The sequence below is a fragment of the Quercus lobata genome, chromosome 2 (genome assembly GCF_001633185.2).
Source record: "Quercus lobata isolate SW786 chromosome 2, ValleyOak3.0 Primary Assembly, whole genome shotgun sequence".
Taxonomy (NCBI): domain Eukaryota; kingdom Viridiplantae; phylum Streptophyta; class Magnoliopsida; order Fagales; family Fagaceae; genus Quercus; species Quercus lobata.
Genome location: NC_044905.1, coordinates 3,603,723 through 3,675,811, shown reverse-complemented (window position 1 = coordinate 3,675,811; position 72,089 = coordinate 3,603,723). Strand labels below are relative to the sequence as shown.

The window sequence follows — 72,089 nt, the reverse complement described above, 5'->3', positions numbered from 1 at the left end:
CCCCACCATCATTTATAGCATGGACATTCCTTGACGGACCCTTTCCGGTCACCATTTCCAACACCACAATCCCATAACTATAAACATCCACTTTGGAGGTGATGGGCATATTGAAAACCCAGTCTGGAGCCATGTAACCTCGGGTTCCTCTCATCCTTGAAAAGCTTGAATTCTTAAGGACGCTTCTATTTTGTATCTTTGACAAGCCAAAATCTGCCACCTTTGGTTGATAAGTCGAGTCTAAAAGTATATTTTGAGGCTTTACATCACAATGTAAAATCCAGTCTAAACAATTTTCATGCAAATAAGCTAGACCTTTTGCAATGCCCATTGCTATTTTGAACCTTTTCTCCCAATCAAGTGCCTTGGTTGAGAAGTTATTTGCTAAAGAACCATGCTCCATGTACTCATACACCAAAAGCTTGTGTTTTCCCTCTGCGCAATACCCCCACATCTCTATTAAGTTCATGTGATTAATCCTTCCAATGATGCTTACTTCTGATAGAAATTCACCTTCTTGGTTGACTTCATTTAGATGCTTGATTGCTGCAACTCGCTTATCAGACAACACACCTTTGTATACAATGCCCCCCGCACCTCTTCCAATCTCCTCAGTAAAACACTTTGTGGCTGTAAGCGACTAAATTTCTCGTTTCGAAATAAGTCGAACAAGTGAAATAGTTTCACAAATGCGAATTTGTATTGATGATTGTGTGGTACAATTCTCTGTGATTACAAAAGAGTTATCCTCTGATTCGATCTCCTTAAAAGACTTGTTGATTGGATTTGTAGTGATGTGATTTTGATTTAAACACAAGATATCCTTCAATTTGGTTGAGGGATGGATCAAAGATCTTTGGAACAGAATTACAATGAATCTCTGGCTATGAGCTTGTTAGAAATCCTTTGTTCTTCACGTTCTTTGTGTTCTTCGTGTGTTCTTCGTCTTCGAAGATTTGTGGTGGAAGTTCTCCGGGGCTTTAGAGGCTTGAATCCGTGGAGCTTCACTAATTTGTGGTTATTTGAGGTTTCTGGAGGCTTTTGAGCTTGATTCCAGTGAACTTTGAGATCTAGGCAGATAGTTTGGATGATTCTGCTTCGAATGTTCTTTGTATTTGAAGATTTGTGGTGGAAGTTCTTCGGGGCTTTAGAGGCTTGAATCCGTAGAGCTTCACTGATTTATGATTTGTTGATGTTTTCGGACCTTTGAGCTTGATTCCCGCAAACTTTAGGATCTAGGCAGATGGCTTGGATGATTCTGCTTCGAATGTTCTCCGATTTTGGGGTTGAAGTTCTTGAAGTTCCTGGAGGCTTTAGAGCTTGATTCCAGCAGAGCTTTTTCACTTCTGAATTCTGGTCCTCTGAATCCTGGTCCTCTAAATGTCTCAGGAAGGCTTCTATTTATAGGAGTTTTGGGGTGGGTGAGCGACACGTGGCGGAGCTTGATTGGTGACACATGTCACAGCTTGATTGGTCCGCTTAAGTCATCGCTTACACGTGCGAGGTTGCTTGAGTCATCGCTTACACGTGCGAGGCTGCTTGAGTCATCGCTTACACGTGCGAGGCTGCTTGAGTCATCGCTTACATGTGCACTGATGCGTGATTGGCTCTTGCATGACACTTGGCAAATTTCTGTTGGCTTCTGAATAGTGATAGCAAAACCTAGCAGCAATACATGGTGTTCTGTAATTGGCTGTATTTTGTGGACTTGGTAATGTGACGTGTCAGCTTGTGATAAGTCGGGAATTTTCCCTCTCTACAAATGCCCCCTCGAGACTCGTTCACGCACACAGTTTCAGAGTGTGGTGTGGGAATGAGTTTCGAAAAAAATGGATTTTTGGTGCTTGACTATTTAAGTGAAGTAGTTGAAGGTAGTGGAGCTGTTGAAGGTGGTGGAGTTGTTGAAGGTGGTGGAGCTTTCAGAAGGATGAGATAATTTCCGAAGAGTAGACCCACCCATATGAAAGGCTTTGATGAGACCGGAAAAAGGTCTGCAAGTATTTGAACGTACTTGCGTGATGGAGCCTTCTTAGCAGAGATTAAGTTGAAGTACTTTCAGAAGAGCATTTTGGATCGTTGGCGGCGATCACAAGATGTTGAAGATGGGGAAGATGAGAGAATGGTAGCTGGATACAGCATGCAGGGTCATGGAACTAACCTCGTGTTCTTAAGAACTTCTGGCGAAGTTATTTCAGAAGATCACGCTTTAGATTACAACGAGGACAGGTGGGAAAGTGGTTGAATGCGCCTGCATAATTGTATCACTCAAGTTAAGTTGAAGTAATTTCAGAAGCTTATGTATTCTGGGTATGCTGGTAGTGGCAACGAAGAAGATGGAGATGAAGCAAAGCAAATGAGCAAAAGCATACACCACCATGGTGCTAGCCCTGTATGCTGGGACCCTTCTGGTGTAGATGTTTATGGGAAGTACAACTTTGAATATGGGACTGACTGTGTGTTGCATGGGGTCTGGCAGCAAGTAACCGAATGTGCCTGTGTGATGGGACCATGCCAACGGATGTTATGTTGAAGTAATTTCAGAAGAGTACCTTCTGAAATTCTTCAAGCTGATTTTAAGTTGGAGTAATTTCAGAAAATAAATTTTGAGGTACCAGCAACGATGACCTTTAGGTCCCGTAGTAGTGGGGACATGGAATAAGGCTTTGATGACCATTTACCGGCACCAAAGGCTGAATTTTGATGAGCTGGCACCTTGGAGGTTGTTTTAAGTGTTGATGGAAAACAATTTGTAGGATACCCCAACACTTTTTTACCATCTTCATTTACTGCCATTTGTTGGAAAAGCATAGAAAAAATGAAAGATGGAGCTAACTTGTGAACCTAGTTTGGAAACCAGACAAGTTGCTGTTTGTTCCGAACCACTGCCTCTGCTGGAAGACCAAGCAATTGGAAAGAGACTACAGGAGCCCTGAGGTTAGGAACAGGTGCTTCTGCTGGACTTGGATTTCCTGGCCAACCAAGTCCAAGGAAACATGGAACCGCAATGCAGACCTTGTTACGAGTAATTTTATGGACAAAGGTGGTCGTTAAGTGGAGAAATAAAGTTTGTTTGGATCTCAAAACTGCAATGATGTTGTAAATAGGGTTTCGACCGAACCATGGGAGGGTTGATCTCAAACCGATTATGAAGCAAAATCGGTTGCTAGGTGTTGAGAATGATAAGATCATAGTGAGAAATGGTTGTGAAAAGGAGGATTTGAAAATCTGAAAGAGGCAAATCTTCATTTCGTGATTCAGTGTTTTTTTTTTTGGATGAGTTTTTGATGAACCCGGCCCTCCTATTTATAGTAGAGAGATGAAGAATGGTAGGTAGGTAGTTAAGAATGGTAGTTGAGAATTTTTGGTGAGAATGGTAGGTGAGAACGGTAGGTGGAAATGGTAGGTGGGAACGGTAGGTGGGAATGGTAGGCACCGAACGGGAATGGTAAGTTTGGAGACTGGTAGGCACCGAACGGGAATAGCAGATTGAATTAATGACCTAGTGTAATTTTAAGACACACTTGTGAGAATTTATTTGTACTTTGAAAGGCAAGCCTTGATGAAATCTGGAGAATAACCCTGCGGGGATCCCAATTAAATGGATGAATCTCAAATTTTGTTCTTGAGGACCTAAGTTTTGAACACTTGGAATTGAGTCATTTTTTTGCAATTTTCAAGTCTCCAATGACGGAACGGACTCCAAAATCGGAATGTACTCGAAAAATGGAGCAAGATAGGTCCATCTCAAAATTTTTTGACATTTGGTCAACATTTGCACAAAAGTCAACTTTTTGGAAATTGGACGTTTGCACAATTTCTGAGCTCCGAATGAAGAAACGGGTCCCAAAATCGGAATGTACTTGAAAAATTGAGTGGGACAGGTCCGTTTTGAAATTTTTGATTTTCTGGTCAATATTTGCACAAAAGTCAATTTTTTTGGAAATTGGACATTTGCACAATTTCTGAACTTCGAATGAAGAAACGGGTCCCAAAATCGGAATGTACTCGAAAAATCGAGTGGGACAAGTCCGTTTTGAAATTTTTGATTTTCTGGTCAATATTTGCACAAAAGTCAATTTTTTGGAAATTGGACATTTGCACAATTTCTGAACTTCGAATGAAGAAACGGGTCCCAAAATCGGAATGTACTCGAAAAATCGAGTGGGACAAGTCCGTTTTGAAAATTTTAATTTTCTGGTCAAGGTCAAAAGTCTGCTTGGTCAAAGCATTTTCTCTCTCATTTTTTTTTTTTTTTAAGGCGGTTCGGACCGGGTCAGATTTCCGGGTCGGTCTGGGTCGGTCTGGGTCGGATCTGGGCAAACGGGTCAGCAGCGGATGACGTCATTCATGACGTCACAGTGCTGGTACGTGTGGCACGTGCGAAGGATGACGTCATCCATGATGTCATAGGTCACGTGCGGCACGTGCGATCTCTGGCGGTCCTAATCGGCGCGTGAGACTGATGGCCGCGCCGCCGAATCTTTTGGCGGCGCGTGGCGGCGCGTGCTTGGGCTTTTGGGCCTGAAATTTTTGGGCTTTGTTGATCTAAAGCCGTAAAAGACCATGGTTCAGTCAGATTTCCAAAATTATGGACAGATTTGCACAGATTCGAGGGATTAAGCCGCGGGTCGTCGTGAGTTTGTGGCGGCGTATGGAGGCGGATGCGGCCGTTTCTGGGCTTGAAATTTTTGGGTTTTGTAGATCGTGGGCCGATGAATCTAGTGGTGGCACCCATTTTGTGAAAATTTTCTCAGATTCGTGCAGATTTGAACGAGGAACTTCGCGGAACGTTTAGGAGTTTGTGGCTGCTCGTGGCGGTGCGTGGCAGCTCCGCTGCTGAAGATCTTCCTGGGTTTTGTTCATCAAAGTCCTTAGAAGATTTCTGTGGGTTGATTTTTTTGTGAAACCTTGTCAGAAATTGTAGAAATTTGGAGTGGGAGACCGCAGCCATTGTTGGATTTGTTGCCACCTTGGTCTACATTGGTGCTTGCCGTTCTGACAACGCTTGACAATCCAGGCAGGGAGTAGTTGCAGAGTAACTACTGAGTGTCTCTGCTGATCTCAAGGAGTTGGTGGCAGTTGGCTCCGTTGCTGAAGTTTATTTATTTATTTATTTTTTTTTTTTTTCTCTGAGTTTTGTATACCAAAGTCTTTAGAGGATTTATGTGGGTTGATTTTTTTTGTGAAACCTTGTCAGAAATTGTAGAAATTTGGAGTGGGAGACCGCAGCCATTGTTGGATTTGTTGCCACCTTGGTCTACATTGGCGTTTGCCGTTCTGACAACGCTTGACAATCCAGGCAGGGAGTGGTTGCAGAGTAACTACTGAGTGTCTCTGCTGATCTCAAGGAGTTGGTGGCAGTTGGCTCCGTAAAGCAAGAAGCTTCTGTGGATCTCTATATAAAGCCACTCAGGCATGCACTAACTTGTGCAGACATAACCTCTAAAAACAAGAATACATAATACTATGGAGAAACCATGCACGCCCTCTTTCTTTTTCTTTTTTTATTTATTTATTTATTTATTTATTCATTTTCTATTATTTGATAATAATAATAATAATTTTTTTTTTTTTTTTTTTTACACAGCTATCATGACGCTCTTTTTTAAAGATTCGAAGATTGGCGAAGAATCAGCTTTGTTTATTTATAGGAAGAAAGATGGCAAGGATGCGAAGGCTACGACTTTGATTGTTCGTCCACCCATAATTGGAAGATTTTCAGAAAAATGGGGTCGTAACTCTTATCCTCTCCATTTGTCGAAATGGTCACAGATCGTCCCTTCTGATGGCGGCTCTAACTTGGAAACAACTATCCTTCTTGCTTCACACCATAAAAATGTTGCTAGATCAAAGCCGTATAACACTTTAGGGCGAGAGATAATTGCAAAACGTGCGGATTGGGATTTTTCCTTTAGCGTGAATGGAGGGTTTTCCTACTTCTCCCTTTATTGGGATTGGCTAGAAGATGTGCTCAGTCGGTGTAAACACCTCCTTGATGTAACCCACCTCTACAGTGCTATCTTTGCTTCTTTGTTCACATATGATTATGATGAGAATCTTATGAAAGCATTTTGTGAGTGTTGGAGTTCGTCAACCAATACCCTCCATACCTCAGTTGGGGAAATTTCCATCACCCCATGGGATCTCTTCGTTCTCGGTGGACTTCCTTGCACCGGTGCATTTTATGATGAAGTAGTACCCAATGCGCAAGAGCTGGATGGAATCAATGACCAAGGACGACCTTATCTGCCGTACAGCTGTCGCTACCTATTCCTAGCGTATCATCATCTTCAAAACCGGTTGAAGAGACAAGGGAAAGTAAGTGTTCGCGACTGGATTACTTTTTGGTACAGAGGAAATAACAAGTACCCAGCTCCTAGAAAACCAGCGAGATGGACAACCATTCCCAAGTGTAGTCAGAATCCTTTAGGTGAGATAAAGGAGCATGGACCATGGCTTGATAAAGAACACGGGGTCTTTGCGGATCTTCAAGTTGAAGGTGATTTAAAGGAGGAGACCTACTTATCGGCGCTTCTTTCCTGTTGGCTGTGCATATTTGTCTTTCCTATCAAGGATCAGAACAGTATTCGTCCAGGCACTTTCAAGATTGCTAGTTCCATAGCTAATGGTCGTTCATTCGGCCTTGCTTCCCCAGTATTGGCTAGCATTTATCGTGGACTTAACACTATTTCTTCCTCTCCTACCCCGAGCAAGTCTGGAGCTAGTTTTGCCATCCACTACGTTTATGCCTGGGTAGGTCATTTCTTCCGAAGCAATCGCCTTACCCATGATAAACCATCTGATGCTTTGATGACTAAATATTCTGGTGTGGGCTATGCCTCTCCGTTCAATGAATTCTCTGCACGTAAGCACATACGAAACGCCACCAACTTTCTTTGGCACCGAACTGCTTTCAAGAAAAACTACGACCAGACTTTTATTGATAATGATCGTTTATCCATTCAGAATTTTGACTACTTTATGAGCCTTCGCTCGGGGTACTTGTCACTTCGATGTGAAGATCAACACATTGTAGAGCCATATAGTCCTCACAGATTCAGTCGGCGTTTTGGATTTCATCAAGACATTCCAGGTGATTTGAAGGAAGAAATTCATACAGGTTCTTTAAAAGACCTATGCCAATTCTACCAATCCTTCACTCGATGCAACACAGATTCTAAGATACTCATTTCAGCTTTTGCCACCGACTTCGTAAGTCGAGTCAGACATAGCTACAAACAATGGTGGGAAAGGGTTTGCGGAAATGATTTTACCAAAGGAACAGATCTTCTTGCTGACATTGCCTCTTTCCCTGTTAAGTTAGTAACATCTAACAAACCTCAGAGGGGAAAGAGGGAACTACAAGACCTATACATTCCACAGCCTTTGTCAAAGTTTGCACGACGTCGTCTTGAAGATGGTAATCATTCAAAGGACTCATCTCAACATAACGAAGTCACTTGCAGTCAAGGCACCAAAAGTCCATTTGTTGTACCAGTTAGAGATGCCATTAAAATTTCTGAAGAGGAGGTGTGTAATGACCTAGGCTCCAATTGGAGACATTCGAAGAGTCCAATGGAGGGTGTTGATCCAGAGAATTCTATTAATCATGCGCATCTTTTTGCAAACAGTGAGTCTTCTATTTCAAAACCATCTGCGAAGAGTTCAGATCTCAGGAGGTGTAAGTTTGCTGATGTTGGTACGTCGTCCAAATTTCCGATTGAGACAGAAAGGGCACCTCTCCCATCCCTGCAACCGACTAAACCTCCGGAAGTCTCTGTGTTTCAAGCCAAGGCGCATATTTCTTCCGTGCGTAGGAAAGGGGCTTCTATGCTAGGAGATGTTCTTCTAAATAGGCTTTCGAATCTTTCTGTAGACACCATCCTCCCACAAGCTGAAGTACATGAAATTTATAGTGGGGTTGAAAGTTTTGGAGTGGACCCTCAACACTTGCGTGAGAATGTTGACAAATATTGTGAGGGTATCGCAGACTATTTGAAGATGAAGGAATCTCTGAACAAACGACCAAGTCCTGTTATCTTATCTCAACGCCAGACTGAAGTTGAATTCCTCCTTTCTGAAGCATCGCAGAAGAAAGCATCTTTGAAGACCGAACTTGATGCTGTTAAATTGAGGATGGTTGACCTGAAAACCGAGCTCGTCCAACTAGAGCAATCGCTTTCTCAAATTGAGACTCATCAAGTTGAACAAGACAATATTGTGCAAGACTTAGAAGAACAACTTGAAGAAGTCAAATTTGCCCCCGTTCTTGAAGACCAGGATATAGAGGCTTTAGAGAAGATACGAGTCCTTCTGGAAGATAATCGTTCTAGCTTGAAAGATTTGAAATGGATGTCATAATTTCTTTCGTTTTAATTCCCTTCATATATGTCAACATGCTTTCTTCTTGTACTATTTTCCTTTCATCAATCAATAAAGAAGACTTTATTTTCTGTTCCTTCATTCATTTTTTTTTAGTGCGTGACTGAACTCAGCAAAGGATACTAAGTTGCCTACGTACCCTTGAGAGGGATCAAGTCATCACGTAGTTCAAATGATTTTTTTTTCGAGACTGAACTTAGCAAAAGATACTAAGTTGCCTACGTACCCTTGAGAGGGATCAAGTCATCACGTAGTTCAAATGATTTTTGTTTTTTTTTTTTAAAATTATAATTTTTTTTTTCTTATGTGTTTTTTTTGCAAAAAGGGGGGCGCAGTGTGTAATAGTGGGTATCACCACTGATCGAACCCGAGATGGCCTCAAGGGTGACACGGGCGTCCAACCGCTACGCCACACTCGCAATTGTTGTCATGAAGTGAGATTAATTTCTCTTTATTGGTACGCTTTGAAGGGTAATGGGAAGACATCATGTACTCTTGCAGCGCTACAGTGGGTAGTTTAAGCTCTTACCGAGGAGCAATCCTTGATTTTCAAGCATAGAAGCGTTTGAGGAACTTCCCATTGATGGGGCCGATCCTAACACCATCATTATCAATCAACTTGTAAGCTCCATTGGTGTAGACTTCTTGCACAACATAAGGTCCATCCCATTTTGAAGTGAACTTATTGCCTGTACGATGAGTTGTGATGATAGGTCTTCGAACGGCGAGGACTAAGTCACCAACTTGGAATGATCGTGGTTTGACTCTTTTATTGAATGCGCTTGAAAGACGAGCTTGATAGCATTCAAGGCGTTGTTGGGCCTCGAGTCTTTTTTCATCAAGTGCCTCTAATTCTTGCAACCTGAGCTTGGCATTTTCTTCTCCAGTCAATCCTTCTTGAATGGCAATCCGTAATGATGGGATTTGGCGTTCCAAAGGAAGGACGGCTTCAACTCCGTAGACAAGAGAATATGGCGTTGCTTGAGTAGGCGTTCGAAACGTTGTTCGATATGCCCATAACGCTTCTCCGATTCTTTCATGCCAGTCTCGCTTTGTCTTGGATACCACTTTTTTCAACAAACTGCCAAGTGTTTTGTTAAACGCTTCAGCTAGTCCATTCGCCGGGGCATTGTACATGGAGGAGTTGTATTGCTTAAATTCAAACTTCTCACATAGCTCTGTCATCAGCCTATTGTAGAATGGTTTGTCATTATCAGTTATGATATACCGAGGGACACCATACCGATAGATCAAGTGAGTTCGAATGAAATTGACCACCGTTTCTTTCTTCACTTCCCTAAGGGGTACAGCTTCCGCTCATTTCGAGAAGTAGTCAGTTGCGGCCAAGATGTACAAGTGGCCACCGGATGACTTTGGTAATGGTCCTATTGCATCAAGCCCCCATGCATCAAAAGGCCAAGAAGCTACAGTTGGGTGTAGAGGTGACTAAATTTCTCGTTTCGAAATAAGTCGAACAAGTGAAATAGTTTCACAAATGCGAATTTGTATTGATGATTGTGTGGTACAATTCTCTGTGATTACAAAAGAGTTATCCTCTGATTCGATCTCCTTAAAAGACTTGTTGATTGGATTTGTAGTGATGTGATTTTGATTTAAACACAAGATATCCTTCAATTTGGTTGAGGGATGGATCGAAGATCTTTGGAACAGAATTATAATGAATCTCTGGCTATGAGCTTGTTAGAAATCCTTTGTTCTTCACGTTCTTTGTGTTCTTCGTGTGTTCTTCGTCTTCGAAGATTTGTGGTGGAAGTTCTCCGGGGCATTAGAGGCTTGAATCCGTGGAGCTTCACTGATTTGTGGTTATTTGAGGTTTCTGGAGGCTTTTGAGCTTGATTCCAGTGAACTTTGAGATCTAGGCAGATAGTTTGGATGATTCTGCTTCGAATGTTCTTTGTATTTGAAGATTTGTGGTGGAAGTTCTTCGGGGCTTTAGAGGCTTGAATCCGTAGAGCTTCACTGATTTATGATTTGTTGATGTTTTCGGACCTTTGAGCTTGATTCCCGCAAACTTTAGGATCTAGGCAGATGGCTTGGATGATTCTGCTTCGAATGTTCTCCGATTTTGGGGTTGAAGTTCTTGAAGTTCCTGGAGGCTTTAGAGCTTGATTCCAGCAGAGCTTTTTCACTTCTGAATTCTGGTCCTCTGAATCCTGGTCCTCTAAATGTCTCAGGAAGGCTTCTATTTATAGGAGTTTTGGGGTGGGTGAGCGACACGTGGCGGAGCTTGATTGGTGACACATGTCACAGCTTGATTGGTCCGCTTAAGTCATCGCTTACACGTGCGAGGTTGCTTGAGTCATCGCTTACACGTGCGAGGCTGCTTGAGTCATCGCTTACACGTGCGAGGCTGCTTGAGTCATCGCTTACATGTGCGCTGATGCGTGATTGGCTCTTGCATGACACTTGGCAAATTTCTGTTGGCTTCTGAATAGTGATAGCAAAACCTAGCAGCAATACATGGTGTTCTGTAATTGGCTGTATTTTGTGGACTTGGTAATGTGACGTGTCAGCTTGTGATAGGTCGGGAATTTTCCCTCTCTACAGTGGCCTTCTTTAGTTCAGTATATGTAAATTTTCTAAATCCAATGGCAGCATGATCATGTCCTTGCTTGTCAACACCTAAACTTTTCTGGGTTTTGATGAAGAGACACCACACCACAAAGAAAGAGATGATTTCAAGTGCACCCACTCCACTAGTAAACCAGAGCATGAATTTCACTGTCCTATCTTGACCGCTTTGTAGTGTAATACCACTTGAGCAAATTAAACTGGATTCTTGTAGAGGATTGTCTCCGGACAAGATTTTGCTTTTTGGAAGTTTCAAATAGATATCTCCCCATAAATCTGGCGAACGATATCCATTCAGCAATCGTGTCTTCAGATAACAATTGTTATAGTTGTATTGGAACGCTTTGCAATCACATGCTGCCAAACATTGATCCCTACATTCATCAAAGGTGTAATTATAGAAGGATATAAAATCATACCCGTAAAAGTCAACATGGGATAAAAGCACAAAGTCCGATTCACATTCGTCGCAAGAGAGATCAACTTCGGGTTCACAGCCATCAGCCCAATCGCTACGATTTTTCATCTTGTAACCTGGTGGGCAAGAACATTTCCTGCCGGAACCAATAACATAATTGCACAAACTGTTGGCCCCACAAACACCAGGAATCACGCAAGGTGTCTGAATGGCTTGCCATGAAACAACCCAAGCTTGCCCCTCCTCTTCCCAACTGTACAATCGAATATTACCATCGCAATCAAGTGTCAATCTTCTAGGAAGCACTGCTCCATAGTCCGCAATTATTAAATCATCGGATGAACTAAAATTCCCTAAGGAATTAAAGACAGGTGTTCTACTATTGTAATACCCAAGCCCTGAATAATACTGATTAATACCAGAAACATCTGGACTATTATAAACGCTATAAAGAAAGCTATCGTTGTCGAAGGGAAGCTCATAGAAACCAGAGGAAATGTTGGTCTGGCTTCTTGAAGAGACAAGTTTTGCGTTTCTAGTGAGTCGTTGTTCAGGAAGAAGGGTATCTGTAGGGACGTCAAAGCTTTGCCACAAAACACGTTCCTTGTTACGTAGAACAAGATTACCGTTGTCGTTGAGAAATAATTGGACTGAGGAGCGTGAGACAGTGTTTGTGGCCCAAACGGTGACATTTGACTTAGTGGCATCAGTTAGGATGAGATTGCCAGTATTGAGGAGGGAGAGCTTTGAGCGCTTTCCATTTACTGGCTGGTCACGGTTTGCCATCCAAACTACGGTGCGTGAGTTGCTAAACCATATGGCAAAGCAATAGGCATTATCACCCACGGAATAAAAGCCAGCAGAGAAGTCGCCATTTGGCGACGTTAGAATATCTGGTTTCTCTACTGATAAGGATGTGCCTTTACTGATGATAACTGCTGAAGATGAAAGTGGGAAAGAAAATGCCAAGGAGAGTAGAAGGAACAAGACTGGCGAACCCATGATTGAAAGCTCAAAACTAGTGATGGATTTGGGCAAGGCAAGACCATAGTTATTTTATAGTATTTAAAGCTGACGTAGACAATTCATACTGAAAAATTTTGTGAAAAAATTCTTATACAGAGTGTAGACTGGAATCCTTGCGGCTTGGGGCAATGACGCAGCTGGACGCGTTTATTGCTGGTTCAAAAAAAGTGTAGACTGTAGACTGGAGCACAACGGTCAAAGTTCATAGAGAAATATAACGCGCTTTAAACATATATAGGAGCATTCATATTTACTTACTCTATTTTAGTATATAAGAAGTTTTTTTTTTTTTTTATTTTTTTTTTTTTAGTTAATCAATTTTTAAGAACATGCCTTAGGGTAACCGTGTTACTCTTAAGGTACAAAAAACTTTTTTAAAAAGAGACGACAATTCTACAGCTTAAGAAAAGATGGATAGCCCACCTTCTACACTCAAAATCAATTGGTAATATGGAATACACACTCAAATCTTTTATAACCTTTAACATTGTATCTTGACCTATTTTAGAACAATCATAGGAATCGAATTGTGGTCTCCCAATCGTAAGAAACACTATATATAGCAGAATTGTATTTTAGGGGATGTGTAAGGAAGCCAATTTTTTTTTTTTTTTGGGGGGGGGGGTGGAGGGGTGGGGGGGAGGGATGTTCAGGACCTAAATTGTGCTTTTGTCCTATTATTGGGAAACAAATGGGATTTTGGGAATGCTTCTTTCGACTCATAACGTGTTAGTTAAATTCTAGAGAAAGAGAAACTCTTAAAAGAGAATTTTGATTAAAGAATAATCGTTTTTAGACTTGAGATCAATTAAAAAGTTTAATAAAACTTGATTCACAAGTTTAAATACTCTAAAAGAGATTACACCATACCATAACAAGATCCTAATTTATTTAAGACAATATTAAAAACACCTAAAATGAAGAAACATAGTAAGCTACAAACAAAAATCCTAAAAATTACATCAAAATTTTAAAAGTTAACAAACAACAAAAATTAAACACTATAATCTATCCTACATCAACAGAGTTTAAAGTGGTCTTTGACTAATTCAATGTTGGCCAAAAGACATTCATATTTAAATACAGCAGAGATGCGCATCTAAGACAATATATAAGCATGGCTTGATGACAATGGCACCAATGACCATGTTCATAGTTTAGGGTCCGTTTGGATATCGCTTATTTTGTTGAAAACTGAAAACTGAAAACACTATAGCAAAATAATTTTTAAATGTGTGAATAGTATCATGAGACCAATTTTTAATAAAAGTTTTGTTGAAAAAAGAGATTTATGGGTCCCGTGATCAATGCATGGAACCCACTAAAAAGCACTGTCCACCGTTTATTTTGCTGGTCAAAAAAGTGGTAGGTCTCATGGACAGCCGGAGAAACGCGTATCCAAACGCATACGATCATTCATACATAAATTTCTGAATGTGGCAGTGGGGAAGAAAATAAGTTGAGAGATGTGTCCCATGTTTCATCTGCAATTGGTCGAAACTCGAAAGGAAAGATGGAGCCCATGGCAGTGACCATTACCGTGGTCAGGGGACTGAAAGTCAAAAAGTTACCACATTTTTTTCTAATTTAATCATTTCACTTGAAAGTTCTAAGCTATTGCTGCCGTGACTTTGCACTGTTATTCAATGAAAAGTACTGAATCGTGTTTTACGTTTTTTTGTTTCTTTTTGGGCTCAAAAACGTGTTTTACGTTTCTAGGTCCCAATAGGCACATATTGACAGTAATAAAAATAACTTAGATATAAAGAGGGATATGGATCGATGTTGACATTGGGCCCGTGTGGCTTGAATTGCCAAGCCCAAATTTGGTCATCTTATTGGACCGAATCCAAATTGTAAAAGGAATGCTCTTTTGCCGACTTGGTTAATGTTGTAACACACATACATCAGTCGTGCTTTGTGCGATGTGGCTTATTTTTTAATTGTCATCATTTTTCATTCATTTTAATTTGAGGTTTACATGTTTTTTTATTATTAATATTACGCATTTAGAACTACTAATACAACCAAAGTGTAATGAGTCTAGCTTCAAAAAATGAACAAATATTACATGTTTATTTTGTATAAAAAAAAACCTGCGTTTTTATTTTATTTATATAATTTTTATTTTGAGAATCTAATTTATAAGTGAATAATGTAATTTAAAAATCAACAAAAGAGTGGCTCTATTTTTTAGTCAATGTTTTAGTGGGAGTTAGAGTTGTATTTTTAATGGGTTGTCCTTTAGTTTCATCTCTACTTAAATATAGGAGAGTATGAGCATTTTTTAACTAGAAAAAATGAGGAATCAAAATAGGGAAAACTCCTTAAATAATAGTATAGATTAGTGTGTGTGTGTGTGTGTGTGTGTGTGTGTGTGTGTGTGTGTATTGTTGTGTGACACTAAAAAGTGAATTGAGAATTCCTAAAACCTAGCAGCAAGTGCATAAGAAGAAGAGTAGAGCTTTCTTGTCTTATGGGTGAGAGAGATTTAGGGTGTAATTGGGATTTGGGTTTTTTAGAGAGTGTTATTATGCATTATTGCATCTTCCTATTTTTATAGTGAAATTTCTCCGTTATCGCCGTGGAGGTAAGGAGTTTGCTGAACTATGTAAATTCTTGTGTTCTTTGTATGTGCTTGTTATTTAATCATGCTTATTTATTATTATTGATTTGAGTCCTAGAGTGTTATTTTCACAATAGTTTTGGGCTCAAAAAACATGTTTTACATTTCTAGGTCCCAATGCAGACAAATTGACAATAATGAAAACAACTTAGACATAAAGAGGGATATGGATCGATGTTAGTATGTTACTCTAAATGGTTTTCTCCCTACAATTAATTACTCTCCTCTAAATGATTTTCTCTCTTTCAAACTCAAGATCCATTTGTTGAAGAACCGGTTCATCGGATCCCATTTTCTCTCTCCTCTAATTTATTCTCTCACTATTTTTCTTTTAATGTAAAGAATTATACTAAACTTCACTTTTGGAAAGTTGAGGATTATTTTTGTGATTTTTTATATTTCATAATTTTCATTTTGGCTCTTTATGTATGTTTTCATTTTCAATTTGGTTCTGTCATCAATTTTTTATAATAATTTGACCATTAAGTGCCTTCATGTTTAACTATTTCATGAACTACTGACTCTAAAATGTTATGGAATGCAAGAATTTCATTGTTGTATGCTAAAAACCATACTATGGATAGTTAGATTACTAGTGGAAATTGATGCAATGCCAATATGAAAACAAAATTAAGCATGGAGGATCAATACAAAATTTTGAAATGTAATGGACTATAAATGAAAACAATCCTAAATTTGAAGGACCAAAAATATACTTTGAATCTAAATTCACAAATGGCAGAACATAGTAGAATAGTTACAAGAAATAGAACTTGAGTTATTATAGGACCACAATTTTTACCACTCACTTTCTCAAAAATATCCTATGTGGTACAGTATGACTAGCCATTTGTCACATTCACATGAATCTATCACTTTTTTTCCATCACTCATAATTTACCACATCAAAGTTGTGGGCCTTGTGGCAAAGTTGTAGTACAAAGGGTTGTGGTCTCAAAATTTTCTCATAGAACTTATCTATTTAAAACTAGTACTTTATGGCAAGTTTGGTTTAACTTTTTGAAATTGAGTATTTTTGAAAACGTAGTTTTTTGGCCATTGCTACTTATCTGGCACAATGCAAAAAAGTGGAAAAATTACATTATTGGACCCAAAAAGGACAATTTGTAAATTTTACAAAATCCATCGTATCATATTTTGGAACCACAAACGTGGTTTTTTACCCAAAAGATGGTAACCACACTGGAACTTAATCCAATGCCTTATTTGAATTCACATAAAGAACTACTCTAAAATCCCTTTGAAAATAAGCGAAATCCTTTAGAGAATTTAGAATACCGACTTTAAGACTAATTAAAACGCTTCATAAAACTTTTACAGAGAGAGAGAGAGACTTCATAAAACTTGATTGACAATTTAAAATATTCTAAAAGAAACGACATTTTTTATTTGGTACTTACCGGTCATGACCATTTATTAAAATCAAAGTTGATGGACTAAAATAAAAACATCCCTAAACTTTAAGAGTAAAAAATGTAATTTATTCATAAGACTCGTATATATGTTTGGTGCCAATCAATTCATTTTCTATCACATACATACAAAATATAAAAAACGTGCTTTTATTTATATATATACTATGAAGGTTACAACCTTATAGGATCCAATAATAAGAGAGATTATTTTGATATCGATTACTTAGGTTAGCTTGTGGTATGGAGTCTATGGACTTTGCTCTTATTTGTATTACCCCATATCAAAGAACTAAGTGAATTTTGTCATTTTGATGGACTAAACAGTAAACACCCATTAATCTTGGTCTCTCCCTCTACGCACTATGCTGCTACATGTCTAGTTCAAAGGGAAGATGTACTAGTTAAATTCTTAGAAAAGAAAAAAAAAAAAAAATAAAATAAAAGAAAAAGGAATGCAAATTCTTAATTGACTTTAAAATGAAATCTAAAGCCAAAATGCCATGGAGAGAGACATCAAATTGTTTCATAACTGGTTCACAACTATGCTTGCTTTAGGAAAGAAATTAGGTAGCGACTTGACATATCATATTTAGCATGCTAAATATGATATGTCACTTGACGGCACACATTGTACGTATAACATCATCATTGAATCTTTTCATGGCTTAAAAGCATCTCAACCACTTGGCTCATGGTAGGTCTTTCATCTTTGTCTTCTTTTACGCATTGTAGAGAAACCCAAACCAAAGTTTCCATCTTGCCCATGTCATATTTACCTTCCAACATTGGATCAATGATCTCTTCAAGTGAGGAAGTATTTGCAGCCTGTGCTTTGCCTCCACACCATCATGTATTGCATGGATACTACTTGATGGGCTCTTTCCGGTTATCATTTTCAATACAACAATTCCATAACTATAAACATCAACTTTCGAGGTGATGGGGAGATTGCAAACCCACTATGAAGTCATATAACCTTGGGTTCCTCTTATCCTTGAGAAGCTTGAACTCTTAAGGGCACTTCTGTTTTGTAACTTTGACAGGCCAAAATTTGCCATCTTTGGTTGATAATTTGAGTTTAGAAGTACGTTTTGAGGCTTTACATTGCAATGAAAAATCCAATCCAAGCAGTCCTCATTTAGTTGCTAGGCCTTTTGCAGTGCCCACCGCAATTTTGAACATTTTCTCCCAGTCAAGAGCAGTGGCTGAGACTGAGAGGTTATCTGCTAAAGAACCATGCTCCATGTACTCGAAGACCAAAAGTCTGTGCTTTCCTTTTGCACAATACCCCCACATCTCTATTAAGTTCATGTAGTTAATCCTTCCAACGATGCTTACTTCAGCTAGAAATTCTTCTTCTTCTTGGTTGGCTTCATTGAGACACTTGATTATAGCAACTCGATTGTCATTTAGTACCCCTTTGTAGAAAATTCCCCCTACAGCTCTTCCAATTTCCTCAGTAAAACTCTTAGTGGCCTTTTTTAGTTCAGCATGGGTAAAATTTTTGAATCTGTTGGCACAAAGTGCATAGCCTTGCTTGTCTGCACCTGATATTTTTCGGGTTTCGTTCAAGAGACACCACATCTTCTTCTTGGTTGGCTTCATTGAGACACTTGATTATAGCAACTCGATTGTCATTTAGTACCCCTTTGTAGAAAATTCCCCCTACAGCTCTTCCAATTTCCTCAGTAAAACTCTTAGTGGCCTTTTTTAGTTCAGCAAGGGTAAAATTTTTGAATCTGTTGGCACAAAGTGCATAGCCTTGCTTGTCTGCACCTGATATTTTTCGGGTTTCGTTCAAGAGACACCACACCACAAAGATACATATGACTTCGAGTCCAGCCACTCCACTGGCAAACCAAAGCATAAATTTTATTGTCCCATTTTCATAGCGTTCCACATTTGTTCTATCTACAAACTGTGAAATTCTGAATCAGTAATCTATTGTTACAAAAGTTTAAATGATTATATTAAATGTACAGATGCAACATAAAGTATGTTCCTAAAAATTACAGACCCTAAATAGCTCTTCTACTTCCACCATCCATGATGATGTGTTTTGGAAGGGATGCATAAGATAATTTCTTCTATCAAATACAAATAAATACAATAAAAGGCATAATCATTGTACCTTATTCGAGCAGTTTAAATTGAATTCTTCTATAGGTTTGGCGTAGGACAAGATATTGTTTTGTGGCACTTTCAAGAAAAGGTCTCCAGAGAAACTCGGCAATTGATACCCATTCAACAATAGTGTCTTAAGGTAACAAGTTGAAAAACCAGTATCCTTCTTAAAGGAGTATTGGAATGCTTTGCAATCGCGTAATTGCAAACATAAATCCCAACATTGATCAAAGGTGTGTAATTGGGATGAAACCCATAATCATAACCGTAAAATTCAACATGGGATAGCAACATAAAGCCAAACTCATTTTTGTCACAAGAGAGATCAAATTCGGGTTCACACCCATAAGCCCAATCAGTACGATTTTTCATTTTGTACCCTGGAAGACAAGAACATTTCCTGCCAGAACTAACAGCATAACTGCGCAAACTGTTGGCCCCACAAGCACAATGAATATTGCAACGTGTCTGAATGGCTTGCCAAGAGACAACCCAAGTTTGCCTCTCTTCTTCCCAACTGTACAATTGAATATTATCATCGTAATCAATTGTCAATCTTCTATGAAGCACTGCTCCATAGTCACTTGACATCTATGAAGCACGGGTGTGTTTCGGAACTCGGGTGCGGATGCGGGACTCGGCAATTTTTGAAAAAATAGGATGCGGGTGCGGCAGGACTCGGTGATTAAAAAATTATTAAAAATATTTTTTTTTTTTATATTTTCTATATATTTTTACTATTAAAATATTCATAAAAAACACATTACTATGCCTTGATTCACAAAACAAAGAAAGAAGAAGGCAAGAAACACATTACTATGCCACTGAGGTGAGAATTTCGGCTTTTCCGACTAGATTCAAGGCCGATTTCGGCCTGTTTCAGTTGTATCGGCCATTTCGATCGCCGGCCGATACGACCCGATATGGCCAATATGATCCGATTCTGGCCGAATCAGTCCGGTTCGGCGCAAATTGAGCTGAGCCGGCATGAATCCGAGGAAAAAAAAAAAAAATTCAGACGCGACACCGACGCGCGTGGGCAACCGCTTGACATAAAATTAAAACCATCAGATGAACTAAAGTTCCCCAAGGAATTAAGGACAGCAATTCTACTATTGTTATATGAGTTCCTCCCAGCTTGCAAGCCATGGGTCAGGCCAATAGATACTGGAAATCTCAGGACCATTATAGAGAAGGCGGAGAACTTTATCATTGTCGAAGAAAAGCTCGTAGAATCCAGAATGATAGGTTTTTTTTTTTTTTTTTTTAATATTCTATTAATATTAAACAAGGGAAACAAGAGGATAGTCTACCTTACAAGCAGAGACAAGATCTGCAGGCAGATTATAATTATTGAAATAAAAAGACATGTTGGAGCGTATAGCAAGCTTTGCTGCTGTATGAGCCACAAAGTTGCATACCCGCTTAACCCAACGAAAACTAAAATGAAGACAAGAATTAGAGATACTAATAATATTACAAATGATGTTACTTATGGACCAATCAGGTGGGAGGTCTCTAGAAATTAAGGGCTCAAAACAAACTTTAGAGTCACCCTAAAAAATGACTTAGCTCCATTGCTTGCTAGCAGCAATCTGAACCGCCCATAAGAGTGCAGTAGCTTCAGCTTGGAAAGGAGAGCACTTTTCAAGCAATTTAACCCAAACCTTCATAACCTTACCATCAGAGTCTCTAGCTATGACAGCTGAGGCGGTGCCGGCCGAGAGGTTTTCTGTTAAAGAACCATGCTCCATGTACTCATACACCAGAATCCTATGCTTTCTGTCAACACGATAACCCCACATCTCTATTTAGTTCATATGGTTAATCCTTCCAATGATGCTTACTTCGGCTAAAAATTCACTTTCTCCTTGGTTGGCTTCATTGAGACGCTTGATTGCTGCAACTTGCTTATCAGACAATACTCCTTTGTGTCCAACTCCCCATGCACCTCTTCCAATCTCTTCAATAAAACCCTTTGTAGCCTTTTTTAGCTCAGTATAGGTAAATTTTTTGAATCCCGTGGCAGCAATAACATAGCCTTGCTTGTCTGCAGCTGAACTTTTTCAGGTTCTGATCAAAAGACACCACACCACAAAGATACATATAACTTCAAGTCCTCCCACTCCACAGGCAAACCAGAGCATGAATTTCACTGTCCCATTTACACGGCTTTTTACATACTTTCTAGCCGACTCTATCATACCTTCATTTGAGCAAACTAAACTGAATTTTTCTACATGATTGACGTATGAATCGTATTGCTTTTTGGCAGTCTCAAATAGATGTCTCCTATGAAATCTGAAGAATGATATCCATTCAACAATAATGTTTTAGGGTAACAATTCCAAGAGCCAGTATCCCCGCGAAAGGTGTATTGGAATGCTCTGCAATCGCATGCTTGCAAGCATACATTCGAACATTGATCAAACGTGTAATTGGGAAAGAACCCAAAATCATACTCGTAGAATTCAACGTGGGATAGCAGCAAAAAGTCAGACTCATTTTTGTTGCAAGAGATATCAAATTCTGGTTCACACCCATAACTCCAATCAGTACTATTTTTCATCTTGTATCCCGGAAGACAAGAACATTTCCTACTAGAACCAATAACATAACTACACAAACTGTTTACCCCACAAGCACCATGAATTGTGCAAGGTTTTTGAATGGCTTGCCATGAAACAATCCAAGTTTGCCTCTCCTCTTCCCAACTATACAATTGAATATTTCCATCGTAACCAAGTGTCAATCTTCTATGAAGCATTGCTCCATAGTCATTTGACATAAAATTAAAATCATCGGATGAACTAAAGTTCCCCAAGGAATTTAGGACAGCAATTCTACTACTGTTATGCGAGGTTCTTCCTGCCTCCCAACTTACAACCCATGGGTCAGGCCAGTAAATACTGGAAACATCAGGACCATTGAAAAGAAGGCGAAGAAGGTTATCGTTATCATAGAAAAGCTCATAGAAACCAGAGGAATAGTTGGTGTGGCCTTTTGAGGAGACAAGCTTTGTGTTTCTAGTGAGTGGTTGTTGAGGAAGAAGGGTATCTGTAGGGAAGTCAAAACTTTCCCACAAAATAACACCTTCCAAATTACGTAAAACAAGATTACCAGAGTTGTAGAGAGATAATTGTACTGAGGAGAGTGAGATAGTGTTTGTGGCCCAAATAGTAAACTTTCCAGCATCAGTTAAAAGTATATTGCCATTTTTTTGGAGGGAGAGCTTTGAGTGCTTTCCATTTACATGTTGGTCACGGTTTGCCATCCAAACTACGGTGCGTGAGTTGCTAAACCAAATGGCAAAGCAAAAAGCATTATCACCCACAGAGTAAAAACCAGCAGAGAAAACACCATTTGGTGATATCAAAACTTTTGGTTTCTCTATGGAAAGGGATGTGCCTTTACTCATGGCATCTAGTGTTGAAGATGAAAGTGGGAAAGAAAAGGCTAAAGAGAGTATAAGATACAAAATAGGCGAAGCCATGGACTTCATGAAAGCTATAACAAGATATGGACTCGGGCAACCAGTATATCATATATAAACAAGTGTGGAGTGTATAAGAAAACTAGTCTGGACAGGGGCGTGATAAATGTGAATATAAATGAGAACAAAAAAAAGAGAGAATAAATTTGAACATAGAAATCAGGAGCACATAAAGATATATTATTTTCTACTATAATATTTTTTTCAAAAAATTCTGCTATTGATTATGTTAACAAGTGCCCTTAAGGCAATGGTTAACAATCCATTTTAGAAAAGTTTTGATATTACTTTTATGGAAAATAGAAAAAACTATCAAAATATTAATTTTTTTTTCTTTTTTCATAAAAATTTTCTTTAAATAGATTATTAACCATTGTCCTAAGGACATCGCTTAGCATTTTCCTTTTTTTTTTTTAATGTTGGTAGCATATAAAAATTTCTCACGAGGCTAGAATTTAGAATTTCTAGATTGTCTCCCAACTACAAATAAAGTTTTCTAATTACCTCAATGTAGGGACACATGGAATGTCATTTCATCCATAGGTCATTCATTGTCTCACATAATTGTTTCATACCGATACTTCAATTCTGACTTTTATATTGAAGGAGTTTGTAGTGATCTTCCGCTTGTAAGATTGGTCCAAGAAAGTTTATTCAATTTGGGTAAAGAAGAAAAAGCAAGATATTCTCGTCAATAACAAAGAGATGCACATTATTTCACATTGAAAACAAGAAATGGGCCAGTTATCACTACAAAACGCGGGGGCCTTGGGCCGCGTTTTTTAAGGCGTGGCTATAAAAAACGCGGCCCAAGATAGACTGAAGCCGCGTTTCATAAAAACGGGGCCATAGACAGGCTCTTAGGCCGCGTTTTTGAAGCGGGGCCATAGATGGGTTCTTAGGCCGCGTTTTTTTGAGCTAAAAACGCAGCCTAAGGATCTCCGTACTTTATTTTTTGGCAAATTTTTTTTTTCTTTTCCTTAACTATGGCCGCATTTTTAAAAAGGGGCCATAGACGGGTTCTTAGGCCGCGTTTTCTAAGCGGGGCCATAGACAGGTTCTTAGGCCGCGTTTTTTGAGCTAAAAACGCGGCCTAAGGACCTCCGTATTTTATTTTTTGGCAATTTTTTTTTTTCTTTTCCTTAACTATGGCCGCATTTTAAAAATGTGGCTCTAGACGGGTTCTTAGGCCGCGTTTTTTAAGCGGGGCCATAGACAGGTTATTAGGCCGCGTTTTTTTGAGCTAAAAACGCGGCCTAAGGACCTCTATACTTTATTTTTTGGCAATTTTTTTTTTCTTTTCCTTAACTGTGGCCGCATTTTAAAAATGGGGCCATAGACTGATTCTTAGGCCGCGTTTTTTGAGCTAAAAACGCGGCCTAAGGACCTCCATTCAATAGTAATAGCACACCAAAAAAAACCCAAAGCCACAAAACATTTCAACCCAGAGCCATTTCGGTCAAAAAAAAAAAAAAAAAAACAGAGAAACCACAAGCACCGTCGCCGTTGAGCTCAGCCGTCGCCGATGAAGCTCAACGGCGATGTCGAGACTCCAACCCACACCGATCGCCACGCTCAAGCGTCGCGATCGGCGCCGATCGCCAACGCAACCCACACCGATCGCGACGCTTGAGCGTCGCGATCGGCGCTGATCGCCAGCGCTGAAGCGTCGCGATCGGTTGATTTGTTTGGGATGTCGTTGTTACTGGAACACCCATTCAGGAGGATCAATTTGATTTGTTTTCTTTGATGTCGTTGTTGCGGTTACAGCAGAGTTATTTGGAAAGCTTGGAAGAGCTTTCTCATCTACAGGTATGTTACAGATTTGGTTTATCTAAGGTTATGTTACTGAAGAATAAGTATGCGTGCTCTGTTTGATTGTTCTATGTTATTCTATGTGTAGGTTATAAGATTTTTTTATTTTTAATCTTTTCAAGACTTAAGATGGATGGCAAAATGCTTTAACTTTATCGTGAACGGTTTACTGATCTTCTTCCTACTTTGTTTCTTTGCTTGGTCAAGTGATTCATCGTGTATTTTTTTCCTACCTTTTTTTCCTTTTTCCTGCCTAGAAACTTTAACGAAGTCCATTAATTTTAAATTGTTCTGTTTCCTGTTTTTAATTGCATTGTGTTGTTTTCTGCAGACTGATTCCTATGTATGCAGTTTTTTTATTTATTTATTTTTTAAATAATTTAATTGGTTATAATGCAACTTAATACAATTTCAGGTACTAATGGAAACCATTTCTTTGCGAAGAACAAAAGACAATGGACTGATTGTGCCACTTAAAACAATAGAGAACTATTATGTGGAATTTTCTAAAGAAGAACTTCAATTGTACAACATAATGGAAGAGAAAGCTAAGCATGTTTTCCAGGATTATGTTGATTCTGAGTGTGATCTATCCAAGCTTGAAGCTGTTATAATTACACTCCTACAACTTCGCCAGTTATGTATTGATTTGGGTTTGTGCGCTTCAAATATCAAGTCAAAACTTCTTGATGAAAATATTGAAGGTACTGTGAAAGATTTAAAATTATCAATTTTTTTCCTTTTATTTTATTAAGTTACTGCAATTTCAGTTGCTTAGATTCCTTTAAACTTTATACTGTTATTTAGCAGATAGTTCTGTCTTGTGTGTGTATGTGTTTCTTTATCTGCCATCTCAAAATTTAAATTTTGTTAGACTTGAGGATTTCAGTTGGTCGCTCATTCCTAAATTAATATGTGTTGTCCCACTTCCTAGTCTAAATTTTCAGAATTGCTTTGAGTGGTGGTTTTCTGTTGTCCCCTTTTTTCAATAGAGGTATGTTTTTTGTTGACACACTAGTGAAACTTCTCTACTTACATTATAGCATGAGTCTGAGAAGAGGCATATTTCTTTCTTATCAAGGCTATCACTAAGACTTAAAAGTGAGTTGCATGCTTAGGACAAAGCCAGGCATAAAGGGTTTATTAAAGTCTTCTATGCAAAAATTATTTTGTGTTTGGCCTGTGATTTGGTTCAAAAATCAATAGCCTGGAAAAATTTTAAAAGCAAAAATAAATAAACAAAATGGTTTGCATCAAGTGAGTATGATGACTCTAACATTGCATGTATTGTATGATAACTCTCTAGGGAAAAGAAAACATGCTACTTGATTTCATACATGAGTTTTGAGAAATTTTGAATGGGATGCATACTCACAAATGACACAATGTTGCAAATTATGTGGAAGAGTGAAAATTTCCCTAGGCTATGCATTGTTTTCGGTGGGCCTTTTAACAGGCTATGTGGAAAAAATATTTAAAATATGAGTATTGTTATAAAAAGCATGAAAGTAATATTATAATGTCTCTTAAAAAGTGAGACTTTTTGGGATTTTTTTTTTGTTGGATTGCAAACAGAAGTTGCATTGCTAGTTGAAGGAGAATAAAAAATCTATTTTATTTATGCCTTCATTCCATGAAAATTAGTGCAAGAATATCTTATTGCATTGGAATTTCTGCATGGTTTGAAGTTATTGTGCACATTTGAGTATCAACAAATCTGGGGCCTACTAAAAGTTGGCCGGCTGGATGGCTTACTGACGTAAGACCAAACGAAAGAGAGCCTTTCCAGAGTTAGAACTAAGGTGACAGCTGGAGGAAAATATTGAAGATCTTGGGTTAGTAGGGAATTAGTTTTAGAAGTTTATGGTTCAATTTGGACTAGAAAATTTTGAATCTTGAAGACCCTAGCTGTAGGAGACTGCAAATTTAGTTGTAACAATTTTGTGGCAGCAGTGTTTGGGCTTGTTGGATGCTAGGTTTAAGGTTTAAAAAGAGGGAAAATGTTAGGGGAACCATAGGGATGTTAGTGTTTCTAAAAGGGTTGAGGAAAGGGGTAGGAGTTGGATTTGAAACAAGAAAGAAAAACCCAAGTTTTGGGTGCCGTTCTATTTGAGTTTGGAGGCTTGCTGAAGGGGTGGTATGAGCTGGGGTTTTGGTTGTTGTAATTGTGAGCGTTGATTAGGTCTTGTTCAACTTGAATTTGGTTTTGTTATGCTGTAAACTCAAAAGAAAGAGACAAAGAAAGCCTCTGGGAGTAGCTTTAATACATTCTCTGTATGTTTGAGTTTCTTCATTATCTAAAAACTTTTTTAGTTATTATAGAATAGAAAGATGGGAAGAAAGAAAGTAGAAGATTTAATTTTAGGCTTTGTACTTATTTTTCTTAGATATCCCATTTAGGTTTTGATTGGTTCACTGTTGTTCTTTTTGAACTTTTTCTCTCATGGACTATGTATGACATCCATGATATATATATATATATGAGACAACATCATCACCTTAAATTTACTTGTAGAGTGCTGAAGATACACTACAAAACGCGGGGGTATTTTCATTCTGTGTGTCTCTTGATGACTAATGCAGTCATTTTGTCCAATTCGAACTGTTTATTACACCAAAACAATGTCCTTTTGGAAATATATATATATAAAAGACTAAAGCTAAAACTAAAGATATAATTGGACAAACTAAATGGAAAGATTAAATTGAAAACACATTAAAATTAAATAACTGAAATGAAAGAGAAAAATGATACTTAAATGATTGAATTGAAAATAAATTAAACTTAAGAGTCTTAGACTAAGTAAATTGTAATTTAATTAAAACAACAATCTCATAAGCGAAAAGAGTTCACTATATTGTTTGTTAAGGATGGGAAGTAAATTGTTTGGTAAGGATGTAAAGTACCTTCCCATATGGCAAACTAATTCTTACTGAGCTTCTTCTTTTCTTTTTCTTTTTTATTTATTTATTAATTCTTGGAGCTAGGTATCAACAACCAACATTAATTCGTTCTTATCTTCATTCCTGAAGCAAAATAATAACTCCCAGTTGTATTGGATCACTCTAGGCATATAAAGGGGAGGCCCACAGCCACACCACACTTTCAATGTCTGCTTCTATCAACTTGTCCTCCCACTTTGGTCATGGAGCCAAAATAAAAGTTTTAAATTAAATATGATTTGTTTTAGAAGAAAATTAATGGTCAGTGAGCTATGTATGAAAGTGCATTTTTGTTCCTAAGTTATCAATTGTTTTAATTTAGTCTTTAAAATTTTAAAATTGAATGACAATTGCTAATTTGAGGTCAAAAATATGATTTTGGACCCTTAATCATTATTAGCCCTATATGAGAACAGTAATTGCTAATGTGATACACATTTACTATATATGTGTCCTTAAATCACAAAATTCTGGTAAAAAAAAAAAACACAAGATAAATAGAAATATTTAAATATTGATTTTGGAAGACTAGCATAGAGCCTAAGGATGAAACTGAAATCTAATGGCATAATTCATAGACTAATTATATTTTAATTAAATAAATGAAACTAGGGATACTTAATCTAGGATGGAGGAGATCATGATTAAACATAGACATATTGAAGTTTGCGTATTTTTTTCAAAGACCATCCATGGTGATTTATTGAATGAAAATATTTTATCTCGCTTTGTGGGATGGATTAGATACTAATCAAGAAATTTGGCATGTCAAATTTTATAGTCCTCACCACAAATTTTATCTAAAGTGCACTATGAGTACTATGTATGTACTTTCATTGCCCTCCTTTCTTGCATTTTATCTTTGCAAGAGATATTACTATGTATGTACTTTCAAAGTTTTTATAGTAAATGTGAGACTAATGCAAGATTAAAACTGTATAATGAGGGCTTGGTTTGTGGTGACTGTACTAGAAAACAGGTGTGGAGGTCCTTAAGGCATTTGGGCTAGGAAAAAGAAAAAAAGGAAAAAAAAGGGCTATAGCCGCGTTTTTAAACGCAGCTATAGCTTTCACCTATAGTTGTCAACAAAGGTCCTATGGCCACACTTTTCAAACGCGGCCCAAGACCAGGACCTATGGCCACGTTTAAAACGTGGCCATAGGTCCTCGTCTTGGGCCGCGTTTAAAACGTGGCCATAGGTCCTGGTCTTGGGCCGCGTTTAAAACGCGGCCCAAGACCACAACCTTAGGCCGCGTTTTAAACGCGGCCTAAGACCAGACCCTTAGGCCGCAGTTAAAAAGTGCGGCCATAGGACCGTCAGTCCTATAGTCACAGGTTTTAGGCCACATTAGAAAGCGCGGCCTAAAAAAACGCGGCTATAGGCTATAGCCATGTTTTTTTGACATATGGCCGCGTTTTAAAAACGTGGCCATAGAACCTTTTTTTTGTAGTGTATGATGACTAGGGTTGTTCAAGAATCCGCCACACCCTATCAATAAAAATTAAAAATCCTCTATCCCACACCGAGTTTTCAGTTTTCTTCATTAGTCAAAACAAAAAGTCAGTTTTCTTACTTTAATCAAGGTGCCCCATAAGGTCCTGAAGCGCTTTCTTAGATTCTTACATCATCAGCAACAGAATTTTTTGAGATTTTAACCCTTGGTTAAAGACAAGTGAGCAAGGGAAAAAAATGGGGCCTTCACTTTGATTCTTGTCTTAAACACAACCATGGAATAATTACTCGTGAGAAAGGATGCTTAATAGTGTTTTGAACCTGTGGCAAAATTATCAGCTTCACTTTTAACTTTTTCCTATAAGTCATTTATTGACTCACCAAATTAGGGGAATTAGATAACACAAAGTAAGATATGAGAAACCAATCATGTTCTCTGAACTTGTTACTCACAAATCACAATTCAAGATCTGAATTTATGGGGATTTCTATCCTGCCTCCACCAGACTTCTTCATTCACTTGCTTTATATTCTTTTCGGAGTCATCTATCAAGAATTTCATTCCATAATCGTAATACAGTAACTCACAAGTCCCACCCAATACATAGAGCTACGCCTAATACGAGATCAATAATAAATTTGTGATGATTGATTCCATTATGACACTGTAGATTATTGAAAGACGCTCTAGGTGCTGACAGTCTGACACCATGGTTAAGTTTCTTTGTATGTAAGTAGAAGATTCAATGGGAGGGTATCTCATTTCGGATTTGATTAGCTTCCAATTTCCTGCCACTTTTGTTAATACTTTTATGCATTTCATTAATTCCGATGGTTTTTTTATACAAATTATTTCTTTTTAATTAATGCAGGTCCTATTTTATCAAAATTATTGTCTAAGAAATACTTACAATTATCCGTTAGAGAAGCACCCCACAATAGAAAAATCATTTAAGTAGTAGCTATTATTACACAATAATAAAATTAATTTGATAATATTAATGGACCTCACCCCACACAGAGTGAGGAAGCAATAATAAAATTTTCATTTATCTCAAAAAAAAAAAAATCTAAAAAATAATTGTAAAATTTTCATTAAAAGAAAAAAAAAAAAAAAAAAGGAAGCAATAGTAAAATAATATAGAATGACGTATAAGATATGAGACCTCAGGTGCTAGTCAACCAAGTTAAACTGACTTCGTGCTAGATAGGCTCGGCCCGTTGATTCGAATTTTAACAGTGAGGAAATGGCTGGGATTAGCCGAAACTGGGCCCATAGTGGGCCCAACCCAACAAGGTAAAATTCTCCATTTGACCTAGTGTTTAAGGCTACGTTTGTTTCGCCTGAAAACGGTTTTAGGAAATTATTTTACACTCTTGTGGGTGTTTGGTACCTACGGAAAATACAATCAAACAGAAAATACAGTACACATTGACCAGAAAATAAGACTCCTTGGCTGTAAAATCGTTTACACTCTTATTTTACCTTCAATGAATTTTCGGAAAACACACCTAAAGAGAGAGAGTGAGAGAGAGCTCAAGCACACTCCACCTGAAGTGATTCCCAAGCACATACTCGCCGGTTAGATCGCCGTCCTCGTCCCCTCCACGCGGACTCACACACCTGAAGACAGAGAGAGAGCTAGAAGGGAAAGTGAAGAAGACAACCCAACCTTCACCAGTCTGATCACGCCATAGGTTCATGCCTCAGCCTTACTGAACCGTCATCATCTTCACCACAGATCTACGCCGCCGGTCAAGGAAGCTTTCTCTTCTCTCTTCCTCTCTCTTTCCCTCTTACCAACCAAAGCCGAGAAGCTATCAAACCCACCCACGATCTCTGATCTACAAACCAATCTCGTCATCATCGCCTCCTTTAGACCCACCCACTGATCTCACCGCTATCAGACCCATGTCATCAATCTACCCTTTTTCTCTCTACCCATGTTGAGCAAACCACCACAAGACGAGCGACCCACCATGACCCAGTCGCCTCCACCGTGCGATCTTGCCTCCGCCGCCTCTAGATCGAACCCAGTCGCCTCTCCCTCTTCCTTCTTCTCTCAATTTGATCGGATTTGATGAATTTTTTGGTTTGGTTTTGTTTCTTTTGTGTTTATCTATTGAGAAATGATATTATATATTTGTTTGGAAGCTGAGAAAATGTGGGCATCAAGTAGAATATGTGTTTTCTATAGTATTTTCAAGAACACAACCAAACACTAAAAAATATTTTTCAAAGTATTTTTTAATATGCCACCAAACATTTGAAAATATTTTCTTTTCCAAAAAATATTTTCACCTGAAAATATTTTACACTTGGAAAACATTTTACATAGAACCAAACACAGCCTAAGTTTGGAGTTTGAACAAACTAACTTCCAAGGTACATTCGTCATGGGATTATCCACATTGAAGACACATTCCACACTACGTGTGTGTTTGATTCCAAATTAAAAATCTAGCTTATTTTACTATTCAACTTATTTTTGCTAATATTCATAGGCCTCATTGCACTTTTTAGTACTGTTCATAGGCCTCACTGTACTATTTTAGCTACCTTTATCTACAGCACTTTCAGCAAAAAAATTTCAGTTTCAACAAAATAAGTAGATCACAAACAGACCCTATACATCTCTCCACTAGTCTTAGATTATTTCTATGGTAGGCTTTCAGACTATGGTTTAGGTGTGGTTCACTCTAAAGTCTGAATGGTCTTATTCTTACGGTGAACATTGTGCAGTTTTTAATTTATGTCACCTGCGAATATTGTAGGACCCACTATCTTGTGAGAGAGATTTGATATATCACTATGATAGTAAATACTTTCTCAAACATCATACTTGATTATTCACTGTTTTTGAAAGGGAGAGTAGCCTACATTACATTATACTCATATGTAGCTAATCATGGAACAAGATGAAAATCAACTATAGTACTTTAGATATTAGAGCTTTATGTTTTCTAATTAAATTCAAATATTTAGTTGTCTAGATCAATGTAGCATAAACATTGTTATTTTTTAAGGACAAATAAATTCAGTATAGTGATATGTTTGATTTCTCAATTTAAAAACTATGGGGATTAATTAGTTGGTTTAATTTGTTTGACCCCTAAATTCTAGAATTTAAATATAGGTTTCCTCTTTTTTGAGTTAAAATTTTTTGTCTTTCATCTGTTGAAGGTTTATTGGATCATTCCTAGTCAATCAAAAGAAATAAAAAAAGTTTTAGGTAAAATTATTTTAGGAATTTGAACTTTGAATAACTTAACTTTTATTCTAATATTTTCCATATTTTCTCATACCAACAACCGTCACTGTGTTCTTTTGTTACGTTATATGTAAGACTTTTCCAAACTATCTTTGAATTATCTAAGCCTAAGATACTAAAGTATCTCCAAGCCTTGTTTGAGGTGAATAAAATCAAAAGAGTAGGTTATAACTTATAAGGTTTGGATAAGTGTAAGAATTTTTTAAGCTATCTTTGCATTATAAAAAAATATCTCTGAGTCTTGATGAGCTTATTAAAGTCAAAAGAGTAAATTATAAAGTTTGGGTATTTTTTTTTTTTTTTTTTTTTTTGAGAAACAAACACACACACATAAGAGAGAGAGAAAGGGGTTCTAACACAAAGGCACATCACAACTCCACTCAAAAATCATGGTAACTTTTAAAGGAGGGTGGGGCAAGTTATACTACACACATTAGATTCGAATTTTAACTATTAGGGATTAGGCTGGGCTTGGCCTAAACGGGGAGTCCATAGTGGCATGGGTCCAACCCAAAATGGTAATATGGATGTTTACACATTGCAAAAAACATTTTCATTGCCCAAAGTTTACACATTCCAATCAGACTTTATTTCTAACACTCCCCCTTGGATGACCACTTTTTAAGAATATGCCTTGTTAAAACCTTGCCAAATAAAAACCCTGTGGGAAAAAAATTTTGGCTAAGGAAAAAGAGTACAATATTCTTGTATAACTTCTAGTGCCTTAGGATTGCCTCATTAAAACCTTGCAAAGGAAAACCTAGTGGGAAAATGCCTTAGCGAAGGAAAAAGAGTATAATCAGCACACATCCTTTAGAAAATTTACTCCCCCTCATGAGTACATAGAATTTCCATTGTTCATGGTAAAAATATCCTTAAGTTGACGCATACCAATGTTGTGCACCATCTTCTTAAAATTCATAGTTGGTAATGGCTTAGTGAACATATCGACCAAATTATTACATGATCGTATTTGCTTGACATCAATATCACCACTCTTTTGGAGCTCATGTATAAAAAAAATTTGGTGCAATATGCTTGTTTCTATAGCCTCCCCTAATTTGAGTGATGCAAACAGCATTATCTTCGTATGATATTGTTGGACTATTTTATGATTGATGATAATCTACAGTTCTCACGAATATGTTGAATTACCGATCTCAACCAAATACATTCACAACTCGCTTCATGAATTGCGATAATCTCTGCATGATTTGAGGAAGTAGCAGAAATTGTTTGCTTAACAGATCTCCATGAAATAGCAGCATTTCCATAAGTAAATAAATATCCTGTTTGTGATCGACCTTTGTGTGGATCAGAAAGGTAACCTGCATCAGCATATCCGACTAACTGCATCACCAATGTCTTCTAGTTGGTGCAGAACTATACCTTGCTAATAAGTTAACTGCAAATGCTATATTAGGCCATGTGTAATTTGCTAGATACATCAAAGCACCAATTGCACTAAGATATAGTACTTCAGGACCAAGAATTTCTTCATCATCTTCTTGTGGTCAAAACGGATCTTTCTTGACATCAAGTGACCGACTCACTATTGGAGTGCTCAAAGGATGAGCTTTATCCATGTAAAATTGCTTCAAGACTTTTTCTGTGTATGTTGATTAATGAACAAGAATTCCATTTGGAAGATGTTCAATTTGCAGGCCAAGACAAAATTTTGTCTTACCAAGATCTTTCATCTCAAATTCATTCTTTAAACAATTTGCTGTTTTTGTTAACTCTTCTAGAGTCCCTACAAGATTTAAATCATCAACATATACTACAACAATAGCAAATCTGGATTCTGATTTTTTTGATAAAAACACATGGACAAATTGGATTATTCTCAAATCCTTCTTTCAAAAGATATTCACTGAGGCGATTATGCCACATGCGTTCGGATTGCTTTAACCCATATAAGGATCTTTGTAGCTTGATGGAATACATACTTCGAGATGTAGGATTATATGTTTCAGGCATTTTATATCCTTCAAGGATTTTCATGTAGATATCATTATCTAATGATCTATATAGATATGCTGTAACAACATCCATTAATCGCATATCTAGCTAATCAAAAATCTGAATGTAATTGCATCCATTACAGGAACATATGTTTCTTTATAATCAATACCAGGTCTCTGCGAGAAACCTTGTGCTACAAGTCGTGCTTTGTACCTTATAATTTCATTTTTCTCATTTCGTTTACATACAAATACCCATGTGTATCCAACAGGCATTACACCTTTAGGTGTTCGGACTACAGGTCTAAAAACTTCACATTTACTTAGTGAATTTAATTATGCTTGAATTGCCTCTTTCTACATTGGCCAATCATTTCTACGTTGACATTCATCAACGGTTTGTGGTTCATATTCATTATCATTACTTCTGGTAATATCAAAAGCAACTTTATATGAAAATATGTTGTCGACAACAATTTATTTCTATCCCATATTTCTCCTGTATGTACATAATGTATCGAGATCTCGTTATTTTTAGGTACCTGATCCCCTTCAGGGGATAACTCTTTAGGAGGTTTATTTTCAGGAGATTTTTGTTCATAATTTTTGTATAGATCAATTATTTCAGTGACCTGTGTCCTGGGTATAGCCTCTTTATAGGTTGCAACTTGTTTTTCTTGTCCTTTTCTCTTCTGGGGAATTTTATCTTTAACACCGATAGGTCTTCCACACTTCAGGTGTGGCTTTGATTCATTTGCTGTTGTATTAACTAACTGTCTTATAGGGATTTCAATCCGTGCTGGAGTATTAGCAGCGGGAATGTGAGATTTCACTATTTTCTTATTGTCGGTGAATACATTCGGTAATTGATTTGCAATTCCTTGCAAATGAATAATTTTTTGAACTTCCAATTCACATTGATTTGTATGAGGATCAAGATAAGATAACGTCGAAACATTCCAAGTAATCTCATGTCATGCTTCAGGCAATGACTTTTCTCCCCTTAATGGTGGGAAGATTGTTTCATTAAAATGACAATCCTCAAAATGTACCTTAAAAATATCACCAATTAGAGGTTCAAGATATCTAATGATAGATGGGGAATCAAAACCCGTATAAATTTCAAGTCTACGTTGAGGACCTATCTTATTGCGTTGTGGGGGTGCAATAAGTACATATACAGCACAACTAAATGTGCGCAAGTGAAAAATATTTGGTTGTTGGCCAAGTACAAGTTGTAATGGTGAGAATTTATGATAAACAGTTGGCCTAATGCAAACTAATGATGTAGCATGTAAAATAGCATGACCCCAAGCAGAAACTGGTAATTTTGATTTCATAAGCAAAGGTCGAGCAATAATTTGAAGTCTCTTGATAAGTGATTCAGCTAAACCATTTTGAGTATGTGTATGGGCAACAGGATGTTCAACATCAATTCCAATTGACATGCAATAGTCATTAAAAGCTTGAGATGTGAATTCACCAACATTATCTAAACAAATTTTCCTAATTGGATAATCAGGAAATTGTGCCCGCAACCTAATTATTTGAGTAAGAAACCTAGCAAATGCAACATTTCTAGTAGAAAGTAAACATACATGTGACCATCTGGTTGATGCATCAATTAAAACCATAAAATACTTAAATGGACCACAAGGTGGGTGTATTGGTCCACATATATCACCCTGAATTCTTTTTAAGAAAGATGGACACTCAACAACAATCTTTAAATGTGATGGTTTGGTAATTAATTTACCTTGAGAACATGCACTACATGGATAATCACTAGATAAAAGAATCTTTTAGTTCTTTAAGGGATGTCCATGAGAGTTTTCAATAATTCGACGCATCATTATTGATCCTGGATGTCCAAGATGATCATGCCAAAGCATAAAAACCTTTGCGTCTGAACACTTCTAATATATTGCAACATTTGTTTCAACTGTTCTCATTGTAGTATAATATAACCCAGAAGAGAAAATAGGCAGTTTTTCTAACATGAGCTTCTGGCCCGATACTATTGAAGTAATATAAAGAAATTCTTCACTGCCTTCGTTATTAGTTTCAATATGATAACCATTATAACGTATATCCTTAAAGTTGAACAAATTTCTGCTTGATTTAGAAGAATACAAAGCATCATCAATACAAAGTTTTGTGCCCTTTGGCAAAATGATAATCGCTCTTTCAGAGCCTTCAATTAAGTTTGATGAACTTGATATGGTATTGACATTGGCTTTGCATAATTTTAAAATTTTAAAATATTTTTTATTTTTAAGGATCGTATGAGTTGTTGCACTGTCTGCTATACAAAAATCTTCTCTATTCGTCTTGGAATTGATTTTACTAGTATGACCCATGCATCTTCACATATGCAAAATATAAATTAAACTTTATTACTTTAAATATAAATAAAACATATCAAAATAAAAATACTTATTTCAATGCCATAATATAATGAAAGAAAAATAATTAATTGGTATGGACATTTCCATCACCAATCATACTTATTAGAATACGATAATATAATAAAAGAAAATAATTAATTGGTATGGACAATTCCATCACCAATCAAATTATCAAAATTTCCATCAACATCCTCAAAGAAATCAGAGACATCAAGATGAGTCATATCCATGCCATTTGGAAAAATCAACATAATTCATAGGATCATTATGATTAGCAAAGTTTGTTCCAATTCCCTTTCCCTTTTCTTTTATGAAGGCTTGGTACAAATCTACCAAATGTTTAGGAGTACTACAGGTACATGACCAATGACCTTCCATACCACACCTATAACACTTATTTTCATGACCCTTCGATGGTTTTCAGCAACAGCTCATTATTTTGTTCAGCCATTAGAAGATTAAACATTAGTTCATAACACTTTATGAACATATGCATTCAATATTGCTATTGCAGGAGCACATTCGAAACATGATATATGTGTCTTCTATTATATAATTTTAATTGTGGGTTGATTTTAAAGTGCTAGATTAACTCACTTGCACTTTTAGTTTATTGCAACTTTAGTCATACTGAGCTTTTAGGATGATCAAGTTCTTCTAGAACTTGTAATTCTCCTAAGGGGTCTTTTATATTAAAGTACTCAGTTTTTATGTAAATAATAACAAATAAAATTTATTGCTTGAAAGTTCAATTAGTGCATAAAACACTATGAACGTTTAGACCCCCAAATAACAAATTACCAATTCAAGCTTAATATCAAATAATTAATGTGCAGAATATGAACATAAACTTAAAACAGAATTGATAAACAATCTAAACCAAATAAAATCACATCCACAACAGAAATTAAATGAGAAAGATTAAGAGAAGAGATATGCAAACACAAGGACAACACACGATGTGTTATCGAAGAGGAAACCGAAACCCTCAGCATAAAACCTCTTCGCCGCCCTCCAAGCAGTGAAAAATCCACTAAAGAATGTAGTTGGGATACATGAACAGCAGAAGACCCTCCAAACCTAATCTACCCAATGTACCTAAGCCCTCCAAAATCCTACTCCAATGATGTTACGCCGAACTTATTTCTTCTTTAGCTTACCGAATTCCTCTACTTGACCATAGCATCAACTAATATGAAATTGGTCCCTTCTTAACTGCTTCCCAAACACCAAATGGTCTTCTCACAGATATGGGTATGGTGAGAAAAGGTTTTGCTAATGTACCTCTTAAGGATTTGACAATGGAGAGGAAGAGAGTAGAGGAATTAGAAGAGTCTCTATGTGAAGATTGTGGATGAATCGATCTTGTTTTTCTCTAAGGTTTCTCTCTCAAAATACTCTCTGGAAGCTCTCTCAATATCGTGGGTATAAGGGTATATATATAGTAGGGTGAGAAGGAATGTGAAAAATCAGTTTTTCCCAAACAGGGTGGTTTGGCGACTTGACCTCGCGACTGGGCTGAGTCGCGAGTTCAAGCCGCGAGCTAACAGCCTGGCTAGCCTGGGACTTTTATTCTGTAGTGCAACAACTGGCATGACTCTTCAGCTCCCCTACATGCTCCGTACGTGTGCCAATTTTGGCGGCTTTGCCAGTCGCGAGTCACTCGCGAGTCCAGCCGTGAGTCTCTGCATCGTTGCATAATCTTGAGCATTTTTTCACACTCTCTCACTCACTACCCTTACATGATTCCCACCTAAATACAGGGTTACTAATTGCTAAAATACAAGCAAATTTGGCACGGAATAAAGCTAACTAGATGGTTGATAAAATTCAACCTTACATTGCTTTTGAACGATCCTTCTAGGATACTCTGTTGCCATAATAATATCTTCAGGATTTATTACATCAACATAGATCTCATCAAGATTCATTGCTTCTAGATGAATCTTAGTATCAAAGATCCATGATAAGGAATTATTGCCTAAGATGTCAAGGGCAACAAATTTAAGCTTTGTAAGGTTTGACATCTATATCAAATATAAAATTACAAAATTAAATAACTATTTTTTTTTTATACACAATTTTGATGAAACAATACTACACATACATATTCAAAATTTGATTGTAATGAAACAATACTTACATATTTAAAGTTTATCAAAACACATTACATATAACTATAGATATGATTGAGTTGTTTTATCACTAACCATTTTTAACAATATATTTTTAATCAATTAAACGTGAATCTCATAAAATTTTTAATCAATTAAAAATCACTAAAATTATGAGCATAAAACGTAAATACAAACAAATAGGATAATTACTAATTCCTAAAATGAAAACTTATAGTGAGTTGAGAGAACTACACAAATAATCTTTGATGTTTGAAGAACAATGGGAGGACAACTTCCTTTCCAAAATTGGGTAGAAGCTTGTGCTAATAACGTATTGTAAAATGATAGAAATATATAAATCAAAGTAAAAGAAACAAGATATATATATTGATAAACTTTTATATTTAACTGGTCATCCACAATTCTTTTGATCTGTACAATAACAGTAAAGTAATCCCACATATATATAGGACCTTAGAATGCTTGTAAAGTTTATGGGATAATGAGTACACTTATGGATATACATCTCCCCTATAGACACTTACGGATATACATCTCCCCTATAGACTTTACACATCCCAAATAACCTTTTCATTGCCCAAAGTTTACACATTCCAATTAGACTTTATTTCTAATAGTTGTCAAATTTGGTTACAATTTTGAACTTACTATGTTGTTTTTTATTTTTTTACTTTTGGCAAACAAACTTACTGTGTTAGTGTGTTGTTGAGTGATGTATTACGATTAAAGATAGTGTAAGTAAAACTTGAAAGTGAATGGTATATATGTTGTTTATCGTAAGTTGATATGTTTATATTTAGTTTTGAGATTTGCTTTATATATTGTTTGGGTTTATCTTTACTCTATTAGTAGTTTATACTTGAATGTTGATATATATATATATATATATATATATATATTAGCTAGAAAAAGCATTCATGAAAAGCATTTTTTTTAATCATAATTTATTTACTTAAAATTTTTATCATATTTAACTTGGTCCCCTAGAAAAAATCCCTAACTCCACTGCTGAAAATAAGAGAATAGAAAAATTAGTTTGTCTTAATTTAGAATTATCTCTCTATAACACTGGTAATCTTGTTTTGTTTGTTGTTGTTGTTGTTTTTTTAATTTTTTTTTAATGTTGGTACTTCAATTCTGAATTTTATATTGAAGGAGTTTGTAGTGATATTCGGCTTGTAAGATTGGTCCAAAAAGGTCTATTCAATTTTGGCAAAGAGAAGAGGCATGATATTCTAGTCAATAACTCGAGAGATGCACATTGAAAAAAAAGAAATGGGTCTGTTACTAGGGTTGTTGAAGAATCTGCCCCACCTAATCAATAAAAATTATCTATCCCAAACCGACTTTTCAGTTTTCTATTTTAGTCAAAGTTAAAAAGTCATGTTAACAGATGTTTTTAGAGCAATTGTTAATAAAATATTTTAAGAAAATTTTAACATCACTTTTATGAAAAATATAAAAAACTGTCAAAAAAATTAATGATTTTTTACTTTTATCATAAAAAAGTCTCTAAAAATATATCATAAACCAATACCTTTAAAACATACTTAACTTACCACCGCGCACTCTTGGTATGGTGGTCACTCCACAAGTATAAGTGCTTGTGGGTGTGAGGGGGCAAGGGCTGGGATTCAAGTCTCTAGGAGAGAACTTCACACACATATAGACTTAGATTAAGCTAAAATAGAATTTCTAATTGGTATATATAATAATAATAATCTATATAATAACTAATAGCCGAAACGTTTGACTTTTTGTTGACCGCATCTCATTGCGCCACGTGTTTACATAAATTGCAGCCACGTTTACATTTTAAAACTCCCAAAGATTGTGACTTTTCATGAAATTCAATTTGTATTAAATACAATTTTTAAGAATTAACTATAAATAACACTAAAAACTCCCAATCACATTCTATTTTTTTTTTTTTTTTGGTTTGTTTTAGAGACTGATACAGATAAAACGTATATATCATATCAAAATCCTTCATATCCTATTTCTCAAAAAATTAAAAAATTCCTTCATATCCTAAACACTTCACAGAAAGAACTCCTCGATGACATTTTGAATGTCGTGCTTCATTGGACAAGCCCAATTTTAAATGCATCTGTTGATGTTGTTCAAGGTGGCTGATCTGTTGAGATGCGAGCATTTGGTGTTAACAAAGGTGATTACATGTTTGAATAGTTAAAATTTCTAATATTACGTGTTTATTTTTAGTTTATGGGTATTTCACATTTTTGTTGCTATCTAATGATATTCTATACAATCAGGGTGCAGCAATTGACTGCATACTTGGAGAGATAGTTCATAGTAAATCCATGACAACGCCAATAGACTATGTCCAGTGTGACAGACATTTTCTGACAAAGGTATAATTCTCTTCTCTCTTAATGCAAAAACACATTCTCTATGTATACTTTTCACGTTCCCTACTAAATTCCTTTCCTTCCTCTGCATCTCAACATTTCCACCACATACTTCTTTTATCTTTTTTCTTTTTCCGATTCCCAGTAAACCACCAATCATGCATTTACAAGTCCTTGGTAAAAAAATAAAAACAAAAACTTTGATTGCCATATATCCATAGATTGCAATCGAGAAAAAAAAGTCTCTTAATTTCTCTAAAAAATTCTTCATTTCAGTTATGCTAAAACGAGTATTAGACTTCACCAATCTTTTTGATTTTTTTGGGAACATAGAGGAGTCATATAATGGAATAAAAAAATGATCCAGTAGACAAACAGAAAATTTGATTAACTTGGAGGCATAATTGAATGTTATCCTTAGACAAGTTCTACAAATAGCGATTTCGTAGAAGACCCACAAGTTTCTTATATTTCTAAGAAAAATGAAAAAGAAGAAGTTGAAAAGAAATTACCAAATTAATATGAACTACTATTTATACTGAAATGATTGTGACCCTTCAATAGCTACTTTTCCATTAATATGCACATTTTCGGTCAATAGATACATTTTCATTAAATATGCACATTTTTATTCAATAGACACATCTTCAGTCAATAGGTATCTTTTCATTCAATAGACACCTTTAATATGTATCCAATATGAAAGGTTATGACCCTTCAATAGACCCCTTTTGGTATATCCAATATAAAATGTTATAACTTTTCAATAGGCACGTTTTGGTATATATAGTACAATCTATCTTGTATACACCTATCTATGATTCTATATATACAACACTAACTAAACTAGAGACACAACATTGAACATTCTTTCTCTTATTCATTCCCACAAAAAACTAATAAATAAAATAACATTGTTTTTTTATGCCTAACTAATAAAACTTTGTACTATTTTTTAAATATCATTTTTTATAATTTCATGCATTTTTACTTACTACTCTAACTAAAAAATAATGTTTTTTTTTTTCTTGATACTCATGCAGTGGCTATTCCCGTGCATCGCACGGGTTAGCGACTAGTAATAATAATAATAATAATAATAATAATAATAATAATAATAATAAAAGGCATAAAGTGTACGAATGTCAATTTCATTTATAGGCTATAGTTTTATGGTGTTATTTTCATCATGTGGACCACCTGAACACCACCCTAGGACGTCTATAAGTGCTAAACTTATATAGAATGTGATGGTACTCCACGTATATATTAGAATTTGTTGGCAACCCAAGGAAATCATGTACTGGTTATTAGAAATTTAATATAATATATCTAAACCATTGTTAGACCCAAGGTTTTCAAATCCAATGGGTAACCAATACAATACTACCCTCAGTACATGGTAAACATGTATATAGAAACCCAAGAAAAGTTCAATGTACTATTCAATTGAATTAAATCTATGGGACGTGGACCCATTATGATATTCCCTAACAATCATCCACCTTAGCTGATTAAGTATATTATCTATCTATATTATTATTAACATGCTATAACAGACTGAATGATCAACTTCAACGAATAAAGGATTACCTCTACGATTTCGTCCTAGTGAAAGCTTAGCAATTAAGGAATAGCAAGTCATGGCTCTCAAGATGAATAAAAGAAAATTTCCTTTCACGTGGCTGATTTAAAAAGATCTAGTAATTATAAATATATTTATATATATGTAATGGTAGGGACAAGCTAGGGTTTAACTACAATTACTAAAACAACCTTGGCTAAGCTTCTCAAATATCTAATTTGTCCCTCTAAAATAACACTCCAATTCAGTCTAGGAAGACCAATCCCACTCCAATTAGTACTCTTAAATAAAATGAACTTTACACGTTAAATACATTTCCTACTTGGGCTGGTATTTAGAACCTACTAAAACTTATCTCTTTAGTCTCCAAAAAGCCCATAAAACTTAAATATGCTTCCAAGATTTTAATTCCCAATTAACCTCAAATTAAGGTTTATCTGGAACTCTAACACTTAAATTTCTAATCTTTACTATTAAAAAAAAAAAAAAAACTTCTAATCTAAATAGGTTTTAAAGTTTAAACTCTTATCATTTTCCTTAACTGGTAAGGAGACTAAAAGTTTAATATTAATAATTCACAAAATAACTCTTTACGTTACTTTTTTTTTTCTTTGTAGATATTATAATATAAAATAATATCACCTTCAAAATAAATTAAATAATTCATCAATTCCACTCAAGAAACAATTAAATTAAATTTAAATAAGACGGGATGTTACATGTATGATGTATTGTAAAAGTAATTATATAAAGCAAATATAGTAACTTTTTGGTAGTTAAAAATAGAAAATTTTTACAAAATTGGATGTAAATGCTCTAGGTCACTAAGTGTTTTTTAGTTTTAAAAAGAAAAGGAAAAAAAAAATGAAAATTTTTATTTATATAAAATAGTTACATAAAATGAGTTATCTGTCATTTATTTATTTTTAAGTTTTTGATAATTTGATAATTACAATGAGGGAAGGGGTTTGAATTTTAAATATATTAATTGAAATCCCCAAAAAAAATCAGATAAGTTATAAAACACTTGGACATATATTAAAAATGATTCCTATGAAACTATATATTTTTTGGTCTTATCCCAAAAAATATATGGTACACAATTTAGGCTTTAAAAGATTGTTATCTTTTTTTTTTCTTTTTTTCTTTTTCAACTAAAAATTTATTATTTTGACTTGATATAGTGAGTTTGATTTCAAGGGTTTGATATTATCTAAACTTTTTTTTTTTTTGGCTAAAAGTAAGATAACTTTAACCAAGACATAATGATGTACGGATAATTGAACGTGATTTTTTTTTTCCTTTTTTGCTGAATGAAAGGGGGGGAGGGGGCGACCATTATGACTCACCCCCCTAGGCGTGACCATAAGGGCACCCCCCGCTAGGGAATGTTTGATTGAGCTATAGTTACTGTGGCATGGGGTGACCACAAATCTCATCCTAGCACCTCGAGAGAACTGGTAATCAAGGGCTCCTCAGTAGGGATACCCAAATTCCTCCCCAGGTACTCGCCCGGGCTCGAACTAGAGACCACAAATTTGATTCACGGATCCCAACCATTAGGCCACCCCTCTCGGGGCGAACGTGATTAAACATAATTAAACTAACTTAGACAAGGTACAACTTTATGTAAAAGTAAATTAAATAAAAATTAAAGTATAGAAACTAAACTTAGTTGCATTCATGAAATGAAATTATGCTATATATATATATATGCAAGGCCAAATTCTGACTGAACAGGAGATTATAAACTATAAAGGATAAAACAAGAATCCATTTTAGTGTGATCACTTCATTAGGTTGTTATTTCCTTGATGTAACAAATTTCTAGAAGACAAACAATATTGATAATCATGTATTAAGTACACTCATTGATAATTGAAGCCAGGGTTGAATTGCATGCAGCAATATTCGTTACTCTTATTGGGAAGCAAACTCAAGTCGTCAATTTCGATAAAAAGAGAATGGAGTAAAAAGTAGATTAATTTTTAGCCAATTTTATTAGTCGGACAAAACTTAGGTACAATACCTTAGGTACTGTTCCTTAGGTTCCCCTTTTAAATTCAGCTATGTAACTACTTAACTAAAAAAAACACTTCCATCTCATGAGAAAAAATCCACATGGTAGAATCTTAAAATAGAAATTTAAGGAACAACACCTAAATACTACATCTAAGTCTTGCTATTTATTAGTCTAATCGAGTCAAATTGACTTTGTGCTGATTAGGCGAGCCTGTTGAATGGTTTACAACAAAGAGCCCGCGAATTATAAAACCCACTTGTATACTTTTACAAGGATTGATAAGTATTTGTTGTTTCGGAATTTTAACCGCAAGGCAATGGCTGGGCTTGGCCCAAACGAGAGCCCATAGTGGGCCCAGCCCAACAAGGTAATATGCCCCATTTGACCCGGCATTTAAATTTGGACAACCAACTTCCAAGCTACATTTATCATAGGATTATCCAAGATGAAGACACATTGCACACTACACATCTCTCCACTAAAACTCTACTATAGTTCTTTTTTTAGATACTATATCTTATATATGTTTGCTATAATTTGATCGATATTAGAGAAATTATGATTCAAAACGGCCAAATTTATTGTAGGCCTTTGTAACAAGTAATGTAATCCAAAAATAATCCTGAGCTTAATTGTAGTGATGAAGTGCTACAATTCTATGTATGTTTAGTCTGGGGTTAACCTAGAGATAATTACTATATATTTCCTATATTTGGTAATTTATTGCACACAATCATAGAGATGCAGTCGCTCAAGATTTTCTGCCATTCTGGTTCTGCTGTAGACGACCACTAGACTTAACCACAATTACTCTTTACTTTGTCATTGTCTATCTTTTCTCCCTATCATTCTCACTCTCCCACCAATAATAGATATTGATGGCTCTTGTTTGTGGTTTTTGAAGGCTAAGTAAAAAACCTCTTGTCAATTTAGGAGGGAATATGCAATTAATAAAAGTTAAGTGGAAAAAAAAAAAAAAAAAAAAAAACAGAAAACAAACCGTTACATAGTGTGACTTATGGGTTATGGCATTGAAACACAAGAAAATATATATTACAAGACAGAAGAGTTGCATAATACTTAAGCTTTCACAAAAGATACATGATGCAATACAGAAGTCAACTCCATGAAAATGAAACAGAGAAAAAGATTCTCTCTATTTGAAATAGATCAATTTCATGGTTAAGATTAAATTTTACAAAATTAAAGAAATACAAACTACCATGTTATTTAAAAAGTTTAATGATGTGGTAGTCTCTATATATTGCTAAATTCATAAAATAAAATTTAAAACACTTGAAATGGAGAGGATATTGTTCAATGAACTAAGATGTCCAGCACTAAATAGGTAGGATAAAATCAAACTAAGCATAATATGAAAAGACCACATCCATCATGCCATGTTAGTGATGATCATTTTCATGGTGAAGAAGCATCTCAACCACTTGACTCATGGTGGGTCTTGCATCTTTGTCTTCCTCCACACACTGCAGAGCCATTTCAACCAAAATTTCCATCTTACCCATATCACATCTGGCTACCATTGTGGGGTCTATGATATCTTCAATCCAGTTTGCAACCTCTCCATTCTTTTTCTCCCTAACCCATGTAACCAGTCTTTCGTGTTCTATCTCCACACCTTCATTTATATCATGAACACTTCTAGTTGGGCCCTTTCCGGTCACCATCTCCAACACAACAATTCCATAACTATAAACATCTACTTTGGAGGTAATAGGAAGATTAAAAATCCACTCTGGAGCCATATAACCTCGAGTTCCTCTTATCTTTGAGAAGATTGAATTAGGAAGAACACCTCTATTTTGTAGCTTAGACAAACCAAAATCTGCCACCTTTGGATGATAATTAGAATCTAGAAGTATGTTTTGAGGTTTTACATCGCAGTGTAAAACCCACTCCAAGCAATCTTCATGCAAATAAGCTAAGCCTTTTGCAGTGCCTTGAGCAATTTCAAACATTTTCTCCCAATCAAGTGTGCCGGCCAGGAGGTTTTTTGCTAAAGAACCATGCTCCATGTATTCGTACACCAAAAGCCTATGCTTTCCGTCAGCACAATAACCCCACATCTCTATTAAGTTCATGTGGTTAATCCTTCCAATGATGCTTATTTCGGCTAAAAATTCACCTTCTCCTTGGTTAGCTTCATTGAGACGCTTGATTGCTACAACTCGCTTATCAGACAATACTCCTTTGTATACAGCTCCGCACGCACCTCTTCCAATCTCTTCAGTGAAACCCTTTGTGGCCCTTTTTAGCTCAGCATAGGTAAATTTTTTGAATCCTGTGGCAGCAATAATATAGCCTTGCTTGTCTGCACCTGAACATTTCCGGGTTCTAATCAAAAGACAGCCCACCACAAAGATACATAAGACTTCAAGTCCTCCCACTCCACAAGCAAACCAGAGCATGAATTTCACTGTCCCATTTACACGGTTTTTTACATATATTCTAGCCAACTTTATCGTACCTTCATTTGAGCAAACTAAACCGAATTCTTCTGCATGATTGACGTATGAATTGTATTTGCTTTTTGGCAGTTTCAAATAGATGTCTCCTTTGAAATCTGAAGAACGATATCCATTCAGCAATAATGTCTTAGGGTAACAATTCGAAGAACCAGTATCCTCGTGATAGGTGTATTGGAATGCTCTGCAATTGCACGCTTCCAAACATAAATTCGTACATTGATCAAAGGTGTAATTGGGGAAGAACCCAAAATCATACCCATAGAATTCAACAGTGGATAGCAACTGAAAAATAGACTCATTTTTGTTGCAAGAGAGATCAAATTCAGGTTCACACCCATAACCCCAGTCAGTACGATTTTTCATCTTGTACCCTGGAAGACAAGAACATTTCCTGTTAGAACCATTAACATAATTGCACAAACTATTGGCCCCACAAGCACCATGAATCGTGCAAGGCTTTTGAATGGCTTGCCATGAAACAACCCAAGTCCGCTTCCCCTCTTCCCAACTGTACAACCGAAGATTACCATCGTAACCAAGTGTCAATCTTCTATGAAGCACTGCTCCATAGTCGGCTGACTTAAAAGTTAAATCATCGGATGAACTAAAGTTCCCCATGGAATTAAAGACAGCAATTCTACTATTGTTATAGGAGGTCCTTCCAGCCTCCCAGCTTACAAGCCATGGATCAGGCCAGTAAGTACTTGAAACATCAGGACCATTAAAAAGAAGGCGAAGAAGGTTATCGTTGTCGTAGAAAAGTTCATAAAAACCAGAGGAATAGTTGGTCTGGCTTCTTGAGGAGACAAGTTTTGTGTTTCTAGTGAGTAGTTGGTGAGGAAGAAGAGTATCTGTGGGGAAATCAAAGCTTTCCCACAAAATAACACCTTCCGTATTACGTAGAACAAGATTTCCAGTGTTGAAGAGAAATAATTGTACAAAGGAGAGTGAGAAAGTGTCTGTGGCCCAAACGGTGAACTTACCAGCATCAGTTAAGATTAGATTGCCATTTTTGAGGAGGGAGAGCTTTGAGCTCTTTCCATTAACTGGCTGGTCACGATTTGCCGTCCAAACTATGGTGTTGGCGTGTGAATCAACATGGGACGGTAGTTTGCTGAACCATATGGCAAAGCAAAAGGCATTATCACCGACAGAGTAAAATCCAGCAGAGAAAACACCATTTGGTGATATCAAAACTTCTGGATCCTCAACGGAAAGAGATGCTCCTTTACTCATAGCTTCCGGTGTTAAAGATGAGAATGGAGCAAATAATGCAAAAGAGAGGAGGAACAAAATGGTAGTAGCCATGAACTTTATGAAAGCGAAAACAAGGGATGGGTTTGGGAAACCAAGATGTGCTTCTCTATTTCACAACTTCTTTAAAAACAACTTTGACATGAAAGAGTGTAAATTGTGAAAAATAAAAATAGTGACATTATACATAACTGTGATTAGCTTTAAAGATCAAAATGAGTGAACTTAAAAGCAAGACTCTTATGTTTATCCCAAAAATAAATAAATAAAAGGACTCATTTCTTTTATTTTTTTTACGTACAGTATGGCGAGGAGGACAGAAACTAGTTGCCAGTCTTGACTGAAATAGCACGGACTTTCTTTCCTTTTTTTTTCTTTTTTTTTTTTTTTTTTGGAGAAGAGTCAATGCTATATGGAAGTTCCGTGACTTCCTTACAACACTGTTTTTATAGGGTGACTTTAAATTACGTTTTTAGTTATAAATCATAATATGTATAAAATACATCATGTAAAATAGTATCTTTTTGCCAAAATGAATAGCACTACTTCTTTGGAGTAGCATCGCATCTTTATAAACTAAGAATTTTCTAAAGATATATATAATCATTTGTCTAAACTCTAAACGAAAGCTTTGTCTTTCTCTTTGGAAGAATTTTTGTCAATTATATTATCTACCAAAAAAACATTTCTATTTCTCTTTCTCTTTGCCAAAATTTTGCTTTCTTCTTCTCATTTTCCTAATTAAAACCAAAGATTCTAGACTTTTTTGGTCCAGGATGGATATATAATGACTGAGCGAATGAAAAATCATTATGATCATCCTATGTTCTGACTTTTGATATGCAGTGAACGACGGCACCAGACCTTTGTTGAGATTGTGAGAAGAGGCCGAAAGCTTGCAAGAGAGAGAGAGTTTTCTGAGATCTAAGGGGTGTTTGATAATGTTGTTCTAGTAACGTTGTTTATATTTTTTAGAAATACTTATAGATAAAAAACCGTAAGAAAATACGTGTAATGTAATTTAAATATTAAAAAACATTATTTAAGATCCTTCTCCAAACACCTCATAAAATCCATAGGAAGGACGGAGAAGGCGTGAAGCCCAAATAATTGAAATAAGTTTAACGTGTGATAGTGGAAAAGCTAGAAAAGCATGTTGGAACTTGGAATACATGAAAAAAAAGTGAAAGATAGGTTGCTTTAAAATTCTTTAATAGAGTTTTTACCAAACCAGTTTACGCTTTCACCAAAACCCCACGCTTCCATCTAAAATTTAATATTCTCATTAAATTTTTTCCTTATTCTTTTTATTATTATTAAAAGTAAAAAATCCATAACAAATTAGATGGACTTTTACCAAATAATTAAATAATATATATTACATGAAAATAAAAAATATATATTTTTGAATTCATCAGTATATAAATATAAATTTTAAATTACGGTAATCTCAAAACGGTATATTGGTATCAATCGGTACCAAAACATTTCATTCCACTAGTCAAACCGAAACGACCACTGGTACGAAATTGACTCTCTTGTTTTCAACACATCCTGGTAATACAATAAGTCAAAAAAAAAAAAAATATTACAATAAGTCCAAATACACAACCAATATAATTTTATAACAATGGCTGAAGTAATAAATTGTAATTGATATATAATAAAAATAATATATACCAATGATAGTCCTACATAAAAGTGATGTAGCACACTAATCACAATCTACCACTTTAGATGTTATGCAAAATACTCTGTATAGCATTGTTGGAATGACAATAAATAAAAGTCATTGGAGAGAGAGAGAGAGAGAGAGAGACACACACACACACACACACACACACACACACACACACACACACATATATATATATATATATATATTTGTGTTATGCAAACGTGCTAAGGTATACTATGCTAAAGACTATGTTATGAATGCATCAACCGCCCATAAGCCACAACAAATTTTATGTACTTGTGGTTAATAACATTTGTGAATTTTATACTTGACAAGGTTGCTCCAAGTCTAACACTTTGCACAGTAAAAGTACTAAACTATTCACTAGTGCAACTAAGCTAGCTTGATTGTACCTATATTCTTAAGAAATTGTCAAGAAGAACCTGCCAAGAAAAATATCAAAAACCCTTAAGTGGAAAAGGGTAATACAACCAAAGGTTATGAAAATTCCTTTGACATCACAAATGGGGAGTCAAGCCCCAATAGCTTTCTAGCCAATATCAACCCACCAAAGAAGAGCTCGTTGAAAAGAAATCAGCTTAGAAGGGTACCCAAAGTACTACACACACACATCTAAATCACTTGCCATGTGAACAAAGTGGTTCCAAGTCAAGTATGCCTGTTCTAAGATCCTTGCAAAGGTGGGCTTAGATAGTTAATTTCTAGAAAAAGTCCCAAGGCAAACAGGTAATTAAACCTTACTCACTCTCTCTCTTGTTAACTTAATCTTAAAAACTTGATTTTGATGTGTGTAATGTATATATCTTAAATTTAAGGAATTGCATAAGTTACCAACTAAATGCGAAATGACTCTAAGGCAGACAGTAAAAAAAAAAAAAAAAAATTTAAAAAAAATCCAAGGAAATCCTATACTTTCATTTAGTCTAGCTCTATAATTATTGAGACTGTAAGAAAGGTGAAGTCAAATTCTTTCTAAAATATGCCATGTTGAGGCACTAAAATGTGGAATCAAATATCATTATGGTTTTACCATAATAGTATTGTAGGACGTGATGAGTTGCAATTATGTATAAAGTTGAAAAGCCCATGCATGGTGTTTGAGATTTCGTATAGGTTAAGAGTTTAATTTGTTACTTTCGAAATCTCAGAGTTTAACGTGTTATTTTGAGACTATAATTTGATTTGATAGATAACTTTTATTTAAGTTTTAAGGTTTAACTTGTTACTTTTGAAATTATAAAGTTTAATTTTTTACCTTTTGAAACTCTTGTGTTTGATTTTTTTTTTTTTAGAATAACTCGTGTTTAATTTGTTAGCCTATACAAAGTTTTTTTTTTTTTTTTTTTTTATCATTCCTTTTATATATATATATATATATATATATATACAAGATAGAAATTTTATTTTAGCTTAATCTAAGTATATATGTGTGTGAAGCTCATTCATGGAAACTTTGAACCCCGTCCCTTGCCTCTCACACCCCACAAGCACTTATACTTATTAAATGGTCATCGTGCCAAGGATGCGTAGTGATTGTTTTGTTTTTTTTTTTTTTTTATCATTCCTAGCTTTGAGGATTTTATTGTTTCCTTTCATTCTTTTTTATTCGCTTCTAGCCAACATCAATGAATTGCAAATGCACATAAATATTGTTGGTGGATCAAACCGGCCATAATAACTGATACTATTATGTTTGTCAGAGAGTTATTGAATACATCTAATGGGAGGGGGAGAAAAAATGCAAAATTTTGTAATTATGATCAGAGAGGAAGATAATGTTAATAAAATCATGGAAATGTTGAGCAAAAAAAATCATGATTCATAAATCTACCATGATATAAAATGATAAACAACCTATTTAAAACTTTATTCTCAATATCCTAATGGTTTTCAAAACATAGGAAGCAATCATGAAGGATTTGAGAATGCCAAAGCCTACAATGACAAAGAACAAAGGCAAACCGAATTTAGTTTTCATATTAGAATGTGACCATCAATTTTTCTTGCATTCACAAATAACAAAACGTAAAACCAAACTTGACTTTTCGAATAAAAGGACAATAAATATGCCTATTGACTTTGTCAACAAAAATATAAATCGATATAGCATAAATTCTAGTTATAAAAATGGTTTTTTTTTTTTTTTTTTATAAGTATAAAAAATGGCTTTTGAATTTGAAAAAAAAAAAAAAAAAAAAAAAAAAAAAAAACTCACTTTTTATTCATGAAGTTCTGCTTCATGAATATGGTTTATTAACAATTCCTAATATGATTTATTAACAATTGTCCTAAAGGCATCCGTTAACATGATCCTATATATATATATATATATATATTTTTTTTTTTTTTTCTAGTTTGTCTTAATTTACAATTTCTCTCTATAAAATTGGTAATCTTGTTTTGTTTTGTTTTTTTTTTTTTTTTTTTTTTTTTTTTTTTTTTTTTTTTTTTGTTGGTACCATACAAAAATTTCCCACCTGTTTAGAATTTAGAGTTTCAAGAATTGCATCAATGGAGGGACACATGAAATGTCACTTTCATCCATTAGGTCATTCGTTGTCCCACATAATTGTTTCATACCGACACTTCAATTCTGAATTTTACATAGAAGGAGAGTTTCTAGTTTGTTTGTCATAATTTACAATTATCTCTCTATAACACTGGTAATCTTGTTTTGTTTTGTTTTGTTTTTTTTTTTTTCATCTTTCTTTTATTTCTAAGGATTAGGTGTATTTCTATCCGAATGGTCCTATCAATGTAAAAACCATAAGTAAGTTTTCACTGTTTGGAGTGGAGAGAAAACTACTCTACACGTTATATATGGCCAAAATGGGGATATATACCTCTTTCGCTAAAACTTTACAACAAAATGCCCCCTTATCTAAAACTATTTGGGGATATGTCTCTATTTTAAACTCGATTTGGCGAAAATCGAGTTATAGGCAATCAAAAAAAAAAAAAAGGTTTCAAACATGGGCATTTTGCTGAAAAGTTTTACAAAAAGGGATAAAACCCCATTTTGGCCCACTACATATTGCTGATTATGGAGGCAGGATATTGGCGACATAAAACAACAATTTTACCAGGTCCAGCAATTAGCAATAGTATAACCTTAAGTTTTTAACCCTTTATTCATTTGTCCTAGCATGCATATATCTCACTATATTTATGATTTATTATCACTTCAACCACATAGAAAAATGTAATTGATATCCAATTTCCTTGCTTTATTTGACGTATAATCGAGGGAGAACTGCTAGCCTTGATTGAATGGCACCGACTTCAATCAATGCACAGGTACTTCTTTTACAATTTCTTAAGGTCATTTGTCCTAGCATGCATATATCTCACCATATTTATGATTTATTATTACTTCAACCACATAGAAAAATGTAATTGATATCCAATTTCCTTGCTTTATTTGACGTATAATCGAGGGAGAACTGCTAGCCTTGATTGAATGGCACCGACTTCAGTCAATGCACAGGTACTTCTTCTACAATTTCTTAAGGTCATTTGTCCTATACGTCAAATAAAGCAAGGAAATTGGATATCAATTACATTTTCCTTGCTTTATTTGACGTATAATCGAGGGAGAACTGCTAGCCTTGATTGAATGGCACCGACTTCAATCAATGCAGGTACTTCTTTTACAATTTCTTAAGGTCATAAATGAATAGCACTGTTTCTCTAGAGTAACATCACAATTTCTTTTACTAATAGATCATACGAATTAAGATTAATGTGTCTTCAATTACAATAAATCATTTAAACACGAATATATTATCTTATTAAATAATACTAATTATATTTATTGTCACACCAATTTATAATCTTTTGATAATAAAATTTGTAGTTGTTTTCACTTTCTCTTTTTTTTTTTTTTTTTCTTTTTTTTTTTGATATTATGCCTCAATCAAATTTTGAGTTTTTTTTTTGGTTATTGGCTTCTTACAACTTTGATTGATAAATTAATATAGAGATGGTCATGTTAGGTTTTAAACCTTTAGGAACTAATGTATTAAAACTTCAATATGTATTATATTAGCAAATCATGATCAAAACATAGATGTATAGTGTTAAGTATTTTACTTCAGGTATAAAAGGAAAAATTCTAGCTATGTTTTAGAAGTCTTTGAAGAGTTGTGTGTTGAATCTTTTGTGAGATCTAGAGGTGTTTACCTTCATATACACACTTAGAGCTATCATGATCAAGATTTGCATCAAGAACTTGATGGTTGCTTCAGTTGTTGCATAAAGAACTTTAAAGAAGATTTGAAACCTTTGAATGGAGTCTCAAAGTCACAAGTAGGAGAACTTATGGTTGCTGCAAATCAAAGAAATAAGTAATTCGTGGACTCGGAGTTGTCACGTGGTCGTGGTAGTAAGTTTTCTACTCGAGGTAACAATAGGATGTTAGTGGTTTAAGTTCTATTGTAAAAACTTCAAATTTTTCATATTGGATATGTTTTTACTTTGAAGATAGTTAGGTTAAATCCTCCCCAGGTTTTTTACCGGTTAGGTTTTCCAAGGTCATCATATCGTGGTGTTCTTTTATTTTTCTGCATTACTTGCATGATATGATATTATTGTGTCAACCTAAATCTGAATAATTTATCTAAGTAATCACTTGGCTAAATAACTATGTTGGAAAATTTAGACCCCGATTAATAGAATTAACAAGTTTTAAACCCAAGTTGTTAATTAGATTTATTATGTATAAAACTTGTTAAAACAAACAAACATCAATATCAAGTCAATATTATGCATAGCGGAAAAGTAAATAAGACAAGATATGATGACTCAGGAAAACCAATGAAACAAACTAGTTTCACAGTAAAAAACCTGGGGGGAAACCTTCCCAAAAGGCAATACACTATAGTAAAGAGAAGTTTCAGATTTAATATAAAACCTTTGTCCCTAGACTCTACAATCCCCGTAGATGAACTTACAGCAGAAATCTTCTACCGCTTCAGAACCTCTAAACTCTTCAATATATGAACGCCACACTTTTTGCACGGATCCTAGTATGTGACTAACTCACTAACTTGAAGAAGATTGTTGGCTGCAAAGTTCTTCACTTCATCAACAATGAAGATCAAGAAGCACTTGGTTACAAAACCCTAAGGTGCAAAGACACAATAGCTTCTTTCAGAAAGAATAAGGCATTGGTCACCTTTTGCATTCGTTCTCCTTATATTCTCTTATGTGACGGCTTCTGAAATAAGCCTTATATATGTTTAAGGTTGTGAGAAAATAAACCCTACACAAATACATAAACATAGGTTGAAAATCAGATCTTAAAAACTAATTTTTGTAGATCTCGATAGATTTTCGATCTGTCTAGAATTTGTCGAGCTTCATTCATTAAATCTCGATAGATAGCTATCTTTCTACAGGTGTCGAGCTATCTGTCTACAGGTGTCGAGCTATCTGTCTAGTTTTAATGACAGCTTTTCTTCACTTGTTTCTTGGTCCAATCTTTAAGGGTTTAATACTAGACTTGAACAACATATTTCTTGAAGTATTAAACACATCCTAGATCTACCCAATTACAAATAAAGTGCGTTTTGTCAAAAAATTAGCCAATTACATAAAATAGTGACATATGTTCCTAACAAGTGAATCACATATATCCTAACAAACTAGGTTAATCAACTTGTGTTAATGGGTCTAAAAACGAACAAGTGGTATCAGAGCGGGTTAGCTCTAGTGTTTTAGATCTTTTGATCTAAGAGTTGATCCTTGACCCCTGTTGTCATGGAACACGGTCACTCTCTTGTGATCCCTCCTCACTTTGATGGGAACAACTATGCTTATTGGAAAGTATGGATGAAAGCCTTCTTGAAATCTATTGATGAGAGAGTTTAGAATTCTGTTGACTACAGATGGGAGAAATCGACTACTCCTGTTAGTGAGTGGTCAACATCTCAAAAAGAGGTAGCCGCTTTTAATAGCAAAGTCATGAATACTATTTTAATGTTGTTTATATGGAGGAATTCAAGAGAATCTCAAATATTGAGGTTGCTCATACTACATGAAATATTCTCCGAACTATGCATGAAGGCACAAAGGCAGTTAAGATTAATAAGTTGCAGCAGTTAATAACTAGATTTGAAAGCATTAAAATGTCTGATGATGAGTATTTTGATGAATTTTATGCTAAGCTTAATGATATTGTTAATTTTGCTTATAATTTGGGTGAAATTTATGATTAACCTAAAATTTTTAGGAAGATTCTTAGATCCTTGACTGAGGACTTTAGACCCAAAGTGACTGTCATTACTGAAAGTAAGGATATGGACTCCATCCCTGTTGATGAGTTTAGAGGATCTCTCTAGTCCTATGAGCTAGATCTACCCAAAACAAACAAATCCAAATCAATGGCTCTTAAGTCAATTGATGATATTGATGGGAATGGATTTGATGATGAACTCTCTTCTACAGAGATTGTTTATCTTGCCAAGAACTTTAGAGACTTTTTTAAGAACAACAACAGAAGGGCAAGAGGTAAAAACAATGTTAAAGCTACGAATTTTAAGAAAAATGAACCAACTAAAGTTAATAATACTAATAAATCAAAAGAAAAAGTTGGTCAAACCTCTAGTAATTCTCTAGGTCAACAATGTTTTGGTTGTCAAGGGTATGGTCATGTGGAATCTGAATGTCCTATATTCTTGAGGTCAAAGGGTAAAGCTATGGCTATAACCCTTAGTGATGATGAAGTTTCTGATCAAGAGTCTGCTAGTGATGAAGATGGAAACTTATTTGCTTTCACAGCTACTGTTGAAGTTGATGAAAGTGTTGTGATTGAAGAGAATCCTTCTGATGGGGAACTCTCTGAGTGTGTTGATTTGCAAGAAGCTTTTAATTAGCTATGCAAGGTTGCTGCAAAGAATGCAATGAGTGTAGACTTAGATCTAAAGAAGATTGCTACTCTTGAACTTGAAAAGAAAAACTTGTTGCTAAATTTGTTTGATGCTAATGAATTGGTTAATAAGGTGAAGATTGAAAACATGATATTGCTTGATAAGATTAAGAACCTAAAACTAGAATTGTTTGTTGCTAGAGAACAAACAAATAGGCCTATTGTTCTAAACTTGATCACACGCTGAGTGTTTAGAAGTCTCCCTTAGACAAAATGGGTTTAGGTTTTGTTGATAGCATCTCTGTGTCTGAAGCTCATTCCACAAATTTTGTTCCTTCTTCTAAGCCACCCAAGATTGAGGTTGTCAAACCAATAGAAGTTACTCCTACTCCTAGGAAGATTAGAGTTGACCTTAAAGAGTCTAAGCCTACAAATCCTAACCTCCCTAAAGACAAGAAGCATGATAGACTTTTGTGGGTTTGTTATTTTTGTGGAAAGGGTAGGCATACTCGCCCAAACTGATTCAAGTTGCAAGCTGCAAAGTGAGCAAATAAGCAACAAGTACCTATGCCTCAAGCACAAGATCCTATGGTACTTATTGGTAAATTGGTAAAGGTTTTAAACCTTTATACCAATCCTGGAGTTACTCATCATTCTAATATGAATAATAACTCCAAAAACAGAGTTGCATCTAAGAAGTTTTGGATGCAAAAGGTTCAATCTAATTGAGTTTTTCTGACATGGTCCTTGTGCTTCATCTCAAAATCCTTTGTGACCACTTCTCTTGAAGTTTTGTTTCTTTTTGCTTTTAGGATTTGCATTGCATTACATTCATGCATTTCATATTAGGTTGTTTTTGCATGTTTCTTTTAAATTTAAAAAAAAAAAAAATGGAAAGAGGAATGTGAAAGGGTATGTTTTGTATTACATATCTTGGATGTGTAGTTAAGGTTGACCATATTATCTTTACATAACATACATGTGTACCTTGTTTAGCTTGGATGAGCTAATTTTTCTGCACTTTGCTAGTTTTAACTATGTAGTGTGTAAGGTTGAATTTAATCAACCATGTGTTGGCTTTATTCCATGACAAATTTGCTTGTAATATAGCACTTAGAAACCTTGTATTTAGGTGGGAATCATGTAAGGGTAGTGTGTGAGAGAGTGTGAAGAAATGCTCAAGACAGTGCAGTGAAGCAGAGACTCGCGGCTAGGACTCGCGGGTGGCTCGCGGCTTGCAAGCCGCCAAAAGTTGCTCACGTGCAGAGCATGCAGGGGAGCTGAACAGTCACGCCACCTGGAGCACTACACGACAAAAATCCAGACTGGCCATTAAGTTAGCTCGCGACTTGAACTCGCGACTCAGTCAAGTCGCGAGGTCAAGTCGCCAGCCAGCCCTGTTTTTGGAAAAACTGACTCTTCGTATTCTATTCTCACACCAGTATAAATACCCCTCATTCCCACAAGATATGTGTGGCTATTCAGAAAGAAAAACCCTAAGAGAGGTTTCTTCAAAACACCCACCCAATTAGAGAGAGCTACTCATTCTTAGAGAGAAATCTTTGTAGTCTCTTCTCATTCCCTCTCTCATTGTCATATGTATTGAGAGGAGATTTCTATCCAAACACTACCCACACCCATTTAGAGTGTTGAGTGTTCTTGGAGTTTTGGGAAGCATTGGAAGATGCCAAGGATGGCGGATGCTATGGTTTAGTAGCGGAATCCGGTAAGCTAGAAAAGAAAAAGGTTCGGCGCAACCTCGTTGGAGCAAGAAGCTTGGAGGGCTTAGGTACATCGGGTAGATTAGGCTTGGAGGGTCTATTGCTGTTCATGTATCCCAACTACATTTTCTAGTGGATTTTTGACCGCTTGGAGGGCGGCGGAGAGGTTTTACGCCGAGGGCTTCGGTTTCCTCTTCGATAACACATCGTGTGTTGTCCTTGTGTTTGCATCTCTCTTCCCTTTATCTTTGCCTTTTATTTTCTGCTGTGGATGTGATTTATAATTGGCTTAGATTGATTTCCAATTCTGTTTATAGCTTATGTTCATTTTCCGCACACTTGTTGTTTGTCATAAAGCTTGAATTGGTTATTTTGTATTTGGGGGTCTAAACGTTCAAGGGTGTTTATACACATATTTGAACTTTCATAGTGCATGTTGTGTGGGAATTGTTTATAGTTTTTGATCACATGATCTTGATTTTGAAGTCACATGCTTTTGATTATAAGGACTAAAAAATCCTAAGAGAAATGCATAAATAACCATCTCACCACTGTTTACTAGCCAATCATGAACATCTTGTGCATATCGTAAGATTTTGTACTCGAGAAAGTGTAGCATATGTACAAAAAGAAAATAAGGTGTAGCCTTGGAATAAAAAATTAATTTAAAAAAAGGTATTGAAATAAAAATGGCATGTACATTATAAGGCTAAAATAAATAAAAAAAATACATGATTGCAAGCTTGTTTTCTAGGAGATGTAGGATTTATAGGATGTAACTCTTTGGGTGATAATCACTTTCAAACTTATGTGATGAATAATGTAGAAATTGTGATTAATTACTATCTACATATCACCTCACATGTATCTCATGCTGTTACTAGTTGCACACACTACACAAGTTATTCTTTGTTAAACTTAGGACATGAAATTGTGTGTGATTTTGGTTTGGCCATTCAAGACTATACGTTCCTTGATTTTGATACAAAATATATTCATTGATTGATTTTTGGGGACAAAAAGTGTCATAATCTTTGTTTTGGAAGATCTGGGTTGAAATCAAGTGTTTTTGGAAAATCTTTTAAACTTATACTCATGCATTTCATTCATGAAATAAGTTGGTTTGAGCGTTTTCTACATAAAACTCTTACTAGTTTTCAAAAATTCAATTTTTTCAGATTTTCGATCGTTCGAGTGTGTTCTTCAACCAATCGAAAATGCCTTAATTTTTTAAGCTTGGTTCTGCCTGGTTCGATTAATGCTCGATTGGTGCTTAATCAATCGAATATGTTTTCGATTGATCGAAACCAATTTTCAACCAATCGAAATTTTTAAAGGAAAGCTTCTGCCTGGCTTGACCGATCGAATTTCAAAAGAAAAGAACAAAAAGTTCTTTCTCAGCACGTGTTCTTCACTTTTCAAAGACTTTTTCTATCTTTTTCTTTCCTTTTTTTCCTCGACCAATCCAATCCAAGCTTGTTTGTCGTTTTCTTCCTCAAATTTTTCAAGGGCTTTTGTCCTCAATCTTTGGTAAGACCTTTATACCCTTTCTTTTTCAATTTATTTACATGTTTCATGCATTTTCATGCATTTTTTTTTTGAAAATTTCGAACATAGGAAATTTGGGTTTTATGATTTTTCAGTTATTTTTAACCATATTTGTTCATTGGGTTTTTGTTCTTAGATGTCATAAATAGGATTCCCATGCATTAATTTGATCAATTTGGTGTTTTGAGAACAATTGGAAATTCTAGGGTTTGGTATTTTGAGAAATTGGGGATTTTGTTCAATTGAGTTTAATTTGATGAAATTGGCTTGTGTAATTGATAAATTATATCATTATATGATGTTTTATAACTAATGTAATGATTAATTGATCAATTTGAATTGGTTTTGAAATTGGTTTTTTTAAAATTTGGGGTTTTTGAACTAAAACTCTTTGTTCAAGTCAATTGTTGGTAAATGTTGAGAAATTGAACAAATTTTTATGCATTAGAGCATGCATCATATGTGCATTCATTACATGCATCATATAGATTGTTATTTGTTGATAAATTTTGTGCTCTAACCCTCTCTAATGCAGTATGCCCTCGGTTTTTCCTTTGTTTTTGTTTTCCTTTTATTCTATACTCTTAGAATCATGGTTAGGAAGACTAGAGCTAAGAAAACCTCTACCCCATCCTCTTTTGATTTCCAGAGTGATAGGTTTAGGTTTCCAAAAAACCAAGAAGCTTATGAGAAGCTTAATGTGTTTAGACCGGTATAGGCTGAGCGTAAGGTTATCCTAGATGAGGTAGATCCCGAGATTCGTAGGAATTTTAAGCGTAGAGGTTGGTTACCACTCTTAAAGGTTGAGCATCCCCTTCTAGTTGCTTTGATTAGAGAGTTCTATTCGAACCTCTCTATCCACTCCGATGATTCCAACGTTCAGTTTATGAAGAGTTGGATAAGGGGTGAAGAGTATGTCATTACTCCCGCGGTAGTGGCATCTGCTCTTGGTGTACCTTTGGTACAGCAACTTGTGTACCCTTACACAGAGTCTCCTCCTCTTGATGACATCATATCACTCATTACCGATACTTTTATTAGTTGAGGTACTGATCCTCGAGTCACCTCTCATAAGCTTACTGAGCTTAATTATTTGTTTTTTAGGATTTCCTATCATAGTATTTGGCCCATTTCTCATGTCCATACTATTCCTATTGAGAGATGTGCGTTCTTGTATGCTTTCATCACTAATTCTCCTATGAGTTTTCCCACTCTTTTCATTCGCTCTCTTGTTGAGGTTCATAGGAGTAGTGCTAAATCCTATGGTTTGTTCTTTCCTGTTTTTATTCATAGGATTCTTTTAGACTTAGGTTTAGATGACTTCTCCGCGTCCAAGCCCGTACATATCATAGCTCCTATAGGTGCCACCTTCCTTAGGCAAAGGGCTGCTCAGTTGAAAGCAAGCTCTAAGTGCCCTCATGTCAAGTCTTCTATAGGTGATACATCCCGAAATCCTCCTTCAGGTGATCCTTCTGCTGAGGCTTATGTGGACCTCACAGCTGCCATGGATCCTCCACCGTCTACATCAAGCGCCTCTTCTATGCATACCATGTTAGATACGGTTGTGACCGTTTAGGTGGCACATGGACAACTTTTGTTAGATTTGCTCAATGAGGTTTCGGCCTTACGGGCAGATTTGGCGAATGCTAGAGGTTCTACTCCACCGGCTCCACCCCCTGATGAGTCATGATTGCCCTTTGGCTATACGTCACAAAAAGGGGGAGTACATAGAGATAGGGAGAGAGATTAGAGAGATTTTTTTTGGGTAGATTGTATGTAGGATACACATTCTTATGGATTGTATATGTTAGGGGAGACATTATGTGTTTTTGTTTTATTTATGTTTCTTGTTTCACATATGGTATATTAATTTTGATTTATATTATGAGGTTATTCATGGTATATGTTTTTTTTATTTTATGTTTTGTGAAATCAAGAAGTTTATTTTAGTTTACTTGTATTTTTCACACATGCGTTTATGTTTTTGTTTAGTGTTTCAGGAATTTACAGGTTAACTAAGTCGTGACTGCTGTCTACTTTTGCAACTGATAGATAGTGGTTAGATTGAATTGTAATTAGGGTTTCAATTTGTAATTGGGTTGTTTTTACTTTGAGCATTTTGCATTTTTGTAATGTGTTTTGTCACGGATTGCCAAAGGGGGAGATTTAGGCAACTAATGTATTAGAACTTCAATATGTATTATGTTGGCAAACCATGATCAAAACATAGAGTCTAGATTTAGGTTTACTCAAAGTGTGGTTTTATGTAAAATTGGAATCGAGTGATTGCAAGATTTATTGGTCAAAATCTGCAAGGCTCGATCGATCGAAAATTAGACTCAATCCATTGAAACTCATGCAGATTTAATTTTCTGTAGAAATTCCAATTCAACCTAAGCCCATATGATGTGTAGGGTTAAGTATTTTACTTCAAGTATAAAAGGAAAAACCCTAGCTACGTTTTAGAAGTTTTTGAAGAGTTGTGTGTTGAATCTTCTATGAGATCTTGATGTCCTTCATACATACACTTAAAGCTATCAAGATCAAGATTTGTATCAAGAACTTGATGGTTGCTTCAGTTACTGCATAAAGAACTTTAAAGAAGATCTGAAACCTTTGAGTGGAGTCTCAAAGTCACAAGTAGGAGAACTTGTGGTTGCTGCAGATCAAAGAAAGAAGTAGTCCGTGGACTCGGAGCTGTCAAGTGGTCATGGTAGTAAGTTTTCTACTCGAGCTAGCAATAGGATGTTGGTCTAAGTTCTATCAAGATCAAGATTTGCATCAAGAACTTGATGGTTGCTTCAGTTATTGCATAAAGAACTTTAAAGAAGATCTAAAACCTTTGAGTGGAGTCTCAAAGTCACAAGTAGGAGAACTTGTGTTTGCTGCAGATCAAAGAAAGAAGTAGTCCGTGGACTCAGAGCTATCACGTGGTCATGGTAGTAAGTTTTCTACTCGAGCTAGCAATAAGATGTTGGTCTAAGTTCTATCAAGATCAAATTTGTATCAAGAACTTGATGGTTGCTTCAGTTATGCATAAAGAACTTTAAAGAAGATCTGAAACCTTTGAGTGGAGTCTCAAAGTCACAAGTAGGAGAACTTGTGGTTGCTGCAGATCAAAGAAAGAAGTAGTCCGTGGACTCGGAGCTGTCAAGTGGTCATGGTAGTAAGTTTTCTACTCGAGCTAGCAATAGGATGTTGGTCTAAGTTCTATCAAGATCAAGATTTGCATCAAGAACTTGATGGTTGCTTCAGTTATTGCATAAAGAACTTTAAAGAAGATCTAAAACCTTTGAGTGGAGTCTCAAAGTCACAAGTAGGAGAACTTGTGTTTGCTGCAGATCAAAGAAAGAAGTAGTCCGTGGACTCAGAGCTATCACGTGGTCATGGTAGTAAGTTTTCTACTCGAGCTAGCAATAGGATGTTAGCGGTCTAAGTTCTATTGTAAAAATTTCAATTCTTTCATATTGGATCTGTTTTTACCTTGAGGATAGTTAGGTTAAATCCTCCTCAGGTTTTCTACTAATTAGGTTTTTCTGGGTCATCATATCGTGATGTTCTTTTTTTTATTTTTCTGCATTACTTGCATGATATGATATTATTGTGTTAACCTAGATCTGAATGAAAGTTCAAATAGTGTAAAAACACCCTTGAACGTTTAAACCCCCAATTTACAAATTAACCAATTCAAGCTTTATGTCAAACAACTAGTGTGCGGAAAATGAACAAAAGCTATAAAACAGAATTGGTAAACAATCTAAGCTAAATTAAAATCACAACCCACAGCAGATAATAAAAAACAAAGATAAAAGGGAAGGAAGATGCAAACACAAAGACAACATGTGATGTGTTATCGAAGAGGAAACCGAAGCCCTCGGTGTAAAACATTTCCTTCGCCCTCCAAGCGGTAAACAATCCACTAGAAAATGTAGTTGGGATACATGGACAGCAATAGACCCTCCAAGCCTAATCTACCTAGTGCACCTAAGCCCTCCAAGCTTCTTGCTCCAACGAGGTTGCGTCGAACCTTTTTCTTTTCTAGCTTCCCGAATTCCGCTACTTGACCATAGCATCAACCAATGTAAATTGGTTCCTTTCTAACTGCTTCCTAGAACACCAAACAACCCTCTCACAGTAATGGAAATGGTGAGAAAAAGGTTTTGGTAAAAATGCCTCTCAAGGATTTGACAATGGAGAGGAAGAGAGTTGAGGAATATGAAGAGACTCTTATGTAAAGATTGTGGATGACTCAATTTTGTTTTTCTCTAGGGTTTCTCTCTCAAAATTTTCTCTGGAAGCTCTCTTTCATTTGTGGGCAAGAGGGGTATTTATACTGGGGTAAGAAGAGAATGTGAAACGTTAGGTTTTTCAAAATAGGGGTGGCTCGCGGCTTGACTGAGTTGCGAGTTCTAGTCGCGAGATAACAGAACGGCTAGTTGTCCTATTTTGTCCTGTAGTGCTCCAGCTAGCATGACGCTTCAACTTCTAGCATGCTTGGCACGTGTGTTGCTTCTGGCGGCTTGCAACCGCGAGTCACCCACGAGATCAAGCTGTGAGACTCTGTTTTCTTGCACACTCTTGAGCATTCAATCACTCTATCTCACTCACTACCCTTACAACAAAACCCACCTAAATACAGGGTTACTAAATGCTGTAATACAAAGAAATTTGGCACGGAATAAAGCCAACAAGATGGTTGATTAAATTCAACCTTACAATCTCCCTATTTGGCTATTCCGTGACAAAACTCTAAAACAGACTCTAGACTTAACATGTAAGTTGGGAACAGTTGAGCAAAACTCACTCACACCTAACTCTAGAAGCTGTGAAGCACTTGAATCATATGAACATAAAACTCCTGAAACAAAACAATACACATGATCATTGTATGCAGAAAAGCATGAAATGCATATGAAATAGGCATAAAGTGATCAAGCAAAAATGGAGTTAAGAACCAAATCATGGCTTGATCAAACAAGTAATCACTTACAAGGTAGTGATCACAGTGCTCATTCACACTTGGAATGAACACTTGAACATACAAGCTAACAAGAGCAATGCAAGTTACTTGTATGCCCAACACTCAACCAATGCATAATACACTAAGTATATGCATCTAGGAACAATCCTACATGGGCATAAGAGTGACAGTACTTAAAAGAAAATGCAAGACATTTAGATAGAAGTACTGATTTAAGCAAAGCATAAAATGCTCCATAAAGTATGGTACAAACCATAAAGCCTACAAATAAGCATAAAAACATAACTCTAAAAGCTTACAAAAGCAACATGGGTACAAAATACAATATAACAACTTAATCTGAAGAAAAATGCAGAAACACTCCCCCTTAGGTAATATCCTCCCCCTCTGATCAGGCTATCACTCCCTTTTTTTGTCATGGAATAGCTACACATTCTCTTCTAGCCTCCGCTGAATCTGATCCAATTGAGTTTGGAGTGAGGTAAACTTCATATCCCATCGAGTGCTATGATGGTGTAGAGTAGATGTGAGTCCGAACATCTTTGTATTCAACTCGTGTACAGAGGATACAATGTGATCAAGTTTTTCATCAAGGGAGAGAATGCTGAAATGTGAACCACTGTGAGATGTGAAAGTTTCCGGTTTGGCTCTCTTCCGACTATGTCCAATGCTTGCGTTGAATGTACGCATGTTGATTGGACTCGGTTTTGAGTAAGGAGATTCATCTGCCGTTGAATAAATTCCTTTGAGCTTCAAGATCCTTGAAATGAGACAGCAGAAAGGAACACATGTTCGGGACTCAGTTCGTAGAACCGTTTTGCACAGGACATGAAAGATATGAGCACAGATGTCAATTTCTACATCAGAGATTAGGTCATGAAGAAACAAGGCACGTCCGAGGTTCATATACCCAGTGCTTGATAAGTGGTACAAATTGTGAAACATCACAATTGTAAGCACTCTCAGTTTTGGAGGAAAAGAGGAAACAATGACGGAGTTTCCTTTGGATGAGAATTCCAAGTCTTGTCCAAGACCCTCCTTAAGAAGTTCCTCATCAGGACAAAGATCATCATAAACCGGTGAGTGTCGAAGCATTGGTTGGTTGATGTGAAGAATCTTTGCCAAATATGCAGGAGAGACTGAAAAACTCTTTTTCCTAACCCAAAACTTAAGTTCATCTTCTTCCACAATCGCGTTGGCATAAAATTCCTTTACCAAATCCTCATACGCGTCATCTAGATCAGAGAGAAGGTAATTCCAATCCTTGTGAGCAAGCCATTTCAGAATGTCAGTGTCATGAAGTGATGATTGGTTAACAGGTCTTTCTAGTAATGGTGTAGCATTTCGGAAATAATTCTCATGAGACTGAAAGGCAGCATAGGATCTGAACTTGTTGGGATCGAACCCTTTTGATGAAGAACAAGTCCCTTTTGTTTGAGGAGAGTAATCATCGACATCAATGACAGGTTCCTTTCCTTTGGAATTACCTCCTTTCACAGCTGCTTTCTTGAATGGAGACATTTCCAGTCTGTATCATGAATAGAGGAAAAGAAAGAACACAATCCAACAGACATTATTAGCAGTGGGTTAGTGGATAATGAAGAAAACCCTAAGAGCTAGATGGAAATGACCAGAAAATAACAATGAGGGACAATAATGACCTAAATGTCGCTACAAAATAGAGTGGATCAGATTAAAACCACACAAAAATGAGAACATTATACACTCAAGTAACCAAACACGGGTAAGAGAAATATGAATACCAAGTAGAACACAAAAACCATGATGAAAAGGCAATAACTGAGAAAAACAAAGAGTAGAGGACAAAACTCATACCTTTCTTTGAAGATAGATTGAATGGTAACAAGTTGGTGAAAGAATTTGAAGATTACCACAGTGATGTTGAATAAGTGAAAGTAAGACCAGAAAGTGAACAGACACAGAGTGCAAGACAGGCAAATGAGAACCCTTTTTGAGAAAAGTGTTGAAAATGAGCTTATTTTGTAGAACACGCGATTTTCGCGATTGAAATGAGTCGCTGACAAGACACCAGGATAAGCCGCCAAAACACTCAAAGAGAAAATTTTGAAAAATTTTCTAAGTGTTTTTCGCGACTGGAGGGTCTACTTGCGAGGGAGTTGCGACCTCAGCCGCGAAAATCTCTGTGTAACCCTCGCGACTGGACCTTCCACTTGTGAACAAGTCGCCAAAATTGACATGCGAGCTCGCGACTGTGGCATGCGACTTGACTTACTCGCGACTGAGTCGCCAAAACAGGGCAAAAATGATTTTTGAAATTTTCAGTTTTTGAAGAACAAAATACTTTCCAGAAACACCTAAAATACTTAAAAATCTTTTTGTGCTTGAATCAAAAAAGATTGAGCATGTGAAAACACATTTTATCAAGTACAATCACACAAATGAATATGACATTTGTTTGAACATAAACTTGTGTGTTGTGTGTGGATATCAACAATGAGATAGTCCTTAGTCTAATGTGAAGTTTCAATGATCAATTCAATCAATGCATACACAATTAGTACTAGATCATGAGACCCATTTCAATTATAGAAGTATGCATATATGACTTCCCACAAAACTTGATAACATAACTTGGAGCTTTACATTTTACTCCACTTTCAATCATAACATTTGATCTTTTTGATCCTTTTGAGACAATCACCTCTCATTGTGAGAGTGATATTTGATATTTCACTTTAAAGAGATACCCTTTGGCTTTTTGAATAAACATTCACTTTTTAATTTTTTGGTCGCTTTCCCTTTTTCCTAGTCGAATACTAGTATGTGCGACAGGCTTTTGTAGCTCAATATCTCTTTTCATTTGGAGATTTACATTTGGTGAGCTCTTTTTAGCAAAACAAAAATAAAGAGTGGGAAGATATATAGACACAAGTCTATGCATGTCTCAAGATCAACATAACCATTCACTAATCATTCATGACAAGTTTGAAGATCTATTTACAACAATCACATAGATTTCAAGATTTCTCCCACAGTGACAAGAGCGCAAAGAAATAAGCTATGCTCGAAAATGCACAAAGCCATTAGCACAAAGGTACAAGACAAAACAAGTTTTGAGACAAAACTCAACAATGTCAATCAAACTTTTTGATTTTCTATTTTTTATGTGATTTTTGGATTTTTGACACATAAGAAGAAAAAGATTGATCAAAGACAACAGTGTAAAAACAACAAAAACAAACAAACAGAATCATGCTATACAAAAAGCCAACAAGTAGTGTGTGCCCCAACAAACAGAATAACACATTGTAAATATGTGAAGCACACATCACACAAGAGAGTCAAGGAATTGTACCAACACCAATGGTCTTACGGAGTGATTCAAACCATGGACCATCAAGAGGCTTGGTGAAGATGTCCGCCTTTTGATTGTCGGTGTGTATGAACTCAAGACACACAACTCTTTCCTCTACCAGATCTCGAATGAAATGGAAACATATCTCTATGTGTTTAGATTTTGAATGTTGGACAGGATTCTTGGAAAGATTAATGGCACTGGTGTTGTCACAGAAGACACACATCGTCTCTTGAGGAATTCCATAATCATGAAGTAATTTCTTCATCCAAAGAAGCTGAGTGCAGCAACTTCCAGCGGCGATGTATTTTGCTTCAGCAATAGAGAGAGATACGAAATTTTGTTTCTTGCTCATCCACGAGACAAGATTGTTACCAAGGTAGAAGCAGCCTCCTGAAGTACTCTTCCAATCGTCCACACTACTAGCCCAGTCAGCATATGAATACCTGGCAAGACAAGCATTTGAGTCTTTTGAATACCACAGACCATAGTCTGAAGTTCCATTAATATATCGAATGATTCGCTTAACTGCAGTCAGGTGAGATTCCTTTGGATTAGCTTGATATCTGGCACAAACACCAACACTGAATGCAATGTCCGGTCTACTAGTTGTAAGATAGAGTAAACTCCCAATGATACTCCTATATAAGGTAGGACTTACTTCTACTCCAGAAGAATCAACATTCAGTTTAGTAGACGAGCTCATGGGAGTGGAGGCATGTTTTTTGGAGTCTAGTCCAAACTTCGTGACAATGTTTCTAGCATACTTCTCTGGTGAAACGAATATACCTTCCTTCTGTTGTTTGACTTGAAGGCCCAAGAAAAATGTGAGTTCCCCCACCATACTTATCTCAAATTCTTTCTTCATCTCCTCAGAAAATTCACGATCTTCAATGGTAGTCCCCAACACTATGTCATCAACATAAACTTGTGCCACAAGGAGATAATCTTCATCATTTTTGACAAACAAAGTCCGGTCGGCATATCCCCTTTTGAATCCTCTATCTAGGAGGTAATGTGTAAGCCGATCATACCAAGCTCTAGGTGCTTGTTTTAAGCCATAAAGGGCTTTTTTCAATCTCAACACATGATCAGGAAAGTGAGGATCCTCAAATCCTTTTGGTTGCTCCACAAACACTTCTTCATTCAGGTATCAATTTAGAAATGCACATTTTACATCCATTTGCTAGAGTTTGAAGTTCATAGTGCATGCAATGGACATGAGAATTCGAATAGACTCAAGTCTTGCCACAGGAGCGAAGGATTCATCAAAGTCTACTTCTTCTACTTGAGTGTATCCTTGAGCTACTAACCGAGATTTATTTCGTATTATCTCTCCATTTTCATCGGTTTTGTTTTTGAATATCCATTTCGTACCTATGACATGAACATTTTTAGGCCTTGGAGCAAGTTCCCACACATCATTCCTCACAAACTGATTCAGCTCTTCATGCATTGACTCAACCTAATTCTCATCTTGAAGAGCCTCTTCTACCCTTTTTGGCTCAAATTGAGCAAGGTAGCAATGATATGTTACATGATTGGCCAAAAAGATGTTTCCTTTTCTAAGGTGAAGACCTTCATCTAGAGACCCTATGATGTTACTTTTCGGATGGTTCTTAATTACTCTTGAAGATGGCTTCTTTGATGTGGAGACTTCATCACTCCGTGAGATGGGAGGATGGACTTCCAGAGGAGTAAGAGGACTTGATGTTCTAGACATCGATCTCGTTTCCATTCTTGGGTTCAAGGGAGTTGATTCTTTTTCTGGTGTAGATTCTTCAACTTCTATATCAAGAGCTTCAACCTCAACCTCGGGTTCTTTGGTGCTCGGCCCTTCTCCATCATCAATCATCTCCACCTTAGATAAGGCATCATCAATCTTGACATTGATGAACTCCATCATTGTTTTAGTTCTCTTGTTAAAAACTCTATACGCCCGACTCGTAGTAGAGTACCCAAGAAAAATACCTTTATCACTTCTTGCATCAAACTTCCCAAGATTCTCCCGATCATTTAGGATATAACACTTGCTTCCAAACACTCGGAAATACTTTACTCTAGGCTTCTTTCCATTCCAAATCTCATACGCGGTCTTCTTTGTTCCTACTCGGAAAAATATTCTATTGCCAATGTGACACGAGGTGTTAACAGCTTCTCCCCAAAACTTTTGAGGTATTTGCTTGTTAAGTAACATGACTCTTGCCATTTCCTGAATCACCCGATTCTTTCTCTCTACCACTCCATTTTGTTGTGGAGTTTTGGAGGCTGAAAATTCCTTTTTGATTCCATTCTTTTCACAGAAAGACTCAAAGCTTGCATTCTCAAATTCCCTCCCATGATCACTTCTTATCTTGGTAATAGGGACCCCTCTCTCGTTTTGTAGTTTCTTGCACAGAATTTCCAACCTTTCACATGCTTCTGATTTTTCTCTAAGAAATTCAACCCAAGTGTATTTTGAGTAATCATCCATAATGACCATAATGTATCTCTTTCCTCCTAGACTTTCAGTTCTAGTAGGCCCCATTAGATCAACATGAAGTAACTCTAAACATCGAGAAGTAGCAATCACATTCACCTTGTGATGACTTGCCTTTGTTTGCTTTCCTATTTGACATGCACCACAAATAGTATTCTTCACCTTTCCAAACTTAGGAAGTCCCTCAACTGCTTTAAGTTTGGACACTTTAGCTACTTGTTTGAAATTCGCATGCCCAAATCTATGATGCCAAAGTTCCAACATGTCAACACGAGCACTTCTACACGAAATGGGTGCCGTGGGAACTACTCCATAGCAGTTGTTTGTAGTCCGATTTCCCTCCAAGACTTGAATCCCTTCTTCATTGATGATTAAGCATCCCTTCTTAGAAAATTGTACGAGGAAATCATCATCACATATTTGAGTGATGCTCAGAAGATTTGCCTTCAGCCCTTTGATGTATAACACATCTTTCAACAGAGGTAATCCAGGTATCTCGATAGTCCCTTTGCCGAGAACTTGAGCATGACTTCCATCACCAAAAGTCACATAGTCACCAAACTTTTCTTTGAGTGTCTTAAACAGTGACTTATCCCCTGTCATATGACAAGAACAACCGCTATCAAGATACCACAAGCATGAATTAAATACCTTCAATGAGGTATGCACAAATAAGCTCACATGAGACAAACATTCTTGACCTTCAAACAGAAACTTATCAACAGTTTTCATGCTTCTGTTAGATTGACCTTTCATTTTCAGACTCTCAATCATCTCACACAACATTCTATTCTTTCTTTTGTATTTCTTAATCAATGATTTAGATTTAGATATGCTACTGTGTAAGATGTGATTCTGATTTTCAAAATATTCCAGCATGTGAACAAATATCCTAGCATGTTTCTTTGTTTTTAACAACTCTACAAGTTCATTGTTAAGACACCCTTCAAACATACTCATAGAGTCATTTTCACAAACACTTAAACTACAATTCAGCATGGTATTTTCCATAACAGTAACCAAAACAAAGGGGTCTAGGATCGCACTTAGGTAATTAAACCACAACAAGTAGACCCGCTCTGATACCAATTGAAAGTTCAAATAGTGTAAAAACACCCTTGAACATTTAGACCCTCAATTTACAAATTAACTAATTCAAGCTTTATGTCAAACAACTAGTGTGCGGAAAATGAACAAAAACTATAAAACAGAATTGATAAACAATCTAAGCCAAATTAAAATCACAACCCACAGCAGATAATAAAAGGCAAAGATAAAAGGGAAGGAAGATGCAAACACAAAGACAACACGCGATGTGTTATCGAAGAGGAAACCGAAGCCCTCGGCGTAAAACCTCTCCGCCACCCTCCAAGCGGTAAACAATCCACTAGAAAATGTAGTTGGGATACATGGACAGCAATAGACCTTCCAAGCCTAATCTACCCAGTGCACCTAAGCCTTTCAAGCTTCTTGCTCCAACGAGGTTGGGCCGAACCTTTTTCTTTTCTAGCTTCCCGGATTCCGCTACTTGACCATAGCATCAACCAATGTAAATTGGTTCCTTCCTAACTGCTTCCCAGAACACCAAACAGCCCTTTCACAGTAATGGAAATGGTGAGAAAAAGGTTTTGGTAAAAATGTCT

General features: G+C 36.0%; 2 protein-coding genes and 2 pseudogenes across 3 annotated transcripts; 1 reads left to right on the top strand and 3 right to left on the bottom strand.

Moving 5' to 3' along the window:
• Positions 1–12,408, bottom strand: part of LOC115975437 — a 12,751-nt pseudogene extending 343 nt beyond the window's left edge.
• Positions 12,409–17,125: 4,717 nt separating this feature from the next.
• On the bottom strand, positions 17,126–22,097 carry LOC115957593 (annotated as a pseudogene).
• A 1,575-nt stretch (positions 22,098–23,672) lies between these two features.
• LOC115957584 (putative SWI/SNF-related matrix-associated actin-dependent regulator of chromatin subfamily A member 3-like 1) lies at positions 23,673–24,690 on the top strand. The gene is made up of 3 exons (XM_031075871.1): positions 23,673–23,909; positions 24,328–24,616; positions 24,683–24,690. Exons 1-3 carry the CDS (start codon positions 23,847–23,849, stop codon positions 24,688–24,690), a joined length of 360 nt encoding a protein of 119 aa, XP_030931731.1. The 5' UTR covers positions 23,673–23,846.
• A 20,524-nt stretch (positions 24,691–45,214) lies between these two features.
• On the bottom strand, positions 45,215–47,979 carry LOC115974124 (putative receptor protein kinase ZmPK1). 2 transcript variants are annotated; one of them, XM_031094341.1, is made up of 2 exons: positions 47,543–47,979; positions 45,219–46,930 (listed from the first exon to the last, which is right to left on the bottom strand). In XM_031094341.1, exons 1-2 carry the CDS (start codon positions 47,865–47,867, stop codon positions 45,474–45,476), a joined length of 1,782 nt encoding a protein of 593 aa, XP_030950201.1. In that variant the 5' UTR covers positions 47,868–47,979; the 3' UTR covers positions 45,219–45,473. The 2 variants fall into 2 exon arrangements, with proteins under 2 accessions (XP_030950199.1, XP_030950201.1); XM_031094339.1 differs by having other exon boundaries at positions 45,215–47,979.
• Positions 47,980–72,089: the final 24,110 nt, after the last annotated feature.

Excerpts from the sequence above, each read along its gene's own strand:
- LOC115957584 (XM_031075871.1), top strand. The coding sequence starts at position 23,847 with ATGTCGTTGTTGCGGTTACAGCAGAGTTATTTGGAAAGCTTGGAAGAG. Across the intron at positions 23,910-24,327 it reads AAGAGCTTTCTCATCTACAG|GTACTAATGGAAACCATTTC; the intron begins GTATGTTACAGA and ends ATACAATTTCAG.
- LOC115974124 (XM_031094339.1), bottom strand. The coding sequence starts at position 47,867 with ATGGCTACTACCATTTTGTTCCTCCTCTCTTTTGCATTATTTGCTCCA.